The 69,665-nt window shown below is 46.9% G+C and overlaps 1 protein-coding gene and 1 pseudogene across 1 annotated transcript; one reads left to right on the top strand and one right to left on the bottom strand.

Moving 5' to 3' along the window:
- The first annotated feature begins 11,934 nt into the window (after nt 1–11,934).
- Nucleotides 11,935–34,129, top strand: LOC135533417 (guanine nucleotide-binding protein G(s) subunit alpha-like; annotated as a pseudogene).
- An 8,595-nt stretch (nt 34,130–42,724) lies between these two features.
- Nucleotides 42,725–63,746, bottom strand: LOC135533418 (metallophosphoesterase 1-like). Its single transcript, XM_064960749.1, has 6 exons — nt 63,667–63,746; nt 59,345–59,456; nt 57,562–57,639; nt 47,646–47,768; nt 44,820–44,960; nt 42,725–43,644 (listed from the first exon to the last, which is right to left on the bottom strand). Exons 1-6 carry the CDS (start codon nt 63,744–63,746, stop codon nt 43,456–43,458), a joined length of 723 nt encoding a protein of 240 aa, XP_064816821.1. The 3' UTR covers nt 42,725–43,455.
- Nucleotides 63,747–69,665: the final 5,919 nt, after the last annotated feature.

Raw genomic sequence — 69,665 nt, 5'->3', positions numbered from 1 at the left:
TCCATCCACCATACGGGTCAGTCAGCGTTAACCAACCACTCCATCCACCATACGGGTCAGTCGGCGTTAACCAACCACTCCATCCACCATACGGGTCAGTCGGCGTTAACCAACCACTCCATCCACCATACGGGTCAGTCGGCGTTAACCAACCACTCCATCCACCATACGGGTCAGTCGGCGTTAACCAACCACTCCATCCACCATACGGGTCAGTCGGCGTTAACCAACCACTCCATCCACCATACGGGTCAGTCGGCGTTAACCAACCACTCCATCCACCATACGGGTCAGTCGGCGTTAACCAACCACTCCATCCACCATACGGGTCAGTCGGCGTTAACCAACCACTCCATCCACCATACGGGTCAGTCGGCGTTAACCAACCACTCCATCCACCATACGGGTCAGTCGGCGTTAACCAACCACTCCATCCACCATACGGGTCAGTCGGCGTTAACCAACCACTCCATCCACCATACGGGTCAGTCGGCGTTAACCAACCACTCCATCCACCATAATACCAAGTCGGCGCAACTTTCAACCACTCCATCCACCATACCGGCCGTCGGCGTTAACCAACCACTCCATCCACCATATACGGGTCAGTCGGCGTTAACCAACCACTCCATCCACCATACGGGTCAGTCGGCGTTAACCAACCACTCCATCCACCATACGGGTCAGTCGGCGTTAACCAACCACTCCATCCACCATACGGGTCAGTCGGCGTTAACCAACCACTCCATCCACCATACGGGTCAGTCGGCGTTAACCAACCACTCCATCCACCATACGGGTCAGTCGGCGTTAACCAACCACTCCATCCACCATAATGGTCAGTCGGCGTTAACCAACCACTCCATCCACCATACGGTCAGTCGGCGTTAACCAACCACTCCATCCACCATACCGGTCAGTCGGCGCTAACCAACCACTCCATCCACCATACGGTCAGTCGGCGTTAACCAACCACTCCATCCACCATACGGGTCAGTCAGGCGTTAACCAACCACTCCATCCACCATACGGGTCAGTCGGCGTTAACCAACCACTCCATCCACCATACGGGTCAGTCGGCGGCAACTCAACCACTCCATCCACCATACGGGTCAGTCGGCGTTAACCAACCACTCCATCCACCATAACGGGTCAGTCGGGCGTTAACCAACCACTCCATCCACCATACGGGTCAGTCGGCGAAGTAACCAACCACTCCATCCACCATACGGGTCAGTCGGCGTTAACCAACCACTCCATCCACCATACGGGTCAGTCGGCGTTAACCAACCACTCCATCCACCATACGGGTCAGTCGGCGTTAACCAACCACTCCATCCACCATACGGGTCAGTCGGCGTTAACCAACCACTCCATCCACCATACGGGTCAGTCGGCGTTAACCAACCACTCCATCCACCATACGGGTCAGTCGGCGTTAACCAACCACTCCATCCACCATACGGGTCAGTCGGCGTTAACCAGCCACTCCATCCACCATACGGGTCAGTCGGCGTTAACCAACCACTCCATCCACCATACGGGTCAGTCGGCGTTAACCAACCACTCCATCCACCATACGGGTCAGTCGGCGTTAACCAACCACTCCATCCACCATACGGGTCAGTCGGCGCTAACCAACCACTCCATCCACCATACGGTCAGTCGGCGCTAACCAACCACTCCATCCACCATACGGGTCAGTCGGCGTTTAACCAACCACTCCATCCACCATACTGGTCAGTCGGCGTTAACCAACCACTCCATCCACCATACGGGTCAGTCGGGCGTTAACCAACCACTCCATCCACCATACGGGTCAGTCGGCGTTAACCAACCACTCCATCCACCATACGGGTCAGTCGGCGTTAACCAACCACTCCATCCACCATACGGGTCAGTCGGCGTAACTAACCAACCACTCCATCCACCATACGGGTCAGTCGGCGTTAACCAACCACTCCATCCACCATACGGGTCAGTCGGCGTTAACCAACCACTCCATCCACCATACGGGTCAGTCGGCGTTAACCAACCACTCCATCCACCATACGGGTCAGTCGGCGTTAACCAACCACTCCATCCACCATACGGGTCAGTCGGCGCTAACCAACCACTCCATCCACCATACGGGTCAGTCGGCGCTAACCAACCACTCCATCCACCATACGGGTCAGTCGGCGTTAACCAACCACTCCATCCACCATACGGGTCAGTCGGCGTTAACCAACCACTCCATCCACCATACCGGGTCAGTCGGCGTTAACCAACCACTCCATCCACCATACGGGTCAGTCGGCGTTAACCAACCACTCCATCCACCATACGGGTCAGTCGGGCGTTAACCAACCACTCCATCCACCATAAGTAACCACCACTCCATCCACCATACGGTCAGTCGGGCGCTAACCAACCACTCCATCCACCATACGGTCAGTCGGGCGTTAACCAACCATTCCATCCACCATACCGGCCGTCGGCTAACCAACCACTCCATCCACCATACGGGTCAGTCGGCTAACCAACCACTCCATCCACCACGGTCAGTCGGCGTTAACCAACCACTCCATCCACCATACGGGTCAGTCGGCTAACCAACCACTCCATCCACCATACGGGTCAGTCGGCGTTAACCAACCACTCCATCCACCATACGGTCAGTCAGTCAACCACTCCATCCACCATACGGCGTCAGCGTAACCAACCACTCCATCCACCATACGGTCAGTCGGCGTTAACCAACCACTCCATCCACCAAACGGGTCAGTCAGCGTTAAACAACCACTCCATCCACCATACGGGTCAGTCAGCGTTAACCAACCACTCCATCCACCATACGGGTCAGTCGGCGTTAACCAACCACTCCATCCACCATACGGGTCAGTCGGCGTTAACCAACCACTCCATCCACCATACGGGTCAGTCGGCGTTAACCAACCACTCCATCCACCATACGGGTCAGTCGGCGTTAACCAACCACTCCATCCACCATACGGGTCAGTCGGCGTTAACCAACCACTCCATCCACCATACGGGTCAGTCGGCGTTAACCAACCACTCCATCCACCATACGGGTCAGTCGGCGTTAACCAACCACTCCATCCACCATACGGGTCAGTCGGCGTTAACCAACCACTCCATCCACCATACGGGTCAGTCGGCGTTAACCAACCACTCCATCCACCATACGGGTCAGTCGGCGTTAACCAACCACTCCATCCACCATACGGGTCAGTCGGCGTTAACCAACCACTCCATCCACCATACGGGTCAGTCGGCGTTAACCAACCACTCCATCCACCATACGGGTCAGTGGCGGCGTTAACCAACCACTCCATCCACCATACGGGTCAGTCGGCGTTAACCAACCACTCCATCCACCATACGGGTCAGTCGGCGTTAACCAACCACTCCATCCACCATACGGGTCAGTCGGCGTTAACCAACCACTCCATCCACCATACGGGTCAGTCGGCGTTAACCAACCACTCCATCCACCATACGGGTCAGTCGGCGTTAACCAACCACTCCATCCACCATACGGGTCAGTCGGCGTTAACCAACCACTCCATCCACCATACGGGTCAGTCGGCGTTAACCAACCACTCCAACCACCATACGGGTCAGTCGGCGTTAACCAACCACTCCACCCACCACGTTAACCAACCACTCCATCCACCATACGGGTCAGTCGGCGGGTCAGTCCACCATACGGTCAGTCGGCTAACCAACCACTCCATCCACCATACGGGTCAGTCGCAACCAACCACTCCACCCACCATACGGGTCAGTCGGCGTTAACCAACCACTCCACCCACCATACGGGTCAGTCGGCGTTAACCAACCACTCCACCCACCATACGGGTCAGTCGGCGTTAACCAACCACTCCACCCACCATACGGGTCAGTCGGCGTTAACCAACCACTCCACCCACCATACGGGTCAGTCGGCGTTAACCAACCACTCCACCCACCATACGGGTCAGTCGGCGTTAACCAACCACTCCATCCACCATACGGGTCAGTCGGCGTTAACCAACCACTCCACCCACCATACGGGTCAGTCGGCGTTAACCAACCACTCCACCCACCATACGGGTCAGTCGGCGTTAACCAACCACTCCATCCACCATACGGGTCAGTCGGCGTTAACCAACCACTCCATCCACCATACGGGTCAGTCGGCGTTAACCAACCACTCCATCCACCATACGGGTCAGTCGGCGTTAACCAACCACTCCATCCACCATACGGGTCAGTCGGCGTTAACCAACTCCTACATCTACTTCTTCAGTTACAGACTTCTGGCTCCATTCCAGGGATAACCCCGTGACAGGCACCCTGCTTCACAGATCCTCACACGACACATTCAAATCCCCAAATCTTTTTTCTCAGGTGCAAAACAGGCTCCTTCTGCTCCTCGGACATATAAAACCCAACAAACCCATGTCTTGTTATTTTTAACACTGCTTCCTCCTCATCTAACTCATCTGGGGTTTTCATCAAGGCTTCAAACGGATCTCCCAGGTATCTGGGATTAGTACTGGGTGGTAGCCGGCTGGTAACCAATTAGGTTCAGGGCAGGGTACTGGGTGGTACCGGCTGATGACAGTATTAGGTTCAGGGCAGGGTACTGGGTGGTAGCCGGCTGGTGACAGTGATTAGGTTCAGGGCAGGGTACTGGGTGGTAGCCGGCTGGTGACAGTGATTAGGTTCAGGGCAGGGTACTGGGTGGTAGCCGGCTGGTGACAGTGATTAGGTTCAGGGCAGGGTACTGGGTGGTAGCCGGCTGGTGACAGTGATTAGGTTCAGGGCAGGGTACTGGGTGGTAGCCGGCTGGTGACAGTGATTAGGTTCAGGGCAGGGTACTGGGTGGTAGCCGGCTGGTGACAGTGATTAGGTTCAGGGCAGGGCTGGTGACTGGGTGGGCAGGGGTAGCCGGCTGGTGACAGTGATTAGGTTCAGGGCAGGGTACTGGGTGGTAGCCGGCTGGTGACAGTGATTAGGTTCAGGGCAGGGTACTGGGTGGTAGCCGGCTGGTGACAGTGATTAGGTTCAGGGGGTACTGGGTACCTGGATTGGGTTCAGTGGTAGCCAGCTGGTGACAGTGATTAGGTTCAGGGCAGGGTACTGGGTGGTAGCCGGCTGGTGACAGTGATTAGGTTCAGGGCAGGGTACTGGGTGGTAGCCGGCTGGTGACAGTGATTAGGTTCAGGGCAGGGTACTGGGTGGTAGCCGGCTGCTGATTAGTGACAGTGATTACAGGTTCAGGGCAGGGTACTGGGTGGTAGCCGGCTGGTGACAGTGATTAGGTTCAGGGCAGGGTACTGGGTGGTAGCCGGCTGGTGACAGTGATTAGGTTCAGGGCAGGGTACTGGGTGGTAGCCGGCTGGTGACAGTGATTAGGTTCAGGGCAGGGTACTGGGTGGTAGCCGGCTGGTGACAGTGATTAGGTTCAGGGCAGGGTACTGGGTGGTACTGCTGGTGACAGTGATTAGGTTCAGGGCAGGGTACTGGGTGGTAGCGGCTGGTGACAGTGATTAGGTTCAGGGCAGGGTACTGGGTGGTAGCCGGCTGGTGACAGTGATTAGGTTCAGGGCAGGGTACTGGGTGGTAGCCTGCTGGTGACAGTGATTAGGTTCAGGGCAGGGTACTGGGTGGTAGCCGGCTGGTGACAGTGATTAGGTTCAGGGCAGGGTACTGGGTGGTAGCCGGCTGGTGACAGTGATTAGGTTCAGGGCAGGGTACTGGGTGGTAGCCGGCTGGTGACAGTGATTAGGTTCAGGGCAGGGTACTGGGTGGTAGCCGGCTGGTGACAGTGATTAGGTTCAGGGCAGGGTACTGGGTGGTAGCCGGCTGGTGACAGTGATTAGGTTCAGGGCAGGGTACTGGGTGGTAGCCTGCTGGTGACAGTGATTAGGTTCAGGGCAGGGTACTGGGTGGTAGCCGGCTGGTGACAGTGATTAGGTTCAGGGCAGGGTACTGGGTGGTAGCCGGCTGGTGACAGTGATTAGGTTCAGGGCAGGGTACTGGGTGGTAGCCGGCTGGTGACAGTGATTAGGTTCAGGGCAGGGTACTGGGTGGTAGCCGGCTGGTGACAGTGATTAGGTTCAGGGCAGGGTACTGGGTGGTAGCCGGCTGGTGACAGTGATTAGGTTCAGGGCAGGGTACTGGGTGGTAGCCGGCTGGTGACAGTGATTAGGTTCAGGGCAGGGTACTGGGTGGTAGCCGGCTGGTGACAGTGATTAGGTTCAGGGCAGGGTACTGGGTGGTAGCCGGCTGGTGACAGTGATTAGGTTCAGGGCAGGGTACTGGGTGGTAGCCGGCTGGTGACAGTGATTAGGTTCAGGGCAGGGTACTGGGTGGTAGCCGGCTGGTGACAGTGATTAGGTTCAGGGCAGGGTACTGGGTGGTAGCCGGCTGGTGACAGTGATTAGGTTCAGGGCAGGGTACTGGGTGGTAGCCGGCTGGTGACAGTGATTAGGTTCAGGGCAGGGTACTGGGTGGTAGCCGGCTGGTGACAGTGATTAGGTTCAGGGCAGGGTACTGGGTGGTAGCCGGCTGGTGACAGTGATTAGGTTCAGGGCAGGGTACTGGGTGCCGGCTGGTGAGCCGGCTGGTGACAGTGATTAGGTTCAGGGCAGGGTACTGGGTGGTAGCCGGCTGGTGACAGTGATTAGGTTCAGGGCAGGGTACTGGGTGGTAGCCGGCTGGTGACAGTGATTAGGTTCAGGGCAGGGTACTGGGTGGTAGCCGGCTGGTGACAGTGATTAGGTTCAGGGCAGGGTACTGGGTGGTAGCCGGCTGGTGACAGTGATTAGGTTCAGGGCAGGGTACTGGGTGGCAGCCGGCTGGTGACAGTGATTAGGTTCAGGGCAGGGTGGGTGGCCGGCTGGTGACAGTGATTAGGTTCAGGGCAGGGTACTGGGTGGTAGCCGGCTGGTGACAGTGATTAGGTTCAGGGCAGGGTACTGGGTGGTAGCCGGCTGGTGACAGTGATTAGGTTCAGGGCAGGGTACTGGGTGGTAGCCGGCTGGTGACAGTGATTAGGTTCAGGGCAGGGTACTGGGTGGTGGGTGGTGACAGTGATTAGGTTCCGGGTACTGGTGACAGTGATTAGGTTCAGGGCAGGGTACTGGGTGGTAGCCGGCTGGTGACAGTGATTAGGTTCAGGGCAGGGTACTGGGTGGTAGCCGGCTGGTGACAGTGATTAGGTTCAGGGCAGGGTACTGGGTGGTAGCCGGCTGGTGACAGTGATTAGGTTCAGGGCAGGGTACTGGGTGGTAGCCGGCTGGTGACAGTGATTAGGTTCAGGGCAGGGTACTGGGTGGTAGCCGGCTGGTGACAGTGATTAGGTTCAGGGCAGGGTACTGGGTGGTAGCCGGCTGGTGACAGTGATTAGGTTCAGGGCAGGGTACTGGGTGGTAGCCGGCTGGTGACAGTGATTAGGTTCAGGGCAGGGTACTGGGTGGTAGCCGGCTGGTGACAGTGATTAGGTTCAGGGCAGGGTACTGGGTGGTAGCCGGCTGGTGATTAGGTTCAGGGCAGGGTACTGGGTGATTGACAGTGATTAGGTTCAGGGCAGGGTACTGGGTGGTAGCCGGCTGGTGACAGTGATTAGGTTCAGGGCAGGGTACTGGGTGGTAGCCGGCTGGTGACAGTGATTAGGTTCAGGGCAGGGTACTGGGTGGTAGCCGGCTGGTGACAGTGATTAGGTTCAGGGCAGGGTACTGGGTGGTAGCCGGCTGGTGACAGTGATTAGGTTCAGGGCAGGGTACTGGTGGTAGCCGGCTGGTGACAGTGATTAGGTTCAGGGCAGGGTACTGGGTGGTAGCCGGCTGGTGACAGTGATTAGGTTCAGGGCAGGGTACTGGGTGGTAGCCGGCTGGTGACAGTGATTAGGTTCAGGGCAGGGTACTGGGTGGTAGCCGGCTGGTGACAGTGATTAGGTTCAGGGCAGGGTACTGGGTGGTAGCCTGCTGGTGACAGTGATTAGGTTCAGGGGGTAGGGTGGTACTGGTGTGGTAGCCGGCTGGTATGACAGTGATTAGGTTCAGGGCAGGGTACTGGGTGGTAGCCGGCTGGTGACAGTGATTAGGTTCAGGGCAGGGTACTGGGTGGTAGCCGGCTGGTGACAGTGATTAGGTTCAGGGCAGGGTACTGGGTGGTAGCCGGCTGGTGACAGTGATTAGGTTCAGGGCAGGGTACTGGGTGGTAGCCGGCTGGTGACAGTGATTAGGTTCAGGGCAGGGTACTGGGTGGTAGCCGGCTGGTGACAGTGATTAGGTTCAGGGCAGGGTACTGGGTGGTAGCCTGCTGGTGACAGTGATTAGGTTCAGGGCAGGGTACTGGGTGGTAGCCGGCTGGTGACAGTGATTAGGTTCAGGGCAGGGTACTGGTGGTAGCCGGCTGGTGACAGTGATTAGGTTCAGGGCAGGGTACTGGGTGGTAGCCGGCTGGTGACAGTGATTAGGTTCAGGGCAGGGTACTGGGTGGTAGCCGGCTGGTGACAGTACTGGGTGGTATTAGGTTCAGGGCAGGGTACTGGGTGGTAGCCGGCTGGTGACAGTGATTAGGTTCAGGGCAGGGTACTGGGTGGTAGCCTGCTGGTGACAGTGATTAGGTTCAGGGCAGGGTACTGGGTGGTAGCCGGCTGGTGACAGTGATTAGGTTCAGGGCAGGGTTCCGGCTGAGGGCAGGGTACTGGGTGGTAGCCTGCTGGTGACAGTGATTAGGTTCAGGGCAGGGTACTGGGTGGTAGCCTGCTGGTGACAGTGATTAGGTTCAGTACTGGGTGTAGCCTGGGTACTAGTGACAGTGATTAGGTTCAGGGCAGGGTACTGGGTGGTAGCCGGCTGGTGACAGTGATTAGGTTCAGGGCAGGGTACTGGTACTGACAGTGATTAGGTTCAGGGCAGGGTACTGGGTGGTAGCCGGCTGGTGACAGTGATTAGGTTCAGGGCAGGGTACTGGGTGGTAGCCGGCTGATGACAGTGATTAGGTTCAGGGCAGGGTACTGGTGGTAGCCGGCTGGTGACAGTGATTAGGTTCAGGGCAGGGTACTGGGTGGTAGCCGGCTAGTGACAGTGATTAGGTTCAGGGCAGGGTACTGGGTGGTAGCCGGCTGGTGACAGTGATTAGGTTCAGGGCAGGGTACTGGGTGGTAGCCGGCTGGTGACAGTGATTAGGTTCAGGGCAGGGTACTGGGTGGTAGCCGGCTGGTGACAGTGATTAGGTTCAGGGCAGGGTACTGGGTGGTAGCCGGCTGGTGACAGTGATTAGGTTCAGGGCAGGGTACTGGGTGGTAGCCGGCTGGTGACAGTGATTAGGTTCAGGGCAGGGTACTGGGTGGTAGCCGGCTGGTGACAGTGATTAGGTTCAGGGCAGGGTACTGGGTGGTAGCCGGCTGGTGACAGTGATTAGGTTCAGGGCAGGGTACTGGGTGGTAGCCGGCTGGTGACAGTGATTAGGTTCAGGGCAGGGTACTGGGTGGTAGCCGGCTGGTGACAGTGATTAGGTTCAGGGCAGGGTTCTGGGTGGTAGCCGGCTGGTGACAGTGATTAGGTTCAGGGCAGGGTACTGGGTGGTAGCCGGCTGGTGACAGTGACAGTGATTAGGTGATTAGGTTCAGGGCAGGGTTCTGGGTGGTAGCCTGGCTGATTAGGTTCAGGGCAGGTACTGTGACAGTGATTAGGTTCAGGGCAGGGTACTGGGTGGTAGCCGGCTGGTGACAGTGATTAGGTTCAGGGCAGTGATTAGCCGGCTGTTCATTAGGGCAGGGTACTGGGTGGTAGCCGGCTGGTGACAGTGATTAGGTTCAGGGCAGGGTTCTGGGTGGTAGCCGGCTGGTGACAGTGATTAGGTTCAGGGCAGGGTACTGGGTGGTAGCCGGCTGGTGACAGTGATTAGGTTCAGGGCAGGGTACTGGGTGGTAGCCGGCTGGTGACAGTGATTAGGTTCAGGGCAGGGTACTGGGTGGTAGCCGGCTGGTGACAGTGATTAGGTTCAGGGCAGGGTACTGGGACAGTGGTAGCCTGGCTGGTGACAGTGATTAGGTTCAGGGCAGGGTACTGGGTGGTAGCCGGCTGGTGACAGTGATTAGGTTCAGGGCAGGGTACTGGGTGGTAGCCGGCTGGTGACAGTGATTAGGTTCAGGGCAGGGTACTGGGTGGTAGCCGGCTGGTGACAGTGATTAGGTTCAGGGCAGGGTACTGGGTGGTAGCCGGCTGATGACAGTGATTAGGTTCAGGGCAGGGTACTGGGTGGTAGCCGGCTGGTGACAGTGATTAGGTTCAGGGCAGGGTACTGGGTGGTAGCCGGCTGGTGACAGTGATTAGGTTCAGGGCAGGGTACTGGGTGGTAGCCGGCTGGTGACAGTGATTAGGTTCAGGGCAGGGTACTGGGTGGTAGCCGGCTGGTGACTGATTAGGTTCAGGGCACTGGGTGGTAGTGATGACAGTGATTAGGTTCAGGGCAGGGTACTGGGTGGTAGCCGGCTGGTGACAGTGATTAGGTTCAGGGCAGGGTACTGGGTGGTAGCCGGCTGGTGACAGTGATTAGGTTCAGGGCAGGGTACTGGGTGGTAGCCGGCTGGTGACAGTGATTAGGTTCAGTGATTAGGTTCAGGGCAGGGTACTGGGTGGTAGCCGGCTGGTGACAGTGATTAGGTTCAGGGCAGGGTACTGGGTGGTAGCCGGCTGGTGACAGTGATTAGGTTCAGGGCAGGGTACTGGGTGGTAGCCGGCTGATGACAGTGATTAGGTTCAGGGCAGGGTACTGGGTGGTAGCCGGCTGGTGACAGTGATTAGGTTCAGGGCAGGGTACTGGGTGGTAGCCGGCTAGTGACAGTGATTAGGTTCAGGGCAGGGTACTGGGTGGTAGCCGGCTGGTGACAGTGATTAGGTTCAGGGCAGGGTACTGGGTGGTAGCCGGCTGGTGACAGTGATTAGGTTCAGGGCAGGGTACTGGGTGGTAGCCGGCTAGTAACAGTGATTAGGTTCCATTAGGTTCAGGGCAGGGTACTGGGTGGTAGCAGGGCAGGGTACTGGGTGGTAGCCTGCTGATGACAGTGATTAGGTTCAGGGCAGGGTACTGGGTGGTAGCCTGCTGGTGACAGTGATTAGGTTCAGGGCAGGGTACTGGGTGGTAGCCGGCTAGTAACAGTGATTAGTTTCAGGGCAGGGTACTGGGTGGTTAGCCGGCTGGTGACAGTGATTAGGTTCAGGGCAGGGTACTGGGTGGTAGCCGGTTGGTGACAGTGATTAGGTTCAGGGCAGGGTACTGGGTGGTAGCCGGTTAGTGATGGGTTTTTGACAGTCTGATGGCCTTGAGATAGAATCTGTTTTCAGTCTCTCGGTCCCAGCTCGGGGTGAACAGGCAGTGGCTCGGGTGATTGATGTCCTTGATTATCTTTTCAGCCTTCCTGTGACATCGGGTGCTGTAGGTGTCCTGGATTGTAGGCAGTTTGTCCCCGGTGATGCGTTGGGCAGACCGCAGTTGCACAGGGCGCGGTTCAGACCCATGACCTCAAGCTTAATGATGAGCACTATGGTGTTGAATGCTGAGCTGTAGTCGATGAACAGCATTCTCACATAGGTATTCCTCTTGTCCAGATGGGTTAGGGCAGTGTGCAGTGTGATGGCGATTGCATTGTCCGTGGATCTATTGGGGCGGTAAACAAATTAAAGTGGGTCTAGGGTGTCAGGTAGGGGGGAGGTGATATGGTCCTTGACTAGTCTCTCAAAGCACTTCATGATGACAGAAGTGAGTGCTACAGGGCGGTGGTCATTTAGTTCAATTATCTTTGCCTTCTTGGGTACAGGAAAAATGCTGGACATCTTGAAGCATGTGGGGACAGCAGACTGGAACAGGGAGAGATTGAATATGTCCGTTAATTAACACACCAGCCAGCTCCGGCATGCTCTGAGGATGGGGATGCCGTCTGGGTCGGCAGCCTTGCGAGGGTTAGAACGCTTAAATGTCTTGACCACGCCGGCCACGGAGAACGAGAGCCCACAGTCAACCCTAGTGACGCAGAATGACATGAGTGATAACGGTGTGTGTGTGTGTGTGTGTTTGTCTCTGCAGTTTCCTGGACAGAATTGACTCAGTTAGACAAGGTGACTACAGTCCCACAGACCAGGACCTGCTACGATGCAGAGTGTTAACTTCAGGGATATTCCAGACGCAATTCCAAGTTGACAAAATCAACTTTCAGTAAGTATATTTCTCTCTCTATCTGTCTGTCTCTCTCTCTATCTGTCTGTCTCTCTCTCTGTCTGTTTGTCTGTCTCTCTACCTGTCTGTCAGTCCATCTCTCTATCTATCTGTCTGTCTCTCTCTCTCTCTGTCTCTCTCTCTCTCTGTCTGTCTGTCTCTCTCTACCTGTCTGTCTCTGTCTCTCTCTACCTGTCCGTCTCTATCTATCTGTCTCTCTCTCTCTGTCTGTTTGTCTGTCTCTCTCTGTCTCTTTATCTGTCTCTCTACCTGTCTGTCTCTCTCTCTACCTGTCTGTCTCTTTCTATCTGTCTGTCTCTCTCTCTCCCTGTCTGTCTCTCTCTCTATCTATCTCTCTTTCTGTCTGTCTGTCCGTCTCTCTCTCTCTCTGCTCTGGTGAAAAGATGAACTGAAGCAGATTTTGGACTCATAAATCATCTCAGACAGGGTAAGAGGGCTGAACCTGGATCAGTTCCCCTGTCAGATCATAATCAATATGATTAGATGGACAGGGGGCACCAGATCCTAGATCAGCATCACTACTCTGTCAGCCAGTCAGAAAGCCAGTCAGCCAGTCCAGTCATTCTCGCCAGTCATTCCAGTCAGTCCAGTCAGTCCAGTCCAGTCAGTCCAGCCGGTCCAGTCCAGTCAGTCAGTCAGTCCAGTCAGTCAGTCCAGTCAGTCAGTCCAGTCAGTCCAGTCAGTCCAGTCCAACCAGCCAGTCCAGTCAGTCAGCCAGTCCAGTCATTCTCGCCAGTCATTCCAGTCAGTCCAGTCCAGTCCAGTCAGTCCAGTCAGCCAGTCCAGTCAGTCCAGTCAGTCAGCCAGTCCAGTCATTCAGTCAGTCAGTCAGTCAGCCAGTCCAGTCAGTCAGTGCAGTCCAGTCAGTCAGTGCAGTCCAGTCAGTCAGTCAGTCATTGAGTCAGTCAGTCAGTCCAACCAGCCAGTCCAGTCAGCCAGTCCAGTCAGCCAGTCAGTCAGTCAGTCAGTCATTGAGTCAGTCAGTCAGTCCAACCAGCCAGTCCAGTCAGCCAGTCAGCCAGTCAGCCAGTCAGTCAGCCAGTCCAGTCAGTCAGTCAGCCAGTCAGTCAGTCCAGTCAGCCAGTCCAGTCCAGTCCAGTCAGCCAGTCAGCCAGTCAGTCAGTCAGCCTGTCCAGTCAGTCAGTCCAGTCCAGTCCAGTCAGCCAGTCAGCCAGTCCAGTCCAGTCAGTCAGTCCAGTCAGCCAGTCCAGTCCAGTCCAGTCAGCCAGTCAGCCAGTCCAGTCCAGTCAGTCAGCCAGTCCAGTCAGTCAGTCAGTCAGACAGACAGTCAGTCAGTCAGCCAGTCCAGTCCAGTCAGCCAGTCAGTCAGCCAGTCATTGAGTCAGTCAGCCAGTCCAGTCAGTCAGTCAGTCAGTCAGTCAGCCAGTCCAGTGTTACATGTGGTTATGTGACCTAATATTATATCTTCTCTCCTTCTGTTTCTCTCCTCCTGTTTCTCCCCTCTCCTCTCTGCTCCTCCCCTCTCCTCTCTGCTCCTCCCTCCTCCCTCTCTCCTCTCACCTCCCTCTTCTCTCTCAGTATGTTTGATGTTGGCGGCCAGAGAGACGAAAGGAGAAAATGGATCCAGTGCTTTAATGGTGCGTTGTATGTAGTGTGTGTGTTATTGACATCCTTGATGAAGATGAGCAAAAATGAGTGTATAAAATAAATAATTTAAATACTGAGCTATATTGTATGCTCAAAACAAAAGTCTATTATTTTATACTAATTGCAATTGCTCGGAGAGAGATTTTGTTTAAAATCCATCAGTTTAAGTATATCTGATATCTGTTGTTTTCCATTGAATGCGTCTCAATCCACCTTATCTGCTGATATCGTTCTTCCACTTCTGAGGTCAAAGGTGACAGGGCCAGAGAGGTGTTTGTCAGACCAGGAGACATCCCATCTGAGGTCAAAGGTGACAGAACTAGAGAGGAAGGAAACACCATAGGAGACACCATAGGATACACCCTAGGAGACATCATAGGAAACATCATAGGAGACACCCTAGGAGACACCATAGGAGACATCCTAGGAGACACCCTAGTAGAGCTTTTAAACCCAGTCTTCTACTTTCAGCTGTGCTTTTATCTTTATTGAAACCAGATAACAAGGTGATTACACAAGGTGATTAAGGTGCTTAAAGTACTTGAATTTATCACTCTGAAATTCAAATCCTGGAATACCTTGAAAATCAAACATTTTCTCCAGTTGGTACTTGAAAAGTGCTAGACTTGAAATGAGAGGAGAACACAAAATGATCAAATATGTTAATATAAAAAAACATTAGAAAAACACTTTACATGTTGCGTTTATATTTTTGTTAAGTATAAGTTTACCTACCTTTTTTAAACCACTGCCGCGCTGGACCACACCAACCCACACCGTGTAAGGCGCAACAAAATGTGTCAACATGGGTGAATTGGCGCCAGTTAGACATTTTTTTCTCTCCAAAACCTTCTTTTTCAAGCAGCAGTCGTTCATCTGACGTTTTCCTCACACAGCCCAACCTTCCTTCTCCTGACTGGCGACATTAAAACTGCCAGTCGGAAACCAGATGTGTTTTTTTGTAGCTATAGCAATCAGTACTTATCACTCACGTCAATAAGAAACGTGTTATTGAGTAGAACTTGTCAGGTAGTGATGAATAGTAAGTTGGTTGGGGTGATATACTGCCACCTGGTGGCGACTAGAAACAATTGCATAACAGTAACTATTACAAATTGATGGTCCTTGAAAATGAATATTAGTGCTTGAAAAAGTACTTTGAAAGTCCTTGAATTAGTCTTGCCAATATCTGTACGAACAATGAGTAAAGGCCAAGTTCAATATTTTATAAAATCATTTTTTTTGTGTTATTTGCTGCTTATGCATTCTCACATCAACACCAAACCCACCACTGGTGACCAAAGAGCTCCTACTTCACGTCATCCAATAGCCAGGATTTGCTATTGTCTTATGTTAAAAATAACAAATAGTTCAAGAGCAGTTAGTCGAGGTAATTGAGGTGTTATGTACATGTAGGTAGAGTTATTAAAGTGACTGCATAGATGACAGAGAGTAGCAGCAGCGTAAAAGAGGGGGGGCAGTGTAAGTAGTCTGGGTAGCCATTTGATTAGCTGTTCAGGAGTCTTATGGCTTGGGGGTAGAAGCTGTTAAGCCTTTTGGACCTGGACTTGGTGCTCATGTATCGCTTGCCGTGCGGTAGCAGAGAGAACCGTCTACGACTAGGGTGGCTGGAGTCTTTGACAATTTTTAGGGCCTTCCTCTGACACAGCCTGGTATAGAGGTCCTGGATGGCAGGAAGCTTGGCCCAGGTGATGTACTGTGCCGTTCGCGCTACACTCTGTAGTGCCTTGTGGTCGGAGGCTGAGTAGTTGCCATACTAGACGGTGATGCTCTCAATGGTGCAGCTGTAGAAGGATCTGAGGACCCAATCTTTTCAGTCTCCTTAGGGGGTATAGGCTTTGTCGTGTCCTCTTCACGACTGTCTTGGTGTGTTTGGACCATGTTAGTTTGTTGGTGATGTGGACACCAAGGTACTTGAAGCTCTCAACCTGCTCCACTGCAGTACCGTCGATGAGAATGGGGGTGTGCTCGGGTCCTCTTTTCCTGTTGTCCACAATCATCTCCTTTGTCTTGATCACGTTGAGGGAGAGGTTGTTGTCCTGGCACCACACGGCCAGGTCTCTGACCTCCTCCCTATAGGCTGTCTCTTCGTTGTCGGTGATCAGGCCTACCGCTGTTGTGTCGTCTGCAAACTTAATGACGGTGTTGGAGTCGTGCCTGGCCACACAGTCATGAGTGTACAGGAGGGGACTGAGCACGCACCTCTGAGGGGCCCCTGTGTTGAGGATCAGCGTGGCAGATGTGTTGTTACCTACCCTTACCACCTGGGGGCGGCCCGTCAGGAAGTCCAGGATCCAGTTGCAGAGGGAGGTGTTGAATCCCAGGGTCCTTCGCTTAGTGATGAGCTTTGAGGGGAATATGGTGTTGAACGCTGAGCTGTAGTCAATGAATAGCATTCTCACATATGTGTTTCTTTTGTCCAGGTGGGAAAGGGCAGTGTGGAGTGCAATAGAGATTGCATCATCTGTGGATCTTTCGGGATGTATGCAAATTGGAGTGGGTCTAGGGTTTCTGGGATGATGGTGTTGATGTGAGCCATGACCAACCTTTCAAAGCACTTCATGGCTACAGATGTGAGTGCTACGGGTCGGTAGTGTTAGCAATTTATTTTATTCTTCAATAACACAAACTCTTAAGCAAATCAGGGGGAGAAAAATAGGTTTATTCAGAGAGGACAAATCAAGATGTTATGCTTGGAGGTAGATGTTCAGATGTTCAGTCTCCCCTGTCCTCAGCTTTTCTCCACTGACCAAAGGAACAGGATGCCAGGTATAACCCCCCACCCTAGCCTGGGGTTGACCAATCATAAGTCCTTGCAGTACAACTTAGCCAATGACCAAATAACAAGTATCCTGCCCACTACTCAATATAGACCAATGAAAACGTGGCCCACGTAGCACGTGTCGTTCTGAGTTCAGGACATTCAACAGATTCTGAACAGATGTTGAACTGAAACCCAACTCCCATTTACAATTCGCTATTGACCATTAGTACGCTAGTTTTTAGTCCTCTCATCCTCTGCGTTGTGTATTTATCTTCAAAATATTCTCATAGTTTAGGCCTTTTTACCGTAGTCCCTGTGCCCAAGAACACTATGGTGGTCTGCTTGAAACACGTATTACAGACTCAGTCAGCCCTTAAAAGTTGAAAACATTGGATTGGATTGGCGCCATTGGATTGGAAACAGTTGGATTGGATTGGAACCAGTTGGATTGGATTGGAACCAGTTGGATTGGATTGGAACCAGTTGGATTGGAACCAGTTGGATTGGATTGGAACCAGTTGGATTGGAACCAGTTGGATTGGAACCAGTGTTTTGGTCAGATGACATGAAAATAGAGCTCGTTGGCCATGCACACCATTGGTGAGTTTGGCGCCGAAATAAGCAGAAAAGAACCCCATACCTGCTGTAAAATATGGCGGTGAATCTTTGTGTGTTATTTACTATTTTTTACCACTTGTTCTGGGGCCATTTTTTAAGGCTCAGTGACATTATCCAAGGATCAGTATAAAATAGATAATAATAATAATTTCCACATTTTTTGGTAGAATTATAATGTAATACAATATAGCTGAGTATTTAAATGATTTGAGTCTTTTTTGCTTTTCTTTGTCAAGGGTGTCAATTTCCTCTCCTCTAGATGTGACTGATCATCTTATCATCTTATCTCCTCTCTCCGCTAGATGTGACTGCTATCATCTTATCTCCTCCTCTCCTGTAGATGTGACTGCCATCATCTTATCTCCTCCTCTCCTGTAGATGTGACTGCTATCATCTTTGTGGTTGCCAGCAGCAGCTACAACATGGTCATAAGAGAGGACAACAACACCAACAGGCTACGGGAAGCCCTGGATCTCTTCCGCAGTATCTGGAAAAACAGGTCTGTGTAGAACCATATATACGAAAGTATGTAGACACCCACTCTAATTAGGAGATCTGGCTATTTCAGCCACACCCATTGGTGACAAGGTGTATAAAAATCGAGCACACCGCCATGCAATCTCCATAGACAAACATTGGCAGTAGAATGGCCTTAATGAAGAGCTCAGTGACTTTCAACATGGCACTTGTTCTAGGATGCCATGCTTTCCAACAACTCAGTTTCGTCAAATTTCTGCCCTGCTAGAGCTTCCCTCGGTCAACTGTAAGTGCTGTTATTGTGAAGTGTAAACGTTTAGGAGCAACAACGGCTGAGCCTGCAAAGTGGTAGACCACACAAGCTCACAGAACGGGACCGCCGAGTGCTGAAGCGCGTAGCTTGTAGAAATCGTCTATCCTCGGTTGCATCACTACCGAGTTCCAAACTGCCTCTTGAAGCAATGTCAGCGCTGTTTGTCGGCAGCTTCATGAAATGGGTTTCCATGGCCGAGCAACTGCACACAAGCCTAAGATCACAATGCCCAATAGTGATGAATCACGGTTCACCATCTGGCAGTCTGACAGACGAATCTGGGGATGCCAGGAGAACGCTACCTGCACCAATGCATAGTGCAAACTGTAAAGTTTGGTGGAGGAGTATTAATGGTCTGGGGCTGTTTTTCATGGTTGGGATAGGCCCCTTAGTTCCAGTGAAGGGAAAAATGTAATTTAATAACACATATGGAATCATGTAGTAACCAAAAAAGTGTTAAACAAATCATAATTCTTCAAATAGCCACCGTTTGCCTTGATGACAGCTTTGCACACTCTTGGCTATTTCACAACCAGCTTCATGAGGTAGTCACCTGTAATACATTTCGATTAGCAGGTGTGCCTTCTTAAAAGTTAATTTGTGGAATTGATTTCCTTCTTAATGGGTTTGAGCCAATCACTTGTGTGACAAGGTAAGGGGGGTATACAGAAGATAGCTCAATTTGGTAAAAGACCAAGTCCATCCCCCACCTCTTCGCACCCTCACCATCGACCCGTTGGCTGAGGCCGTTAGAACGTTCCCCGACATACATGGCTTTGAGGTGGGCCCCCCCCATATACCCATAAGTCTTCTCGTCTTATTTCTAACGAACCCAGAACACTCCCTCTCTCACTTACAAAACCTATTACAGCATAATAGTTATTTCTCTGGATATTAGGTCAATTTTGATAAAAGTGAAATCTTACCGTTGTCTGTATTTGACCATCATAACATCAAGCATAAGTTTCCTTTTAGATGGTCACCTATGGGCTTCACCATCATAACCCTATGGGCTTCACCATCATAACCCTATGGGCTTCACCATCATAACCCTATGGGCTTCACCATCATAACCCTATGGGCTTCACCAACATAACCCTATGGGCTTCACCATCATAACCCTATGGGCTTCACCATCATAACCCTATGGGCTTCACCAACATAACCCTATGGGCTTCACCATCATAACCCTATGGGCTTCACCATCATAACCCTATGGGCTTCACCAACATAACCCTATGGGCTTCACCAACATAACCCTATGGGCTTCACCAACATAACCCTATGGGCTTCACCATCATAACCCTATGGGCTTCACCATCATAACCCTATGGGCTTCACCATCATAACCCTATGGGCTTCACCATCATAACCCTATGGGCTTCACCATCATAACCCTGGTGTTACATCCACATTGAACTCCAGATAGAGACTGATCCAGTTTAATTTCCTCCATCAGCTCTATATCACCCCATCTAGACTGCACAGGTTCAACCCAGACATCTCCTCCCTATGTTTTAGATGTGGCTCAGATGAAGGAACATTCCTCCATTCCACTTGGCAGTGTTCAAAACGGCACGGTTTCTGGCAGGGGGTATGCGATACCATATCCTCAATTCACGGGGTTGCAATCCCTTTAGACCCAGAGGTCTGTCTACTGGGCAACTTTACGAACAACAATCTAAGGCAAAACAGTACTATAAAGCTAACAGAAATATTGCTAGCGATGGCCAATAAATGTATTGCCTTGAAATGGAAAACAGATTCCTCCCCTGCCAGTTGCAATGTGGCTGTCAGAAGTTAATAGTTGTATCCCACTGGAGAAAATCACTTGTTGGCTTGAGGAAAAGGAACATTAGCCTGCTGGCCTTACTGGGTGGATAGGAACATTAGCCTGCTGGCCTTACTGGGTGGCTTAGAACATTAGCCTGCTGGCCTTACTGGGTGGGTAGGAACATTAGCCTGCTGGCCTTACTGGGTGGCTAGGAACATTAGCCTGCAGGCCTTACTGGGTGGATAGGAACATTAGCCTGCTGGCCTTACTGAGTTGATAGGAACATCAGCCTGCTGGCCTTACTGAGTCTATAGGAACATTAGCCTGCTGGCCTTACTGAGTCTATAGGAACATTAGCCTGCTGGCCTTACTGAGTCTATAGGAACATTAGCCTGCTGGCTTACTGGGTGGATAGGAACATTAGCCTGCTGGCCTTACTGGGTGGATAGGAACATTAGCCTGCTGGCCTTACTGAGTCTATAGGAACATTAGCCTGCTGGTCTTACTGAGTCTATAGGAACATTAGCCTGCTGGCCTTACTGAGTCTATAGGAACATTAGCCTGCTGGTCTTACTGAGTCTATAGGAACATTAGCCTGCTGGTCTTACTGAGTGGATAGGAACATTAGCCTGCTGGTCTTACTGAGTGGATAGGAACATTAGCCTGCTGGTCTTACTGAGTCTATAGGAACATTAGCCTGCTGGCCTTACTGAGTCTATAGGAACATTAGCCTGCTGGTCTTACTGAGTGGATAGGAACATTAGCATGCTGGCCTTACTGAGTCTATAGGAACATTAGACTGCTGGCCTTACTGAGCCTATAGGAACATTAGTCTGCTGGCCTTACTGAGTCTATAGGAACATTAGCCTGCTGGTCTTACTGAGTCTATAGGAACATTAGCCTGCTGGCCTTACTGAGTGGATAGGAACATTAGCCTGTTGGCCTTATTGAGTCTATAGGAACATTAGCCTGCTGGTCTTACTGAGTCTATAGGAACATTAGCCTGCTGGTCTTACTGAGTGGATAGGAACATTAGCCTGCTGGTCTTACTGAGTCTATAGGAACATTAGCCTGTTGGCCTTACTGAGTGGATAGGAACATTAGCCTGCTGGTCTTACTGAGTCTATAGGAACATTAGCCTGATGGCCTTACTGAGTCTATAGGAACATTAGCCTGCTGGCCTTACTGGATGGATAGGAACATTAGCCTGCTGGTCTTACTGAGTCTATAGGAACATTAGCCTGCTGGCCTTATTGAGTCTATAGGAACATTAGCCTGCTGGTCTTACTGAGTCTATAGGAACATTAGCCTGCTGGCGTTACTGGGTGGATAGGAACATTAGCCTGCTGGTCTTACTGGGTGGATAGGAACTGCTGGCCTTACTGGGTGGATAGGAACTGCTGGCCTTACTGGGTGGATAGGAACATTAGCCTGCTGGCCTTACTGGGTGGATAGGAACTGCTGGCCTTACTGGGTGGATAGGAACTGCTGGCCTTACTGGGTGGATAGGAACATTAGCCTGCTGGCCTTACTGGGTGGATAGGAACATTAGCCTGCTGGCCTTACTGAGTCTATAGGAACATTAGCCTGCTGGCCTTACTGAGTCTATAGGAACATTAGCCTGCTGGCCTTACTGAGTGGATAGGAACATTAGCCTGCTGGCCTTACTGGGTGGATAGGAACATTAGCCTGCTGGCCTTACTGAGTCTATAGGAACATTAGCCTGCTGGCCTTACTGAGTCTATAGGAACATTAGCCTGCTGGCCTTACTGGGTGGATAGGAACATTAGCCTGCTGGTCTTACTGGGTGGATAGGAACTGCTGGCCTTACTGGGTGGATAGGAACTGCTGGCCTTACTGGGTGGATAGGAACTGCTGGCCTTACTGGGTGGATAGGAACATTAGCCTGCTGGCCTTACTGAGTCTATAGGAACATTAGCCTGCTGGCCTTACTGGGTGGATAGGAACATTAGCCTGCTGGCCTTACTGAGTCTATAGGAACATTAGCCTGCTGGCCTTACTGAGTCTATAGGAACATTAGCCTGCTGGCCTTACTGAGTGGATAGGAACATTAGCCTGCTGGCCTTACTGGGTGGATAGGAACATTAGCCTGCTGGCCTTACTGAGTCTATAGGAACATTAGCCTGCTGGCCTTACTGAGTCTATAGGAACATTAGCCTGCTGGCCTTACTGGGTGGATAGGAACATTAGCCTGCTGGTCTTACTGGGTGGATAGGAACTGCTGGCCTTACTGGGTGGATAGGAACTGCTGGCCTTACTGGGTGGATAGGAACTGCTGGCCTTACTGGGTGGATAGGAACATTAGCCTGCTGGCCTTACTGGGTGGATAGGAACATTATCCTGCTGGCCTTACTGGGTGGATAGGAACATTAGCCTGCTGGCCTTACTGGGTGGATAGGAACATTAGCCTGCTGGCCTTACTGAGTCTATAGGAACATTAGCCTGCTGGCCTTACTGAGTCTATAGGAACATTAGCCTGCTGGCCTTACTGGGTGGATAGGAACATTAGCCTGCTGGCCTTACTGAGTCTATAGGAACATTAGCCTGCTGGCCTTACTGAGTCTATAGGAACATTAGCCTGCTGGCCTTACTGGGTGGATAGGAACATTAGCCTGCTGGTCTTACTGGGTGGATAGGAACTGCTGGCCTTACTGGGTGGATAGGAACTGCTGGCCTTACTGGGTGGATAGGAACTGCTGGTATCACTGGGTGGATAGGAACATTAGCCTGCTGGCCTTACTGGGTGGATAGGAACTGCTGGCCTTACTGGGTGGATAGGAACTGCTGGCCTTACTGGGTGGATAGGAACAGTAGCCTGCTGGCCTTACTGGGTGGATAGGAACATTAGCCTGCTGGCCTTACTGAGTCTATAGGAACATTAGCCTGCTGGCCTTACTGAGTCTATAGGAACATTAGCCTGCTGGCCTTACTGAGTCTATAGGAACATTAGCCTGCTGGCCTTACTGAGTGGATAGAAACATTAGCCTGCTGGCCTTACTGAGTCTATAGGAACATTAGCCTGCTGGCCTTACTGGGTGGATAGGAACATTAGCCTGCTGGCCTTACTGGGTGGATAGGAACATTAGCCTGCTGGCCTTACTGGGTGGATAGGAACATTAGCCTGCTGGCCTTACTGGGTGGAAAGGAACTGCTGGCCTTACTGGGTGGATAGGAACATTAGCCTGCTGGCCTTACTGGGTGGAAAGGAACTGCTGGCCTTACTGGGTTGATAGGAACATTAGCCTGCTGGCCTTACTGAGTCTATAGGAACATTAGCCTGCTGGCCTTACTGAGTGGATAGAAACATTAGCCTGCTGGCCTTACTGAGTCTATAGGAACATTAGCCTGCTGGCCTTACTGGGTGGATAGGAACATTAGCCTGCTGGCCTTACTGGGTGGATAGGAACATTAGCCTGCTGGCCTTACTGGGTGGATAGGAACATTAGCCTGCTGGCCTTACTGGGTGGAAAGGAACTGCTGGCCTTACTGGGTGGATAGGAACATTAGCCTGCTGGCCTTACTGGGTGGAAAGGAACTGCTGGCCTTACTGGGTTGATAGGAACATTAGCCTGCTGGCCTTACTGGGTGGATAGGAACATTAGCCTGCTGGCCTTACTGGGTGGACAGGAACATTAGCCTGCTGGCCTTACTGGGTGGATAGGAACATTAGCCTGCTGGCCTTACTGGGTGGATAGGAACATTAGCCTGCTGGCCTTACTGAGTCTATAGGAACATTAGCCTGCTGGCCTTACTGAGTGGATAGGAACATTAGCCTGCTGGCCTTACTGAGTGGATAGGAACATTAGCCTGCTGGCCTTACTGAGTCTATAGGAACATTAGCCTGCTGGCCTTACTGAGTCTATAGGAACATTAGCCTGCTGGCCTTACTGAGTCTATAGGAACATTAGCCTGCTGGCCTTACTGAGTCTATAGGAACATTAGCCTGCTGGCCTTACTGAGCCTATAGGAACATTAGCCTGCTGGCCTTACTGAGTCTATAGGAACATTAGCCTGCTGGCCTTACTGAGTCTATAGGAACATTAGCCTGCTGGCCTTACTGAGTCTATAGGAACATTAGCCTGCTGGCCTTACTGAGCCTATAGGAACATTAGCCTGCTGGCCTTACTGAGTCTATAGGAACATTAGCCTGCTGGTCTTACTGGGTGGATAGGAACATTAGCCTGCTGGCCTTACTGGGTGGATAGGAACATTAGCCTGCTGGCCTTACTGAGTCTATAGGAACATTAGCCTGCTGGCCTTACTGAGTCTATAGGAACATTAGCCTGCTGGTCTTACTGGGTGGATAGGAACATTAGCCTGCTGGCCTTACTGGGTGGATAGGAACATTAGCCTGCTGGTCTTACTGAGTTTATAGGAACATTAGCCTGCTGGCCTTACTGAGTCTACAGGAACATTAGCCTGCTGGCCTTACTGAGTCTATAGGAACATTAGCCTGCTGGTCTTACTGGGTGGATAGGAACATTAGCCTGCTGGCCTTACTGGGTGGATAGGAACATTAGCCTGCTGGTCTTACTGAGTCTATAGGAACATTAGCCTGCTGGCCTTACTGAGTCTATAGGAACATTAGCCTGCTGGTCTTACTGGGTGGATAGGAACATTAGCCTGCTGGCCTTACTGGGTGGATAGGAACATTAGCCTGCTGGCCTTACTGAGTCTATAGGAACATTAGCCTGCTGGCCTTACTGAGTCTATAGGAACATTAGCCTGCTGGCCTTACTGAGTCTATAGGAACATTAGCCTGCTGGCCTTACTGAGTCTATAGGAACATTAGCCTGCTGGTCTTACTGGGTGGATAGGAACATTAGCCTGCTGGTCTTACTGAGTGGATAGGAACATTAGCCTGCTGGCCTTACTGAGTCTATAGGAACATTAGCCTGCTGGCCTTACTGAGTCTAAAGGAACATTAGCCTGCTGGCCTTACTGAGTGGATAGGAACATTAGCCTGCTGGCCTTACTGAGTCTATAGGAACATTAGCCTGCTGGCCTTACTGAGTCTATAGGAACATTAGCCTGCTGGCCTTACTGAGCCTATAGGAACATTAGCCTGCTGGCCTTACTGAGTCTATAGGAACATTAGCCTGCTGGCCTTACTGAGCCTGTAGGAACATTAGCCTGCTGGCCTTACTGAGTCTATAGGAACATTCGCCTGCAGGCCTTACTGAGTCTATAGGAACATTAGCCTGCTGGCCTTACTGAGTCTATAGGAACATTAGCCTGCTGGCCTTACTGAGTCTATAGGAACATTAGCCTGCTGGCCTTACTGAGTCTATAGGAACATTAGCCTGCTGGCCTTACTGAGTCTATAGGAACATTAGCCTGCTGGTCTTACTGGGTGGATAGGAACATTAGCCTGCTGGTCTTACTGAGTGGATAGGAACATTAGCCTGCTGGCTTACTGGGTGGAAAGGAACTGCTGGCCTTACTGGGTGGATAGGAACATTAGCCTGAGCTATTTAGGAGGGATTTCACACCTGGCACAAATGACTGTCTTGTTCTATTTTTCCTGCTCAGGGGTGCCCTATACCTGCGCCCAGAGAGGAGTAGTTCAAAACCCGGGTACAGGGGGTGGCTTGGGTCTAAAATGATTTTGTGATTTTATTACACTACCTTCGGCAGGTGTCTCATTCGTTTTTTATTATGACTTGTATATATTTTATTTGATTTTATTTTACACTTGTCTGTTGTCTTGTAAGGTTACTGTCACTTTGTTATATTGTTGTCTAATATCTTCTCATTTTTGTTTTGAATGTTCTTATATGGAAAATGTAAAAAAATTAAACATTCAACAACAAAAAAAGACCAAGTTCATATTATGACAAGAACAGCTCAAATTAGCAAAGAGAAACGACAGTCCATCATTACTTTAAGAGATTAAGGTAAATCTATATGGAACATTTCAAGAACTTTTCAAGAAATTTGAAAGTTTCTTCAAGTGCAGTCGCAAAAACCATCAAGCACTATGATGAAACTGGCTCTCATGAGGACAACCACAGGAAAGGAAGCCCCAGACTTACCTCTGCTGTTCATTAGAGTTACCAGCCTCAGAAATTGCAGCCTAAATAAACACTTCACAGAGTTCAAGTAACAGACACATCTCAACATCAACTGTTCAGAGGAGACTGCATGAATCAGGCCTTCATGGTCGAATTGCTGCAAAGAAACCACTACTAAAGGACACCAATAATAAGAAGAGACTTGCATGGGCCAAGAAACCCGAGCAATGGAAATTAGACCGGTGGAAATTTGTGCTTTGGTCCAAATGAGAGATTTTTGCTTCCAACCTCCTTCGGACAAGGAGGTGACTGAAAAATGTTGTTGTTGTGTTTGATGCAAGAAACCACTTCATTAACTAAATAAAATGCATTATTATTCCCATACCATTATTACAGAGAATCAGACAAATTATGCTAACCTCTGACCTAAAGGATATGGACAAAATGTGCACACGTGGCTAGCTACATGCAGCTCTCACGTTGATCTCAAAACTAGTTAATCTACTTACGACCGCTCATAATGTAAACACAGTCCAGTTCAAAGTTAATGGTACTGATCCATTTAAGGCAATGGTCTATTTGCATATAGGCCTACTGCAGCTCTGATTGGTTATGGCACACCGGTCTGTTAATCCTACTCTGATACGTTCTGCCTACAACAAAATCTCTTGAGTAGTTTTGTTTTGTTTCGGTATGTTGCATTGAAAGTGGCTAATGTTTTGCTGATTCGATCACAATTCCCACAGTAAAGAGAAATGTTAATACTGTTATTAACTAAGGAGGAAAACTCAAAACATTTAAATGAATTTCAATCTCGTGCTTCTCTACTTGGGCTCATTTTTTATGACCGGCAGTCCCAGAAGAGCATTGCTGGTGACACTCTTATTTCGAAACACTTAAGTTAGTGCATACTCCATTCGGCTTGTATCCATCCCCATTTCCAAAGAGCGCTTCTTGTCCGTTTACCAAAGACACGCTCCTCCAAACATTATTCAGTCCTATCAGGCCACATCAACGGCAGTCCTAGGCTTTATCTTGCTTATTGAAAACATGCCTCACACATACAATACCCTTTACAGAAGCCCAGGCTTTATCTTGCTTATTGAAAACATGCCTCACACATACAATACCCTTTACAGAAGCCCAGGCTTTATCTTGCTTATTGAAAACATGCCTCACACATACAATACCCTTTACAGAAGCCCAGGCTTTATCTTGCTTATTGAAAACATGCCTCACACATACAATACCCTTTACAGAAGCCCAGGCTTTATCTTGCTTATTGAAAACATGCCTCACACATACAATACCCTTTACAGAAGCCCAGGCTTTATCTTGCTTATTGAAAACATGCCTAACACATACAATACCCTTTACAGAAGCCCAGGCTTTATCTTGCTTATTGAAAACATGCCTCACACATACAACACCCTTTACAGAAGCCCAGGCTTTATCTTGCTTATTGAAAACATGCCTCACACATACAACACCCTTTACAGAAGCCCAGGCTTTATCTTGCTTATTGAAAACATGCCTCACACATACAACACCCTTTACAGAAGCCCAGGCTTTATCTTGCTTATTGAAAACATGCCTCACACATACAACACTTTATCTTGCTTATTGAAAACATGCCTCAAGAAGCCCAGGCTTTATCTTGCTTATTGAAAACATGCCTAACACATACAATACCCTTTACAGAAGCCCAGGCTTTATCTTGCTTATTGAAAACATGCCTCACACATACAATACCCTTTACAGAAGCCCAGGCTTTATCTTGCTTATTGAAAACATGCCTCACACATACAACACCCTTTACAGAAGCCCAGGCTTTATCTTGCTTATTGAAAACATGCCTCACACATACAATACCCTTTACAGAAGCCCAGGCTTTATCTTGCTTATTGAAAACATGCCTCACACATACAACACCCTTTACAGAAGCCCAGGCTTTATCTTGCTTATTGAAAACATGCCTCACACATACAACACCCTTTACAGAAGCCCAGGCTTTATCTTGCTTATTGAAAACATGCCTCACACATACAATACCCTTTACAGAAGCCTAGTATTTTATACTGAGGAGAAGTGTGATGCATAAACATCTATACTTGTTGAAGCCAATGTCAACATATTGAGCAAACACGGGATCATTTTTTTTTATTGTATCAATCCACAATGGACTAGGACGAGAATATTCCCGTGCCCCCAGCCAGATTGGAGATGACAATGCTAATGACAATGCTAATGACAATGCTAATGACAATGCTAATGACAATGCTAATGACAATGCTAATGACAATGCTAATGCCGTCAAAAACTGGAGATAAACCGTCTTCAGCCATGGAACACGTTGATCGGCCAGTGAGTGGCCAAGCCTTCGTCACATCTTACAACTCTATTAATCATTAAAAGCCAACCTTTTCACGCCAACGCCAGCTATTACACTCATAATAATGGCTGTGAAAAATAGCAAAAATATTTCTGAAGCACCCCTGACCTACAGTGGTTTCCCTCCTTTTAAAAGTTGTGTCGTACTGCAGCACACCTTGCAGCATTCTGTGGCACCGCAAGCGCTTTGGTTTACCGTCACATTAGGTTTGTTAAAATAAAGACCCCGGAGTGAGACGAAAGACTTATATGATGCAGAACAGTACAGCTTTAGAATCTACAGAATCATTTAAAGTTACTAGACTACCCGAATATGCCCATGAATCTTACACAGTTACATTTTTATGCTAGAAATGACAGTACAGGACTAGTCTAAAGCACCCCCACACAATCACACCTCCTCCTCCATGCTTCACGGTGGAAACCACACATGCGGAGATCATCCGTTCACCTAACCAAATATCTCTAATTTGGACTCATCAGACCAAAGGACACATTTACACTGGTTGAATGTCCATTGCTTGTGTGGTTTCTTAGCAGCAATTCGACCATGAAGGCCTGATTCACTCAGTTTCCTGTGAAGCATTTATTTGGGCTGCAATTTCTGAGGCTGGTAACTCTAATGAACTTATCCTCTGCAGCAGAGGTAACTCTGGGTCTTCCTTTCCCATGGCGGTCCTCATGAGGTGCAGGTAACTCTAATGAACTTATCCTCTGCAGCAGAGGTAACTCTGGGTCTTCCTTTCCTGTGGCGGTCCTCATGAGAGCCAGTTAACTCTAATGAACTTATCCTCTGCAGCAGAGGTAACTCTGGGTCCCCCATTCCTGTGGTGGTCCTCATGAGAGACAGGTAACTCTAATGAACTTATCCTCTGCAGCAGAGGTAACTCTGGGTCAAATGTTCCGTGTTGACTGACCTTCATGTCTTAAAGTGATGATGAACTGTCATTTCTCTTTGCTTATTTGAGCTGTTCTTGCCATAATATGGACTTGGTCTTTTACCAAATAGGGCTATCTTCTGTATACCACCCCTACCTTGTCACAACACAACTGATTGGCTCAAACACATTAAGAAGGAAATAAATTCAACAAATTGACTTTTAACAAGGCACACCTGTTAATTGAAATGCATTCCAGGTGACTACCTCATGAAGCTGGTTGAGAGAATGCTAAGAGTGTGCAAAGCTGTCATGAAGGCAAAGGGTGGCTACTTTGAACAATCTCAAATATAAAATATATTTTGATTTGTTGAACACTTTTTTTGGTTACTACATGATTCCATATGTGTTATTTCATAGTTTTGATGTCTTCACTATTATTCTACAATGTAGAAATAGTAAAAATAAAGAAAAACCCTGGAATGAGTCAGTGGGTCCAAACTTTTGACTGCTACTCTATATTTTAATCACACAGTAAAGTCTTTATCCTGGACCTGACATTTTTTAATGTTTGTTTGTTTGTTGTTAACCTCCAGATGGTTACGCACTATATCGGTCATATTATTTCTGAACAAGCAGGACATGTTGGCTGAGAAGGTATTAGCTGGAAAATCCAAAATCGAAAACTACTTCCCTGAATATGCCCGCTACACCTTACCCAATGAAGGTAGGCAGCTCACCACACCACATTAACCCACACCACATTAACCCACACCATCCCACACCACATCACATTAACCCACACCATCCCACACCACATTAACCCACACCACATTAAACCACACCATCCCACAACACATTAACCCACACCATCCCACACCACATTAACCCACAACACACCACATTAACCCACACCATCTCACACCACATTAACCCACACCATCCCACACCACATTAACCCACACCATCCCACACCACATCACATTAACCCACACCATCCCACACCACATCACATTAACCCACACCATCCCACACCACATCACATTAACCCACACCATCCCACACCACATCACATTAACCCACACCATCCCACACCACATTAACCCACACCATCCCACACCACATCACATTAACCCACACCACACCAGCCCACACCACATCAACCCACACCATCCCACACCACATTAACCCACACCTTCCCACACCACATTAACCCACACCTTCCCACACCACATCACATTAACCCACACCATCCCACACCACATCACATTAACCCACACTATCCCACACCACATCACATTAACCCACACTATCCCACACCACATCACATTAACCCACACCACATCACATTAACCCACACCACATTAACCCACACCATCCCACACCACACCATCCCACACCACATTAACCCACACCATTCCATCCCACACCACACCACATTAACCCACACCATCCCACACCACATTAACCCACACCATCCAACACCACACCACATTAACCCACACCATCCCACATCACATTAACTCACACCTCATCACATTAACCCACACCATCCCACACCACATTAACCCACACCATCCGACACCACATTAACCCACACCATCCCACACCACACCACATTAACCCACACCATTTCACATTAACCCACACCATCCCAAACCACATCACATTAACCCACACCATCCCACATCACATTAACCCACACCATCCCACACCACATTAACCCACACCATCCCACATCACATTAACCCACACCATCCCACACCACATTAACCCACACCATCCCACACCACATTAACCACACCACATCACATTAACCCACACCATACAACACCACATTAACCCACACCATCCCACACCACATTAACCCACACCACATCACATTAACCCACACCATCCCACACAACACCACATTAACCCACACCATTCCACACCACATTAACCCACACCATCCCACATCACATTAACCCACACCATCCCACACCACATTAACCCACACCATCCCACACCACATTAACCACACCACATCACATTAACCCACACCATACAACACCACATTAACCCACACCATCCCACACCACATTAACCCACACCACATCACATTAACCCACACCATCCCACACAACACCACATTAACCCACACCATTCCACACCACATTAACCCACACCATCCCACACCAAATTAACCCACACCATCCCACACCACATTAACCCACACCACATTAACCCACACCATCCCACATCACATTAACCCACACCATCCCACACCACATTAACCCACACCACATCACATTAACCCACATTAACCCACACCATCCCACACCACATTAACCCACACCACATCACATTAACCCACACCATCCCACACCACATTAACCCACACCATCCCTCATCACATTAACCCACACCATCCCTCATCACATTAACCCACACCATCCCACACCACATTAACCCACACCATCCCACACCACATTAACCCACACCATCCCTCATCACATTAACCCACACCATCCCTCATCACATTAACCCACACCATCCCACACCAAATTAACCCACACCATCCCACACCACATTAACCCACACCATATTAACCCACACCATCCCACACCACATTAACCCACACCATATTAACCCACACCATCCCACATCACATTAACCCACACCATCCCACACCACATTAACCCACACCACACCACATTAACCCACACCATATTAACCCACACCATCCCACATCACATTAACCCACACCATCCCACACCACATTAACCCACACCACACCACATTAACCCACACCATATTAACCCACACCATCCCTCATCACATTAACCCACACCATCCCTCATCACATTAACCCACACCATATCACACCACATTAACCCACACCATCCCTCATCACATTAACCAACACCATCCCTCATCACATTAACCCACACCATCCCTCATCACATTAACCCACACCATATCACACCACATTAACCCACACCATCCCTCATCACATTAACCCACACCATCCCTCATCACATTAACCCACACCATCCCTCATCACATTAACCCATGCTCACTACACCACATCATGCTCACTACACCACACGACACCATCCCACACCATGCTCACTATGCCATAATACACCATACTACACCATACTACACCATACCACACAATGCTCACTACACCATACTACACCATACCACACCATGCTCACTACACCATACCACACCATGCTCACTACACCATACTACACCATACCACACCATGCTCACTACACCATACCACACCATGCTCACTACACCATACCACACCATGCTCACTACACCATACCACACCATACCACACCATGCTCACTACACCATACCACACCATGCTCACTACACCATACCACACCATGCTCACTACACCATACCACACCATGCTCACTACACCATACCACACCATACCACACCATGCTCACTACACCATACCACACCATGCTCACTACACCATACCACACCATGCTCACTACACCATACCACACCATGCTCACTACACCATACCACACCATACCACACCATGCTCACTACACCATACCACACCATGCTCACTACACCATACCACACCATACCACACCATGCTCACTACACCATACTACACCATACCACACCATACTACACCATACTACACCATACCACACCATGCTCACTACACCATACTACACCATACCACACCATACCACACCATACCACACCATGCTCACTACACCATACTACACCATACCACACCATGCTCACTACACCATACCACACCATACCACACCATGCTCACTACACCATACCACACCATGCTCACTACACCATACCACACCATACCACACCATGCTCACTACACCATACTACACCATACCACACCATACTACACCATACTACACCATACCACACCATGCTCACTACACCATACTACACCATACCACACCATACCACACCATACCACACCATGCTCACTACACCATACTACACCATACCACACCATGCTCACTACACCATACCACACCATGCTCACTACACCATACCACACCATGCTCACTACACCATACCACACCATACCACACCATGCTCACTACACCATACTACACCATACCACACCATACTACACCATACTACACCATACCACACCATGCTCACTACACTATACCACACCATACCACACCATACCACACCATGCTCACTACACCATACTACACCATACCACACCATACCACACCATGCTCACTACACCATACCACACCATACCACACCATGCTCACTACACCATACCACACCATGCCACACCATACCACACCATACCACACCACGCTCACTACACCATACCACACCATACCACACCATGCTCACTACACCATACCACACCATGCCACACCATACCACACCATACCACACCACGCTCACTACACCATACCACACCATGCCACACCATACCACACCATGCTCACTACACCATACCACACCATACCACACCATACCATTGGATGTCCTCTCTTTTTTTATCAGGCAGTTGAACCTGCAGTGTGTTTCAGTCTGTCTCTGTTCTACAGCAACTCCTGGTGAACCTGGTGAAGACCCCAAAGTGACTAGAGCTTTTTCATCCGAGACGAGTTCCTGGTAAGTATTCAGTATTACTTAATTCATGTTTAAACCTACAATCTGGGATTTTAAGAAACAAACAAATTCGCTGCCGTTTTGTTCAAAATGTCCAAACGTTAATGTAATATACCAATCACAGACTGTAGCTTTAAAAGTCCCTGTTTAACACCTGTTGTCATACTCTTGTTGATAACCCTGGCCTGATGGAGTCTAATCAAACACCTCTCCCGTCCCCAGAGGATCAGCACAGCCAGTGGAGATGGCAGACACTACTGCTACCCCCACTTCACCTGCGCTGTGGACACGGAGAACATCAGGAGAGTCTTCAACGACTGTCGAGATATCATCCAGAGGATGCATCTGAGGCAGTACGAACTCTTGTGATGGGATGGACAGACACACACACACCCATCAAGCCTTCTGGGGTTTTATTCAACCATTTTGTATCCTCGACCCCAAAAAAACTGACCTGCCCCTTCCTAACCCCACCCTCTGTCCCGTCCCTCTGTCCTGATGGGGACTACTAAGTACTACTGAGGTGTCATCCTCTTCCTCTTGTTGGGAGACTGACGGTGGTCACATCCTCTTCCTCTTGTTGGGAGACTGACTGAGGTGACATCGTCTTCCTCTTGTTGGGAGACTGACGGAGGTGACATCGTCTTCCTCTTGTTGGGAGACTGACGGAGGTCACATCCTCTTCCTCTTGTTGGGAGACTGACGGAGGTCACATCCTCTTCCTCTTGTTGGGAGACTGACTGAGGTGACATCCTCTTCCTCTTGTTGGGAGACTGACTGAGGTGACATCCTCTTCCTCTTGTTGGGAGACTGACGGAGGTCACATCCTCTTCCTCTTGTTGGGAGACTGACGGAGGTCACATCCTCTTCCTCTTGTTGGGAGACTGACGGAGGTCACATCCTCTTCCTCTTGTTGGGAGACTGACGGAGGTCACATCCTCTTCCTCTTGTTGGGAGACTGACTGAGGTGTCATCCTCTTCCTCTTGTTGGGAGACTGACGGAGGTCACATCCTCTTCCTCTTGTTGGGAGACTGACTGAGGTGTCATCCTCTTCCTCTTGTTGGGAGACTGACGGAGGTCACATCCTCTTCCTCTTGTTGGGAGACTGACTGAGGTGTCATCCTCTTCCTCTTGTTGGGAGACTGACGGAGGTCACATCCTCTTCCTCTTGTTGGGAGACTGACGGAGGTCACATCCTCTTCCTCTTGTTGGGAGACTGACTGAGGAGTCATTCCTCCTTTTCACAGACATGAAGGAATGGAAGGGGAGTTTCCTGAGGTTTCCTCCTCCTCCTCCTCCTGTACTGTCGGGACATGTTGTTGGATTGGGCCAGTGGACTGACTCTTTCTGGCTGGCTGGTTAGGTGGGAGGTGGTGGTGTGTGCTGGCTGGCTGGCTAGGTGGGAGGTGGTGGTGTGTGCTGGCTGGCTGGCTAGGTGGGAGGTGGTGGTGTGTGCTGGCTGGCTGGCTAGGTGGGAGGTGGTGGTGTGTACTGGACTGACTGGCTGGCTGGCTGGCTGGCTGGCTTGCTAGGTGGGCTGTGTGTACTGGACTGACTGACTGGCTAGCTGGCTGGCTGGCTTGCTAGGTGGGTTGTGTGTACTGGACTGACTGACTGGCTAGCTGGCTGGCTGGCTAGGTGGGTTGTGTGTACTGGACTGACTGACTGGCTAGCTGGCTGGCTGGCTTGCTAGGTGGGTTGTGTGTACTGGACTGACTGACTGACTGGCTAGCTGGCTAGCTGGCTGGCTGGCTGACTGGCTGGCTGGCTAGGTGGGAGGTGGTGGTGTGTACTGGACTGACTTGCTGGCTGGCTGGCTTGCCGGCTGGCTGGCTTGCCGGCTGGCTTGCTAGGTGGCTGGCTGGCTGGCTAGGCGGGAGGTGGTGGTGTGTGGATCAATGTGTGTGTGTCACCCCCCCCCCCGAATCACTTCCCGAAGAGGGAGTGATAACGGACAGAAAGATGGAGACAGGGATAACGGACAGAGAGATGGAGAGAGGGAGGAGGAAGACAAACAAGGAAGAAGAACAGAAGATGCACTTTGCTTTAATGCACAGGTTGTTAAATACCTTTTGTTGTTGAGGAAGGATCAACACAATGTAGCATCACAATATTTAATACTCTGTCTTACACAGTACCAGTGTTCCACGTCGACTGAGGGATGGAGGGACTCAGGCCTCCTGTTGTTTGAGGCCCTAAAGGACTGATACAGGGCAGAGGGAGAGAGGGAGAGGAGAGAGGTGAGAGAGGGGAGAGAGAGAGGGAGGGAGAGAGAGAGAGGGAGGGAGAGGAGAGAGAGAGAGAGGGGAGAGGTGAGAGAGGGGAGAGAGAGAGGGAGGGAGAGAGAGAGAGGGAGGGAGAGGAGAGAGAGAGAGAGGGGAGAGAGGGAGAGGGGAGAGGGAGGGAGAGAGGGAGGGAGGGAGAGGAGAGAGAGAGAGAGGGGAGAGAGGGAGAGGGGAGAGGGTGGGAGAGAGGGAGGGATGGAGGGACAGGCCTCCTGTTGTTTGAGGCCCTAAAGGACTGATGCAGAGGGAGAGAGGGAGAGGAGAGAGGTGAGAGGGAGGGAGGGATGGAGGGACAGGCCTCCTGTTGTTTGAGGCCCTAAAGGACTGATGCAGAGGGAGAGAGGGAGAGAGGGAGAGGAGAGAGGTGAGAGGGAGGGAGGGAGGGAGGGAGGGAGGGAGGGAGGGAGGGAGAGAGAGAGAGAGGAGAGAGAGGGAGAGAGGAGAGAGGAGAGAGGGAGAGAGGAGAGAGGAGAGAGGGAGGGAGAGAGGGAGAGAGGAGAGAGGGAGAGAGGAGAGAGGAGAGAGGGAGAGAGGAGAGAGGGAGGGAGGGAGGGAGAGAGGGAGAGAGGAGAGAGGGAGAGAGGAGAGAGGGAGAGAGGGAGGGAGGGATGGAGGGACTCAGGCCTCCTGTTGTTTGAGGCCCTAAAGGACTGATGCAGAGGGAGAGAGGGAGAGAGGGAGAGAGGGAGAGGGGAGAGAGGGAGAGAGGGAGGGAGAGAGGGAGGGAGGGAGGGAGGGACTCAGGCCTCCTGTTGTTTGAGGCCCTAAAGGACTGCTGCAGAGGGAGAGAGGGAGAGAGGGAGAGAGGGAGGGAGGGAGAGAGGGACAGACAACTGGGAGCCAGGAAGAAAACAATGGAATGAACAGATGAACGAACTAATGACTGAAGAAAAGGATGGGACTAAGCCTTCTGCAACTTATCTTCCGTCACTGCTTTCTGCCTGGCGTGACGCCGTCCTAGAGGGAACAACTAACCGACACATTGACTGACTAGTCTGTCAGCAACAACAACAATCGTTTTAGCTTAGAACATCTATGACAGAGGGGGGACGGGAGGGGCAGGCGGGGGACAGACGGAGGGGCGGGGGGAGACAGACAGAGGGGCGGGGGGAGACAGACAGAGGGGCGGGGGAGACAGACAGAGGGGCGGGGGAGACAGACAGAGGGGCGGGGCGGGGGACAGAGGGGCGGGGGAGACAGACGGAGGGGCGAGGGGGAGACAGACGGAGGGGGCGGGGGGGGGAGACAGAGGGGGACGGGAGGGGCGTGCGGGGGATGGACAGAGTGGGGGCGGGCGGCGACAGAATTTATTCCTTTTATTATTATTATATATTTTTTTGTTAGTTTAAAAACTTGTACTGAACTGAACAAGGCTTCTTGATTTATCCTGTACAGACTGTAAAATGTAATAGTATTTTGTGCAACTACTTTATTGAAAGAAACAAATCTACTTGTAATCGTTGTGCCTTCATTATGTCTGTACCTGTACATTGAGCTGGGATGGATGTTTCCTAACCCCTTGACCTGTACAGCTTGATGTCAACAACCCTGTCTATAGAAGCACATGCAGCGGTGACAGATCAGACTGGTGAGGTGACAGATCAGACTGGTGAGGTGACAGATCAGACTGGTGAGGTGACAGATCAGACTGGTGAGGTGACAGATCAGACTGGTGAGGTGACAGATCAGACTGGTGAGACGACAGATCAGACTGGTGAGACGACAGATCAGACTGGTGAGACGACAGATCAGACTGGTGAGGTGACAGATCAGACTGGTGAGACGACAGATCAGACTGGTGAGGTGACAGATCAGACTGGTGAGGTGACAGATCAGACTGGTGAGGTGACAGATCAGACTGGTGAGGTGACAGATCAGACTGGTGAGGTGACAGATCAGACTGGTGAGGTGACAGATCAGACTGGTGAGACGACAGATGAGACTGGTGAGGCGACAGATCAGACTGGTGAGACGACAGATCAGACTGGTGAGGCGACAGATCAGACTGGTGAGACGACAGATCAGACTGGTGAGGTGACAGATCAGACTGGTGAGGTGACAGATCAGACTGGTGAGGTGACAGATCAGACTGGTGAGACGACAGATGAGACTGGTGAGGTGACAGATCAGACTGGTGAGGTGACAGATCAGACTGGTGAGACGACAGATCAGACTGGTGAGGTGACAGATCAGACTGGTGAGGTGACAGATCAGACTGGTGAGGTGACAGATCAGACTGGTGAGGTGACAGATCAGACTGGTGAGACGACAGATCAGACTGGTGAGGGGACTCTGACTGTGGTGTTGTAGAGACACCCCTTTCTCTTTACAGAGTCTCTGCTTTATAATAAAAAGGAAATGCTGTTTAGCAAAACAAATAAAAAATAGAACCCTGAATATGTTATGCAAATGAGCCACCAACCTTCGAGGAGAAGATGGGGCGTAGCGAATGAACGCCATGACTTGCGTACCTGTTGGCAGCCTGTTGGCACTGTAATTGAACCCTGTTTTTTATTGAACCTTTATTTAACTAGGTAAGTTATTTTAAAGAACAAATTCTTATTTTCAATGACGGCCTAGGAACAGTGGGTTAACTGCCTTGTTCAGGGGGCAGAACGACAGATTTTTACCCTGTCAGCTCAGGGATTCGATCTAGCAACCTTTCGGTTATTAGTCCATCGCTTTTAACAACGTGTCTACCTGCCGCCAGCCTATCGGGCACTGTAATTGAACCCTATCGAGCACTGTAATTGAACCCTATCGGGCACTGTAATTGAACCCTATCGGGCACTGTAATTGAACCCAATCGGTAGCCTATTCCCTACATACTTTTGACCAGGGCCCATAGGGGCCCTATAGCACTACACAGGAAGTCGGCTACCATTTGGGAGCCACAAGCCACATGCCTTTTCCCACCCATCTTATCCAACAATTTTTTTTTTTTTTTTTTGGGGGGGGGTGGGGGGATTCTTCCCACAGCTTTTTAAAGGAAAAACACATTGGAAAGTGTTCAAACTTTAATCTGGACATTGTTTTTTAAAAATAGAAACCCAACTCTTTAAATGTATGTCTGAGAATCTGTACGTGTGTGAATGATGATGATGATGATGATGATGATGATGATGGAGAGCGAGTCTGTACTTGTAAAGTTGGTGTGTGTTACCTTTTATACATGGGATGTACAGGTATGTATACATATATATGTACAAAGTATATATGTTTAATTATGTGTGTACCTAGGAGGTGTACGGTCGGTATACATACCTGTATATGGTAAAATATTTATACATTACAAACATGCACTGAGGGGACAAAACATTATGAACACCGGCTCTTTCCATGACACAGACTGACCAGGTAATACTGTAGTCTCCATTGACTGTTCAAAACATTAGGAACACCATGACATAGACTGACCAGGTAATACTGTAGTCTCCATTGACTGTTCAAAACATTAGGAACACCATGACATAGACTGACCAGGTAATACTGTAGTCTCCATTGACTGTTCAAAACATTAGGAACACCATGACATAGACTGACCAGGTAATACTGTAGTCTCCATTGACTGTTCAAAACATTAGGAACACCATGACACAGACTGACCAGGTAATACTGTAGTCTCCATTGACTGTTCAAAACATTAGGAACACCATGACACAGACTGACCAGGTAATACTGTAGTCTCCATTGACTGTTCAAAACATTAGGAACACCATGACACAGACTGACCAGGTAATACTGTAGTCTCCATTGACTTTTTCAAAACATTAGGAACACCATGACATAGACTGACCAGGTAATACTGTAGTCTCCATTGACTGATCAAAACATTAGGAACACCATGACATAGACTGACCAGGTAACACTGTAGTCTCCATTGACTGTTCAAACATTAGGAACACCATGACACAGACTGACCAGGTAATACTGTAGTCTCCATTGACTGTTCAAAACATTAGGAACACCATGACATAGACTGACCAGGTAACACTGTAGTCTCCATTGACTGTTCAAAACATTAGGAACACCATGACATAGACTGACCAGGTAACACTGTAGTCTCCATTGACTGTTCAAAACATTAGGAACACCATGACACAGACTGACCAGGTAATACTGTAGTCTCCATTGACTGTTCAAAACATTAGGAACACCATGACATAGACTGACCAGGTAACACTGTAGTCTCCATTGACTGTTCAAAACATTAGGAACACCATGACATAGACTGACCAGGTAATACTGTAGTCTCCATTGACTGTTCAAAACATTAGGAACACCATGACATAGACTGACCAGGTAATACTGTAGTCTCCATTGACTGTTCAAAACATTAGGAACACCATGACACAGACTGACCAGGTAACACTGTAGTCTCCATTGACTGTTCAAAACATTAGGAACACCATGACACAGACTGACCAGGTAATACTGTAGTCTCCATTGACTGTTCAAAACATTAGGAACACTGTGAAAGTTATGATCCCTTATTGATGTCACCTGTTAAATCCACTTCAATCAGTGTAGATGAAGGGGAGGAGATGGGTTCAAGAAGGATTTAAGCCTTGAGACAATTGAGACATGGATTATGTATGTATGTCATTCAGAGGGTGAATGGGCAAGACGAAATATTTAAGTGTCTTTGAACAGGGTATGGTAGTAGGAGCCATGTCAACCGGTTTGTGTCAAGAACTGCAACGCTGCTGGGTTTTTTCACACTCAACAGTTTCCTGTGTGTATCAAGAATGATCCACCACCCAAAGGACATCCAGCCAACTGGACACAACTGTGTGAAGCATTGGAGTCAACATGGGCCAACATCCCTGTGGGAACGCTTTCGACACCTTGTAGAGTCCCTGTCCCGACGAAGTGAGGCTGTCCCGACGAAGTGAGACCAGAGTCCTATAGAACCCTATTCCCTATATATAGTGCACTACTTTAGACCAGAGCCCTATGGAACCCTATTCCCTACATAGTGCACTACTTTAGACCAGAGTCCTATAGAACCCTGTGCACTACTTTAGACCAGAGTCCTATAGAACCCTGTGCACTACTTTAGACCAGAGCCCTATGGAACCCTATTCCCTACGTCGTGCACTACTTTAGACCAGAGCCCTGTGGAACCCTATTCCCTATATAGTGCACTACTTTAGACCAGAGCCCTATGGAACCCTATTCCCTACATAGTGCACTACTTTAGACTAGGGTCCTATGGGTTCCCTCTCAGAACCCAGCCAGTGTTCATTGTGTGACTATTTTCTCTAGTCAGTTATGTTGTAATTCTGCTATGCTGAGTTATAGCGTGGTGGAAGCAGCTGGCCCCTTTAAACACATCCGTTTTCTGTAAGTCACGTCATCTGTTTAGATGGTGATACTTTTCATAAATAGGTCGCTATGGTTCCCAGGCTACTTTCCACCTTTTTTAAACAACAACAACAACAACCTACTATCTTGCACTTTTCTTAACTAAATGACTGTGTCAATAAAGTAGCCGATCGCTATTTAAACCTCAGAAAACAGTTCAGGCCTAGTTAGTTCCTGGTCAACTGGTTATCCACCCACCATAACAGAAAGGGTTACTACCTCTAGATAAAATGGGTTCTTCCGCAGAGTCCTACACTCACGACAAAATTCACCTGAACTCTAAAAACGGTTGACATAATTTACTTTATTGGTATTTACATCAGGAATTTAAATATATTTACATACATTTGCATACAGGAGGAGAAAAAAACACGTTTATTTTTAAAAAGAATGAAAACAACGGTTATAAAAGTCCATTACCGCTGTCAGAGCTGCGTGTGTCTTTAATACATTAAATGCTGCTTGAAGACATGCACTTCTGGTATCAGTATCTATAATTGAGATCAGGACCCGTTACCCACAAAGCCTCTCTGGGTAGGACTGCTGATCTAGAATCAGGTTAGCCTTTGAACAAGATTTTTTTTTTTTTTTATAATAATATTTAACCAGGCAAGTCAATTAAGAACAAATTCTTATTTACAATGACAGCCTACACCGGCCAAACCCGGGACGAAGCTGGGGCCCCTGTTCGCCATCCTGACCCCTGTCTCCAAATCACGGCCGGTTGTGATACAGCCTGGAATCTATCCGGGGTGTCTGTTGTGACGCCTCTAGCACTGAGATGCAGTGCCTTAGACCGCTGCGCCACTCGGGAGCCCCTGAAGATGACCTGGACAGCCTGATCCTAGATCAGCTCCTCTGAGTTGCTTCATGGTTACGGGCCACACAGAGGAAGATGGGAGACAGTGAGACAGTATACTTCCTGGTGCGAAGAGGGGAACATCTAGATGACTGACAGTGAAGTTGTCCTTCATCGTAGTTGAATGGTCCGTTTCCAAACGCCAGAGCAAGGACAACGACCTCTGTACAAGGTGAGGGTATGAAAACACTGGCTCCGGGCCTCTGGCGTTGTCAGGATAGTGCATCAGGTTGTCTGTTCTCTATCCTGATGCACTGTCCTGACCTCTATCCTGACCCCTGACCTCTATCCTGACCCCTGTTCTCTATCCTGACCCCTGTTCTCTATCCTGACCTCTATCCTGACCCCTGTTCTCTATCCTGACCCCTGACCTCTATCCTGACCCCTGTTCTCTATCCTGACCCCTGACCTCTATCCTGACCCCTGTTCTCTATCCTGACCCCTGTTCTCTATCCTGACCCCTGTTCTCTATCCTGACCCCTGACCTCTATCCTGACCCCTGACCTCTATCCTGACCCCTGTTCTCTATCCTGACCCCTGTTCTCTATCCTGACCCCTGTTCTCTATCCTGACCCCTGTTCTCTATCCTGACCCCTGTTCTCCATCTTGACCCCCGTTCTCTATCCTGAACTCTGTTCTTTGTTCTTTTTGGAATGTGGAATTTCACAGCTTTAAAGAAAGAAAAATACAGAATTTCAAAAACGTCCAAGTCTCTGTGGGGGGGAGGGGGTCACACAGGTTCTCTCCAGGTAGAGGCTGTCCTTAACTACAGATCTAGAGTCAGATTACTTTACCTCCCAATAGGATGACCAATTTTCCTTTTGGAAGGCTACTGGGTGTGCAGGCTTTTGTTTCAGCCCTACTCTAACAAACCTGTCAGCAAACCAGCAAGACTTGGTCCTGTGTTCACATGAACATGTCAGTCAGTGCTGTGGTGGAGCACAACCCTGCAAACCCACAGCAGCCTCCCAGGGCAGGAGCACCAGCCACCCCTGCTTTAGGGGGAGGACAGCGTGTCTGCGTCCCAAGTTGCGCCCTATTCCCTACGTAGTACACTACTTCTTACCAGAGCACCTGTGGGCTAACCTGGTTAAAAGTAGTGCACTTAATAGGGAATAGGGTGCCATTTGAGATGGGATGTAGCCCATATCTCACCCTGTATCATTCAGCAGTCAGGGACAACCTCTACCTGAGACCGTCAGAGAAACTTGTGTTTGCTGATTGGACAGAGGATGAGGCATCGGAGAAGGCCTCGCATCCACAGGCAGTGGACCAGAGGGAGGAGGAAGAGGAGGCTGGCTCCTGTAGAGCAGTAGAGGGCTATCACTGTACTCTCCTCTGGAAGGAAACACTTAGACAGGCCATAACCACTGGAGGAGAACGAACCCTTGGAGAGGAGAGAGAGGGGGGGTGACGGAGGGAGAGAGAGGGGGTGACGGAGGGAGAAGAGAGAGAGGGGGTGACGGAGGGAGAAGAGAGAGGGGGTTGACGGAGGGAGAAGAGAGAGGGGGTTGACGGAGGGAGAAGAGAGAGGGGGTTGACGGAGGGAGAAGAAAGAGAGGGGGTGACGGAGGGAGACGAGAGAGAGGGGGGTGACGGAGGGAGAAGAGAGAGAGGGGGGTGACGGAGGGAGAAGAGAGAGAGAGGGGGGTGACGGAGGGAGAAGAGAGAGGGGGTGACGGAGGGAGAAGAGAGAGAGGGGGTGACGGAGGGAGAAGAGAGAAAGGGGGTGACGGAGGGAGAAGAGAGAGGGGGTTGACGGAGGGAGAAGAGAGAGGGGGGTTGACGGAGGGAGAAGAGAGAGAGCGGGGTGACGGAGGGAGAGAGAGAGAGAGAGAGAGAGAGAGAGAGAGAGAGAGAGGGGGGTGACGGAGGGAGAAGAGAGAGAGGGGGTGACGGAGGGAGACGAGAGAGAGGGGGTGACGGAGGGAGAAGAGAGAGAGGGGGGTGACGGAGGGAGAAGAGAGAGAGGGGGTGACGGAGGGAGAAGAGAGAGGGGGGGGGTGACGGAGGGAGAAGAGAGAGAGGGGGTGACGGAGGGAGAAGAGAGAGGGGGGTTGACGGAGGGAGAAGAGAGAGGGGGGTTGACGGAGGGAGAAGAGAGGGGGTTGACGGAGGGAGAAGAGAGAGAGGGGTTGACGGAGGGAGAAGAGAGAGAGCGGGGTGACGGAGGGAGAGGAGAGAGAGAGAGAGAGAGAGGGGGGTGACGGAGGGACAGGAAAGAGAGAGAGAGGGGGGTGTAGGATGGAGAGTGACGGATGGAGAGAGAGAGGGGGGGGGTGACGGAGAGAGATGTGACGGAGGGAGAGGAGAGGGAGAGAGGGGGGGGTGACAGAGAGGGACGAGAGAGAGGGGGTGACAGAGGAGGAGGACAGAGAGAGGGAGGTGACGGAGGGAGAGGAGAGAGAGAGGTAGAGATGTGTGTGTACATCCTGGGATTAAAGGAGATGGCTGAAGCACAAACTGATGTGGGATCAGGCTAAGAGGTACCAAGGCATTATTAGAGTTGCGGTACAGTAGGTATAATTAGTTAATTTCTAAGTTAGTTAGTTAGTGACTTACCAGTATGAAACTGGGGTTGTTGCGGTTCCTCCAGTTGAAGGACGGAACACTGATCTCTGGGTACTTGTTGTCATGGAGAACCTGACAACCACTGTGGGTGTGGCCACTGAGAACCAGGCGGGGCTTAAACCACTGCAGCAGCTGGGAAGGAGGGTGAGAACCAATCAAACACTCAGTTCCTGTATCTGTGTTTTGATCACGAGATGAAAATCTGACTTTACATTCAGAAAGTATTCAGACCCCTTTTTCCACATTTTGTTACGTTCTAAAATAGATCAAATTATCCCCCCCCTCATCAATCTACACACAATACCCCATAATGACAAAGAGAAAACAAAAAGAGAGAAAACTTGTGTCGAGGCAGAGATCTGGGGAAGGGTTCCAAAAATTGAACGGTCACCTTCCAATAGGACAATGACCCTAAGCACACAGCCAAGACAATGCAGGAGTGGCTTCAGGACAAGGCTCTGTCCTTGAATGGCCTAGCCAGAGCCCAGACTTGAACCCGATTGAACATGTCTGGAGACAGCTGAAAACTCCCTATCCAACCTGACAGGGCTTGAGAGGATCTGCAGAGAAGAATGAGAGGTTCCTAGCTTGTAGCGTCATACCCAAGAAGACCCAAGGCTGTAAACACTGCCAAAGGTGCTTCCACAAAGTACTGAGTAAAGGGTCTGAGTACTTATGGAAATGTGATAGTTCTATATTTTTTTTAAATACATTTTCAAAAATGTCATTATGGGGTATTGTGATGTCATTGTGGGGTATTGTGGTGTCATTGTGGGGTATTGTGATGTCATTGTGGGGTATTGTGGTGTCATTGTGGGGTATTGTGGTGTCATTGTGGGATATTGTGGTGTCATTGTGGGGTATTGTGATGTCATTGTGGGATATTGTGGTGTCATTGTGGGGTATTGTGGTGTCATTGTGGGATATTGTGGTGTCATTGTGGGGTATTGTGGTGTCATTGTGGGGTATTGTGGTGTCATTGTGGGATATTGTGGTGTCATTGTGGGGTATTGTGGTGTCATTGTGGGATATTGTGGTGTCATTGTGGGGTATTGTGGTGTCATTGTGGGGTATTGTGATGTCATTGTGGGATATTGTGGCGTCATTGTGGGATATTGTGATGTCATTGTGGGGTATTGTGATGTCATTGTGGGGTATTGTGATGTCATTGTGGGGTATTGTGATGTCATTATGGGGTATTGTGATGTCATTGTGGGGTATTGTGATGTCATTATGGGGTATTGTGATGTCATTGTGGGGTATTGTGTGTAGATTGATGAGGGAAAAAAACGATTTAATCCATTTTTGAACAAGGCTGAAACATAACAAAATGTGGGAAAATGTGGGAAAAGGCCCTCAACAAATTAATAATTTACTGGATAACCAAGACGCCCATAAGTAAGAGAGGTCAGAGAGGTCAGAGAGGTCAGAGAGAGCTGCATGATGACCACTGGCCACACTATAGATGGTGAAAGCTAACATGATGACACTATAGATGGTGAAAGCTAACATGATGACACTATAGATGGTGAAAGTTAACATGATGACACTATAGATGGTGAAAGCTAACATGATGACACTATAGATGGTGAAAGTTAACATGATGACCACACTATAGATGGGGAAAGCTAACATGATGACCACACTATAGATGGTGAAAGCTAACATGATGACACTATATATGGTGAAAGTTAACATGATGACACTATAGATGGTGAAAGCTAACATGATGACACTATAGATGGTGAAAGTTAACATGATGACCACACTATAGATGGGGAAAGCTAACATGATGACCACACTATAGATGGTGAAAGCTAACATGATGACCACACTATAGATGGTGAAAGCTAACATGATGACCACACTATAGATGGGGAAAGCTAACATGATGACCACACTATAGATGGTGAAAGCTAACATGATGACCACACTATAGATGGTGAAAGCTAACATGATGACACTATAGATGGTGAAAGTTAACATGATGACCACACTAGATGGTGAAAGCTAACATGATGACCACACTATAGATGGTGAAAGCTAACATGATGACCACACTATAGATGGTGAAAGCTAACATGATGACACTATAGATGGTGAAAGTTAACATGATGACCACACTATAGATGGTGAAAGCTAACATGATGACCACACTATAGATGGTGAAAGCTAACATGATGACCACACTATAGATGGTGAAAGCTAACATGATGACCACACTATAGATGGGGAAAGCTAACATGATGACCACACTATAGGGGAGGCAGGTAGACTAGTGGGGCGGCAGGTAGACTAGTCGTTAGAGGCAGGTAGACTAGCGGGGCGGCAGGTAGACTAGTGGGGCGGCAGGTAGACTAGCGGGGAGGCAGGTAGACTAGCGGGGAGGCAGGTAGACTAGCGGGGAGGCAGGAAGACTAGCGGGAAGGCAGGTAGACTAGCGGGGCGGCAGGAAGACTAGCGGGGCGGCAGGAAGACTAGCGGGGCGGCAGGAAGACTAGCGGGGCGGCAGGAAGACTAGTGGTTAGAGCGTTGGGCCAGCAACCGAAAGGTTGCTGGATTGAATCCCCAAGTTGACAAGGTAAAAATCCACTGTTCCTAGGTCCGTCTTTGTAAATAAGAATTTGTTCTTAACTGACTTGCCTCGTTAAAAAAAACTAAAAACATGATGACCATAGTGGCTGCCAGTCTGTCCGTGTTGTCATGTCATCTCCCTGTCAGTTATTATTCAAAACACGTTGGGCTTCATTATGACAGCAATGGAGGTTGGCAAGAGCACAAACTGATCTGGGACCAGTCTATCAGTGGTCCACGTACCCTGTGAGAGGCCTCCTGAGACAGCACGTCGTACTTCTCTCTGAACAGCAGGTGGCGCTCTTCAGGAGGAGCAGCATCCCGACCCGTACAGCCCGCATCACTCACCCGGTACAGAGGGTAATGCTGAGGGAGAAACGGACAGGAAAAGCTGTTGAAAACCTGGCTTTCCAACAGGTACATGAAATAGTGCAGAAAAATACAAAAGTCGATGTCACAAGTTCCAGATACATTTGAAAATTAGAAACAACTGCAGCGTCTTGAAAACAGGACACAAACTCTCCTCACTTTATCTCTTGAAGCATGAAGGGGCATTAACATGTAACATGTAACAGTGTAGTGGTTATTACTATGTAACAGTGTAGTGGTTATTACTATGTAACGGTGTAGTGGTTATTACTATGTAACAGTGTAGTGGTTGTTACTATGTAACAGGGGTTTTTACTATGTAACAGGGGTTATTACTATGTAACAGTGTAGTGGTTGTTACTATGTAACAGGGGTTGTTACTATGTAACAGTGTAGTGGTTGTTACTATGTAAAAGGGGTTATTACTATGTAACAGTGTAGTGGTTGTTACTATGTAATAGTGTAGTGGTTGTTACTATGTAACAGGGGTTGTTACTATGTAACAGTGTAGTGGTTATTACTATGTAACAGGGTAGTGGTCTATTACTATGTAACATGGGTTATTACTATGTAACAGTGTAGTGGTTGTTACTATGTAATAGTGTAGTGGTTATTACTATGTAACAGGGGTTGTTACTATGTACCAGTGTAGTGGTTGTTACTATGTAACAGGGGTTGTTACTATGTAACAGTGTAGTGGTTGTTACTATGTAACAGGGGTTGTTACTATGTAACAGTGTAGTGGTTGTTACTATGTAACAGGGGTTGTTACTATGTAACAGTGTAGTGGTTATTACTATGTAACAGTGTAGTGGTTGTTACTATGTAATAGTGTAGTGGTTGTTACTATGTAACAGTGGTTATTACTATGTAACAGGGGTTGTTACTATGTAACAGTGTAGTGGTTATTACTATGTAACAGTGTAGTGGTTGTTACTATGTAATAGTGTAGTGGTTGTTAATATGTAACGGGTTATTACTATGTAACAGGGGTTGTTACTATGTACCAGTGTAGTGGTTATTACTGTGTAACAGGGGTTATTACTATGTAATGGGGTTATTACTATGTAACAGTGTAGTGGTTATTACTATGTAACAGTGAAGTGGTTGTTACTATGTAACAGGGGTTATTACTATGTAACAGGGGTTGTTACTATGTACCAGTGTAGTGGTTGTTACTATGTAACAGTGTAGTGGTTGTTACTATGTAAAAGTGTAGTGGTTGTTACTATGTAACAGGGGTTGTTACTATGTAACAGTGTAGTGGTTATTACTATGTAACAGTGTAGTGGTTGTTACTATGTAACGGGGTTATTACTGTGTAACAGTGTAGTGGGTATTACTATGTAACAGGGGTTGTTACTATGTAACAGTGTAGTGGTTGTTACTATGTAACAGGGGTTATTATGTAACAGTGTAGTGGTTATTACTATGTAACAGTGTAGTTGTTATTACTATGTAACAGGGGCTATTACTATGTAAAAGTGTAGTGGTTGTTACTATGTAACAGGGGTTATTACTATGTAACAGTGTAGTGGTTATTACTATGTACCAGTGTAGTGGTTATTACTATGTAACAGTGTAGTGGTTGTTACTATGTAACAGTGTAGTGGTTGTTACTATGTAACAGTGTAGTGGTTGTTACTATGTAACAGGGGTTGTTACTATGTAACAGGGGTTATTACTATAACAGTGTTGTGGTTGTTACTATGTAACAGTGTAATGGTTATTACTGTGTAACAGTGTAGTGGTTATTACTATGTAACAGGGGTTGTTACTATATAACAGTGAAGTGGTTGTTACTATGTAACAGGGGTTATTACTATGTAACAGTGTAGTGGTTATTACTATGTAACAGTGTAGTGGTTATTACTATTTAACAGTGTAGTGGTTATTACTATGTAACAGGGGTTATTACTATGTAACAGGGGTTATTACTATGTAACAGTGTAGTGGTTATTACTATTTAACAGTGTAGTTGTTATTACTATGTAACGGGTTGTTACTATGTAACAGGGGTTATTACTATGTAACAGTGTAGTGGTTATTACTATTTAACAGTGTAGTGGTTGTCACTATGTAACAGTGTAGTGGTTGTCACTATGTAACAGTGTAGTGGTTGTCACTATGTAACAGTGTAGTGGTTGTTACTATGTAACAGGGGTTGTTACTATGTAATAGGGGTTATTACTATGTAACAGTGTAGTGGTTATTACTATGTAACAGTGTAGTTGTTATTACTATGTAACAGGGGTTATTACTAGGTAACAGGGGTTGTTACTATTTATCAGGGGTTATTACTATAACAGTGTAGTGGTTATTACAATGTAACCGTGTAGTGGTTATTACTATGTAACAGTGTAGTGGTTGTTACTATGTAACAGGGGTTGTTACTATATATCAGGGGTTATTACTATAACAGTGCAGTGGTTGTTACTATGTAACAGTGTAGTGGTTGTTACTATGTAACAGGGGTTATTACTATGTAACAGTGTAGTGGTTGTTACTATGTAACAGTGTAGTGGTTATTACTATGTAACAGTGTAGTGGTTGTTACTATGTAACAGTGTAGTGGTTATTACTATGTAACAGGGGTTATAACTATAACAGTGTAGTGGTTATTACTATGTAACAGTGTAGTGGTTGTTACTATGTAACAGTGTAGTGGTTGTTACTATGTAATAGTGTAGTGGTTGTTAATATGTAACGGGTTATTACTATGTAACAGGGGTTGTTACGATGTACCAGTGTAGTGGTTATTACTGTGTAACAGGGGTTATTACTATGTAATGGGGTTATTACTATGTAACAGGGGTTATTACTATGTAACAGTGTAGTGGTTATTACTATGTAACAGTGAAGTGGTTGTTACTATGTAACAGGGGTTATTACTATGTAACAGGGGTTGTTACTATGTACCAGTGTAGTGGTTGTTACTATGTAACAGTGTAGTGGTTATTACTATGTAACAGTGTAGTGGTTGTTACTATGTAACGGGGTTATTACTGTGTAACAGTGTAGTGGGTATTACTATGTAACAGGGGTTGTTACTATGTAACAGTGTAGTGGTTGTTACTATGTAACAGGGGTTATTATGTAACAGTGTAGTGGTTATTACTATGTAACAGTGTAGTTGTTATTACTATGGAACAGGGGCTATTACTATGTAAAAGTGTAGTGGTTGTTACTATGTAACAGGGGTTATTACTATGTAACAGTGTAGTGGTTATTACTATTTAACAGTGTAGTGGTTGTCACTATGTAACAGTGTAGTGGTTGTCACTATGTAACAGTGTAGTGGTTGTTACTATGTAACAGGGGTTGTTACTATGTAATAGGGGTTATTACTATGTAACAGTGTAGTGGTTATTACTATGTAACAGTGTAGTTGTTATTACTATGTAACAGGGGTTATTACTAGGTAACAGGGGTTGTTACTATTTATCAGGGGTTATTACTATAACAGTGTAGTGGTTATTACAATGTAACCGTGTAGTGGTTATTACTATGTAACAGTGTAGTGGTTGTTACTATGTAACAGGGGTTGTTACTATATATCAGGGGTTATTACTATAACAGTGCAGTGGTTGTTACTATGTAACAGTGTAGTGGTTGTTACTATGTAACAGGGGTTATTAATATGTAACAGTGTAGTGGTTGTTACTATGTAACAGTGTAGTCGTTATTACTATGTAACAGTGTAGTGGTTGTTACTATGTAACAGGGGTTATTACTATGTAACAGTGTAGTGGTTGTTACTATGTAAGAGTGTAGTGGTTGTTACTATGTAACGGGTTGTTACTATGTAACAGGGGTTATTACTATGTAACAGTGTAGTGGTTGTTACTATGTAACAGTGTAGTGGTTATTACTATGTAACAGTGTAGTGGTTGTTACTATGTAACAGTGTAGTGGTTATTACTATGTAACAGGGGTTATAACTATAACAGTGTAGTGGTTATTACTATGTAACAGTGTAGTGGTTGTTACTATGTAACAGTGTAGTGGTTGTTACTATGTAATAGTGTAGTGGTTGTTAATATGTAACGGGTTATTACTATGTAACAGGGGTTGTTACTATGTACCAGTGTAGTGGTTATTACTGTGTAACAGGGGTTATTACTATGTAATGGGGTTATTACTATGTAACAGGGGTTATTACTATGTAACAGTGTAGTGGTTATTACTATTTAACAGGGGTTATTACTATGTAACAGGGGTTGTTACTATGTACCAGTGTAGTGGTTGTTACTATGTAACAGTGTAGTGGTTATTACTATGTAACAGTGTAGTGGTTGTTACTATGTAACGGGGTTATTACTGTGTAACAGTGTAGTGGGTATTACTATGTAACAGGGGTTGTTACTATGTAACAGTGTAGTGGTTGTTACTATGTAACAGGGGTTATTATATAACAGTGTAGTGGTTATTACTATGTAACAGTGTAGTTGTTATTACTATGTAACAGGGGCTATTACTATGTAAAAGTGTAGTGGTTGTTACTATGTAACAGGGGTTATTACTATGTAACAGTGTAGTGGTTATTACTATGTAACAGTGTAGTTGTTATTACTATGTAACAGGGGTTATTACTATGTAAAAGTGTAGTGGTTGTTACTATGTAACGGGGTTATTACTGTGTAACAGTGTAGTGGGTATTACTATGTAACAGGGGTTATTACTATAACAGTGTAGTGGTTATAACTATGTAACAGGGGTTATTACTATTTAACAGTGTAGCGGTTGTTACTATGTAACAGGGGTTGTTACTATGTAATAGGGGTTATTACTATGTAACAGTGTAGTGGTTATTACTATGTAACAGTGTAGTTGTTATTACTATGTAACAGGGGTTATTACTATGTAACAGTGTAGTGGTTGTTACTATGTAACAGTGTAGTGGTTATAACTATGTAACAGTGTAGTCGTTGTTACTATGTAACAGGGGTTATTACTATGTAACAGTGTAGTGGTTATTACTATGTAACAGTGTAGTGGTTGTTACTATGTAACAGGGGTTATTACTATGTAACAGTGTAGTGGTTATTACTATGTAACAGTGCAGTGGTTGTTACTATGTAACAGTGTAGTGGTTATAACTATGTAACAGTGTAGTGGTTGTTACTATGTAACAGTGTAGTGGTTGTTACTATGTAACGGGGTTATTACTATGTAACAGTGTAGTGGCTGTTACTATGTAACAGTGTAGTGGTTGTTACTATGTAACAGTGTAGTGGTTATTACTATGTAACAGGGGTTATTACTATGTAACAGTGTAGTGGTTATTACTATGTACCAGTGTAGTGGTTATTACTATGTAACAGTGTAGTGGTTGTTACTATGTAACAGTGTAGTGGTTGTTACTATGTAACAGTGTAGTGGTTGTTACTATGTAACAGGGGTTGTTACTATGTAACAGGGGTTATTACTATAACAGTGTTGTGGTTGTTACTATGTAACAGTGTAATGGTTATTACTGTGTAACAGTGTAGTGGTTATTACTATGTAACAGGGGTTGTTACTATATAACAGTGAAGTGGTTGTTACTATGTAACAGTGTAGTGGTTATTACTATGTAACAGTGTAGTGGTTATTACTATTTAACAGTGTGGTGGTTATTACTATGTAACAGGGGTTATTACTATGTAACAGGGGTTATTACTATGTAACAGTGTAGTGGTTATTACTATTTAACAGTGTAGTTGTTATTACTATGTAACGGGTTGTTACTATGTAACAGGGGTTATTACTATGTAACAGTGTAGTGGTTATTACTATTTAACAGTGTAGTGGTTGTCACTATGTAACAGTGTAGTGGTTGTCACTATGTAACAGTGTAGTGGTTGTTACTATGTAACAGGGGTTGTTACTATGTAATAGGGGTTATTACTATGTAACAGTGTAGTGGTTATTACTATGTAACAGTGTAGTTGTTATTACTATGTAACAGGGGTTATTACTATGTAACAGGGGTTGTTACTATTTATCAGGGGTTATTACTATAACAGTGTAGTGGTTATTACAATGTAACCGTGTAGTGGTTATTACTATGTAACAGTGTAGTGGTTGTTACTATGTAACAGGGGTTGTTACTATATATCAGGGTTATTACTATAACAGTGCAGTGGTTGTTACTATGTAACAGTGTAGTGGTTGTTACTATGTAACAGGGGTTATTAATATGTAACAGTGTAGTGGTTGTTACTATGTAACAGTGTAGTCGTTATTACTATGTAACAGTGTAGTGGTTGTTACTATGTAACAGGGGTTATTACTATGTAACAGTGTAGTGGTTGTTACTATGTAAGAGTGTAGTGGTTGTTACTATGTAACAGGGGTTATTACTATGTAACAGTGTAGTGGTTGTTACTATGTAACAGTGTAGTGGTTATTACTATGTAACAGTGTAGTGGTTGTTACTATGTAACAGTGTAGTGGTTATTACTATGTAACAGGGGTTATAACTATAACAGTGTAGTGGTTATTACTATGTAACAGTGTAGTGGTTGTTACTATGTAACAGTGTAGTGGGTATTACTATGTAACAGTGTAGTGGTTGTTACTATGTAACAGTGTAATGGTTATTACTATGTAACAGGGGTTATTACTATGTAACAGTGTAGTGGTTGTTACTATGTAACAGTGTAGTGGTTGTTACTATGTAACAGTGTAGTGGTTGTTACTATGCAACAGGGGTTGTTACTATGTAACAGGGGTTATTACTATAACAGTGTTGTGGTTGTTACTATGTAACAGTGTAGTGGTTATTACTGTGTAACAGTGTAGTGGTTATTACTATGTAACAGGGGTTATTACTATCTAACAGGGGTTATTACTATTTAACAGTGTAGTGGTTGTTACTATGTAACAGGGGATATTACTATGTAACAGTGTAATAGTTGTTACTATGTAACAGTGTAGTGGTTGTTACTATGTAACAGGGGTTATTACTATGTAACAGTGTAGTGGTTAGTACTATGTAACAGTGTAGTTATTACTATGTAACAGGGGTTATTACTATGTAACAGTGTAGTTGTTATTACTATGTAACAGGGGTTATTACTATGTAACAGTGGTTATTACTATGTAACAGTGTAGTTGTTATTACTATGTAACAGGGGTTGTTACTATGTAACAGGGGTTATTACTATGTAACAGTGTAGTTGTTATTACTATGTAACAGGGGTTATTACTATGTAACAGTGTAGTTGTTATTACTATGTAACAGGGGTTATTACTATGTAACAAGGGTTGCTACTATTTATCAGGGGTTATTACTATAACAGTGTAGTGGTTATTACTATGTAACAGGGGTTATTACTATAACAGTGTTGTGGTTGTTACTATGTAACAGTGTAGTGGTTATTACTGTGTAACAGGGGTTATTACTATGTAACAGGGGTTATTACTATTTAACAGTGTAGTGGTTGTTACTATGTAACAGGGGATATTACTATGTAACAGTGTAGTAGTTGTTACTATGTAACAGTGTAGTGGTTGTTACTATGTAACAGGGGTTATTACCAAGTAACAGTGTAGTGGTTATTACTATGTAACAGTGTAGTTGTTATTACTATGTAACAGGGGTTATTACTATGTAACAGTGTAGTTGTTATTACTATGTAACAGGGGTTATTACTATGTAACAGGGGTTATTACTATGTAACAGTGTAGTTGTTAATACTATGTAACAGGGGTTATTACTATGTAACAGTGTAGTTGTTATTACTATGTAACAGGGGTTATTACTATGTAACAGGGGTTATTACTATAACCGTGTAGTGGTTATTACTATGTAACGGGTTATTACTATGTAACAGTGTAGTGGTTATTACTATGTAACAGTGTAGTGGTTGTTACTATGTAACAGTGTAGTGGTTATTACTATGTAACAGTGTTGTGGTTATTACTATGTAACAGTGTAGTGGTTATTACTATGTAACAGTGTAGTGGTTGTTACTATGTAACAGGGGTTATTACTATGTAACAGAGTAGGGGTTATTACTATGTAACAGAGTAGTGGTTGTTACTATGTAACAGGGGTCATTACTATGTAACAGGGGTTATTACTATTTAACAGTGTAGTGGTTGTTACTATGTAACAGGGGATATTACTATGTAACAGTGTAGTAGTTGTTACTATGTAACAGTGTAGTGGTTGTTACTATGTAACAGGGGTTATTACCAAGTAACAGTGTAGTGGTTATTACTATGTAACAGTGTAGTTGTTATTACTATGTAACAGGGGTTATTACTATGTAACAGTGTAGTTGTTATTACTATGTAACAGGGGTTATTACTATGTAACAGGGGTTATTACTATAACCGTGTAGTGGTTATTACTATGTAACGGGTTATTACTATGTAACAGTGTAGTGGTTATTACTATGTAACAGTGTAGTGGTTGTTACTATGTAACAGTGTAGTGGTTATTACTATGTAACAGTGTTGTGGTTATTACTATGTAACAGTGTAGTGGTTATTACTATGTAACAGTGTAGTGGTTGTTACTATGTAACAGGGGTTATTACTATGTAACAGAGTAGGGGTTATTACTATGTAACAGAGTAGTGGTTGTTACTATGTAACAGGGGTTGTTACTATGTAACAGGGGTTATTACTATGTAACAGGGGTTGTTACTATGTAACAGAGTAGTGGTTGTTACTATGTAACAGGGGTTGTTACTATGTAACAGTGTAGTGGTTGTTACTATGTAACAGGGGTTATTACTATGTAACAGAGTAGGGGTTATTACTATGTAACAGAGTAGTGGTTGTTACTATGTAACAGGGGTTGTTACTATGTAACAGTGTAGTAGTTGTTACTATGTAACAGGGGTTATTACTATGTAACAGAGTAGTGGTTGTTACTATGTAACAGGGGTTGTTACTATGTAACAGTGTAGTTGTTATTACTATGTAACAGGGGTTATTACTATGTAACAGGGGTTATTACTATAACCGTGTAGTGGTTATTACTATGTAACGGGTTATTACTATGTAACAGTGTAGTGGTTATTACTATGTAACAGTGTAGTGGTTGTTACTATGTAACAGTGTAGTGGTTATTACTATGTAACAGTGTTGTGGTTATTACTATGTAACAGTGTAGTGGTTATTACTATGTAACAGTGTAGTGGTTGTTACTATGTAACAGGGGTTATTACTATGTAACAGAGTAGGGGTTATTACTATGTAACAGAGTAGTGGTTGTTACTATGTAACAGGGGTTGTTACTATGTAACAGGGGTTGTTACTATGTAACAGAGTAGTGGTTGTTACTATGTAACAGGGGTTGTTACTATGTAACAGTGTAGTGGTTGTTACTATGTAACAGGGGTTATTACTATGTAACAGAGTAGGGGTTATTACTATGTAACAGAGTAGTGGTTGTTACTATGTAACAGGGGTTGTTACTATGTAACAGTGTAGTAGTTGTTACTATGTAACAGGGGTTATTACTATGTAACAGAGTAGTGGTTGTTACTATGTAACAGGGGTTATTACTATGTAACAGTGTAGTGGTTATTACTATGTAACGGTGTAGTGGTTATTACTATGTAACAGTGTAGTGGTTATTACTATGTAACAGTGTAGTGGTTGTTACTATGTAACAGAGGTTATTACTATGTAACAGTGTAGTGGTTGTTACTATGTAACAGGGGTTATTACTATGTAACAGGGGTTATTACTATGTAACAGTGTAGTGGTTGTTACTATGTAACAGTGTAGTGGTTGTTACTATGTAACAGTGTAGTGGTTGTTACTATGTAATAAAGATTGCATCTACCTGCAGGATGATAGGTGTAGTGGAAGGATAGGTCCACGCGTCTTGGCAGTATTCTCTTATAATGCTGGACTCAGAATTCTGGCAGATAACAAAACATTAAAGTGAAACAGAGGAGAGGAGCATTGTTGTACATACAGTCGCAATATACACACTGTTTTATCGCGCGTGCAATATTTTCCAAGGCCCTTCTCCCCCGATTGCTTAGTTTTTCCAGGCAGCCAGCTCCCGGAAGAGTCTTGGTGGTTCCAAACTTCCTCCATTTAAGAATGATGGAGGTCACTGTGTTCTTGGGGACCTTCAATGCTGCAGACATTTTTTGGGACCCTTCCTCAGATCTGTGCCTCAACACAATCCTGTCTCGGAGCTCTACGGACAATTTCTTCAACCTCATGGCTTGTTTTTTTGCTCTGAAATGCACTGTCAACTGTGAGACCTTATATAGACAGGTGTGTGCCTTTCCAAATCATATTCATTCAATTGAATTTACCACCAGGTGGACTCTTATCAGGTTGTAGAAACATCAAGGATGATCAATAGAAACAGGATGTACCTGAGCTCAATTTCGAGTCTCCTAGCAACGGGTCTGAATACTTATGTACATAAAGTATTTCAGTTTTTAAATTTGAATAAATTAGGAAAACCTGTTTTCTCTTTGTCATGATGGGGTATTGTGTGTAGATTGAAGAAAAACATTTTAAAAATCCATTTTAGAATAAGGCTGAAATGTAGTTATGAGTTAAACAGTATGTAAACATGATTAAAGTGTTCCATTATTAAAGTGACCAGTGTTTCCATGTCTATGTATATAGAGCAGCATCCTCTAAGGTGCAGAGTTGAGTAACCGGGTGGTGCAGTCTCTAAGGTGTAGGGGTGAGCAACCGGGTGGTGCAGTCTCTAAGGTGCAGGGGTGAGTAACCGGGTGGTGCAGTCTCTAAGGTGTAGGGGTGAGTAACCGGGTGGTGCAGTCTCTAAGGTGCAGGGTTGAGCAACCGGGTGGTGCAGTCTCTAAGGTGTAGGGGTGAGTAACCGGGTGGTGCAGTCTCTAAGGTGTAGGGGTGAGTAACCGGGTGGTGCAGTCTCTAAGGTGCAGGGTTGAGCAACCGGGTGGTGCAGTCTCTAAGGTGCAGGGGTGAGTAACCGGGTGGTGCAGTCTCTAAGGTGTAGGGGTGAGTAACCGGGTGGTGCAGTCTCTAAGGTGCAGGGGTGAGTAACCGGGTGGTGCAGTCTCTAAGGTGTAGGGGTGAGTAACCGGGTGGTGCAGTCTCTAAGGTGCAGGGGTGAGTAACCGGGTGGTGCAGTCTCTAAGGTGCAGGTTTGAGTAACCGGGTGGTAAAATCTCTAAGGTGCAGGGTTGAGTAACCGGGTTGTAGCCGGCTAGTGATGGCTATTTAACAGTCTGATGGCCTTGAGATAGAGGCTGTTTTCAGTCTCTCTGTTCCAGCTCGGGGTGAACAGGACGTGGCTCGGGTGGTTGATGTCCTTGATTATCTTTTCAGCCTTCCTGTGACATCGGGTGGTTTAGGTGTCCTGGAGGGCAGGTAGTTTGTCCCCGGTGATGGGTTGGAGAGACCACACTACCCTCTGGAGAGCCCTGAGGTTGCGGGTGGTGCAGTTGCAGTACCAGGCGGTGAAGAACCTCACCTTCTCCCTGTAAGCTGTCTCGTCATTGTTGGTAATCAAGCCTACTACTGTTGTATCGTCTGCAAACTTAATGATTGAGTTGGAGGCGTGATTGGCCACGCAGTCGTGGGTGAACAGGGTGTGTGGGTGGTAGAAGACCCACCTGTAGTAGTGAACAGTTGAGGTCCCTGGACAGTGTGTGAAGCTGTTTCTCCACTGATTGGCAGATAGGACAACCGTCACCATGCAACGCCACGCTGTTGACCAACAGAAAGCTAGAGAAAAAAACAACGAGAGACGCAAACCTGTTCACCAGTAGAGTGAAAACACCTTAGGGTTCATACCGTAGAGAGACAACACCTTAGGGTTCATACAGTAGAGAGACAACACCTTAGGGTTCATACAGTAGAGAGACAACACCTTTGGGTTTATACAGTAGAGAGACAACACCTTAGTGTTTATACAGTAGAGAGACAACACCTTTGGGTTTATACAGTAGAGAGACAACACCTTAGTGTTTATACAGTAGAGAGACAACACCTTAGGGTTCATACCGTAGAGAGACAACACCTTAGGGTTTATACAGTAGAGAGACAACACCTTAGGGTTTATACAGTAGAGAGACAACACCTTGGGGTTTATACAGTAGAGAGACAACACCTTAGGGTTCATACCGTAGAGAGACAACACCTTAGGGTTCATACCGTAGAGAGAGAGAGACAACACCTTAGGGTTTATACAGTAGAGAGACAACACCTTAGGGTTCATACAGTAGAGAGACAACACCTTAGGGTTCATACAGTAGAGAGACAACACCTTTGGGTTTATACAGTAGAGAGACAACACCTTAGTGTTTATACAGTAGAGAGACAACACCTTTGGGTTTATACAGTAGAGAGACAACACCTTAGTGTTTATACAGTAGAGAGACAACACCTTAGGGTTCATACCGTAGAGAGACAACACCTTGGGGTTTATACAGTAGAGAGGCAACACCTTAGGGTTTATACAGTAGAGAGACAACACCTTAGGGTTCATACCGTAGAGAGAGAGAGACAACACCTTAGGGTTCATACAGTAGAGAGACAACACCTTAGGGTTCATACCGTAGAGAGAGAGAGACAACACCTTAGGGTTCATACCGTAGAGAGAGAGAGACAACACCTTAGGGGTTATACAGTAGAGAGACAACACCTTAGGGTTCATACCGTAGAGAGAGAGAGACAACACCTTAGGGTTTATACAGTAGAGAGACAACACCTTAGGGTTCATACAGTAGAGAGACAACACCTTAGGGTTCATACCGTAGAGAGAGAGAGACAACACCTTAGGGTTCATACAGTAGAGAGACAACACCTTAGGGTTCATACAGTAGAGAGACAGAGACAACACCTTGGGGTTTATACAGTAGAGAGAGAGACAACACCTTAGGGTTCATACCGTAGAGAGACAACACCTTAGGGTTCATACCGTAGAGAGAGAGAGACAACACCTTAGGGTTCATACAGTAGAGAGACAACACCTTAGGGTTCATACAGTAGAGAGACAGAGACAACACCTTGGGGTTTATACAGTAGAGAGACAACACCTTAGGGTTCATACTGTAGAGAGAGAGAGACAACACCTTAGGGTTTATACAGTAGAGAGACAACACCTTAGGGTTCATACCGTAGAGAGACAACACCTTAGGGTTCATACCGTAGAGAGAGAGAGACAACACCTTAGGGTTTATACAGTAGAGAGACAACACCTTAGGGTTCATACAGTAGAGAGACAACACCTTAGGGTTTATACAGTAGAGAGACAACACCTTACAACACCTTAGGGTTCTTACCGTAGAGAGAGAGACAACACCTTAGGGTTTATACAGTAGAGAGACAACACCTTAGGGTTTATACAGTAGAGAGACAACACCTTAGGGTTCATACAGTAGAGAGACAACACCTTAGGGTTTATACAGTAGAGAGACATACTAGAGAGACAACACCTTAGGGTTTATACAGTAGAGAGACAACACCTTAGGGTTTATACAGTAGAGAGACAACACCTTAGGGTTTATACAGTAGAGAGACAACACCTTAGGGTTTATACAGTAGAGAGACAACACCTTGGGGTTTATACAGTAGAGAGACAACACCTTAGGGTTCATACAGTAGAGAGACAACACCTTAGGGTTTATACAGTAGAGAGACAACACCTTAGGGTTTATACAGTAGAGAGACAACACCTTAGGGTTCATACAGTAGAGAGACAACACCTTAGGGTTTATACAGTAGAGAGACAACACCTTAGGGTTCATACAGTAGAGAGAGAGACAACACCTTAGGGTTTATATAGTAGAGAGAGAGACAACACCTTAGGGTTTATACCGTAGAGAGACAACACCTTAGGGTTTATACAGTAGAGAGACAACACCTTGGGGTTCATACAGTAGAGAGACAACACCTTAGGGTTTATACCGTAGAGAGACAACACCTTAGGGTTTATACAGTAGAGAGACAACACCTTAGGGTTCATACAGTAGAGAGACAACACCTTAGGGTTTATACAGTAGAGAGAGAGACAACACCTTAGGGTTCATACAGTAGAGAGACAACACCTTAGGGTTTATACAGTAGAGAGACAACACCTTAGGGTTTATACAGTAGAGAGACAACACCTTTGGGTTTATACAGTAGAGAGACAACACCTTAGGGTTTATACAGTAGAGAGACAACACCTTGGGGTTTATACAGTAGAGAGACAACACCTTAGGGTTCATACAGTAGAGAGACAACACCTTAGGGTTTATACAGTAGAGAGACAACACCTTGGGGTTTATACAGTAGAGAGACAACACCTTAGGGTTTATACAGTAGAGAGACAACACCTTAGGGTTTATACAGTAGAGAGACAACAGCTTAGGGTTTATACAGTAGAGAGACAACACCTTAGGGTTTATACAGTAGAGAGACAACACCTTAGGGTTCATACAGTAGAGAGACAACACCTTAGGGTTCATACCGTAGAGAGAGAGAGACCACACCTTAGGGTTTATACATTAGAGAGACAACACCTTAGGGTTTATACAGTAGAGAGACAACACCTTAGGGTTTATACAGTAGAGAGACAACACCTTAGGGTTTATACAGTAGAGAGACAGAGACAACACCTTGGGGTTTATACAGTAGAGAGAGAGACAACACCTTAGGGTTTATACAGTAGAGAGACAACACCTTAGGGTTTATACAGTAGAGAGACAACACCTTAGGGTTCATACAGTAGAGAGACAGAGACACAACAAACATAAAACAGGATGGATCATCATGAAGGGATTTAAATTCTGACCTCACAGAATACATACAGGCTGGGGGTTGAATAGAGAGAGACAGAGGGAAAGAGAGGAAGAGATAGAGGGGAACTAGCAAGAAAGACACACCGAGAGAGGGAGAGCGAGAGAGAAGGGAGCAAGCAAGACAGAGATAATAGAGATGATAGAGTGGGGATGGAGAGAGAAAGAGAGAGGGGAACAAGCGAGACAGATAAGAGAAACATGATAGTGAGAGGAAGAGAGAGTGGAACAAGCGAGACAGAGATAAGAGAGACAGGATAGAAATGATAGAGTGAGAGGAAGAGAGAGGGGAACAAGCGAGACAGAGATAAGAGAGACAGGATAGAGATGATAGAGTGAGAGGAAGAGAGAGGGGAACAAGCGAGACAGAGATAAGAGAGACAGGGTAGAGATGATAGAGTGAGAGGAAGAGAGAGGGGAACAAGCGAGACAGAGATAAGAGAGACAGGGTAGAGATGATAGAGTGAGAGGAAGAGAGAGGGGAACAAGCGAGACAGGATAGAGATGATAGAGTGAGAGGAAGAGAGAGGGGAACAAGCGAGACAGAGATAAGAGAGACAGGGTAGAGATGATAGAGTGAGAGGAAGAGAGAGGGGAACAAGCGAGACAGAGATAAGAGAGACAGGGTAGAGATGATAGAGTGAGAGGAAGAGAGAGGGGAACAAGCGAGACAGATAAGAGAAACAGGGTAGAGATGATAGAGTGAGAGGAAGAGAGAGGGGAACAAGCGAGACAGAGATAAGAGAGACAGGGTAGAGATGATAGAGTGAGAGGAAGAGAGAGGGGAACAAGCGAGACAGTGATAAGAGAGACAGGGTAGAGATGATAGAGTGAGAGGAAGAGAGGGGAACAAGCGAGACAGATAAGAGAAACAGGGTAGAGATGATAGAGTGAGAGGAAGAGAGAGGGGAACAAGCGAGACAGAGATAAGAGAGACAGGGTAGAGATGATAGAGTGAGAGGAAGAGAAAGGGGAACAAGCGAGACAGAGATAAGAGAGACAGGGTAGAGATGATAGAGTGAGAAGAAGAGAGAGGGGAAGAGAGGAAGAGAGAGGGGAACAAGCGAGACAGAGATAAGAGAGACAGGGTAGAGATGATAGAGTGGGGATGGAGAGAGATTGACATAAGGAGGTCAAACAGCGCAGTGACTTACTTCACTCCTTTCTTGGTGACCATTCTGGTGGAGGTGGTATTGAAGGCCTTCTCAAAGCGCTGTAACTTGAACCAGTCCATTCTTCAGGAGGACAAAGAACCAAGACAGTTAGACTTCAGTCCAAGTCCAAACTGCTGTGTGGATTATTTGTGAGACTTTATGGGCTTATTTTCATCTCGTTAACAGTTTGACTCAAGTCATCATTTATCACGAATGTTCACGTAACAGAGAGGTTACCGTACCGGAATGTTGACGCAACAGATAGGTTACCATACCGGAATGTTCACGTAACAGAGAGGATGCCGTACGGTACCAGAATGTTCACGTAATAGAGAGGCTGCCGTACGGTACTAGAATGTTCACGTAACAGAGGTTACCGTACGGTACTAGAATGTTCACGTAACATAGAGGCTGCCGTACGGTACTAGAATGTTCACGTAACAGAGAGGCTGCCGTACGGTACTAGAATGTTCACGTAACATAGAGGTTACCGTACGTAACATAGAAGACCGGTACTAGAATGTTCACGTAACAGAGAGGTTACCGTACGGTACTAGAATGTTCACGTAACATAGAGGCTGCCGTACGGTACTAGAATGTTCACGTAACAGAGAGGCTGCCGTACGGTACTAGAATGTTCACGTAACAGAGGCTGCCGTACGGTACTAGAATGTTCACGTAACATAGAAGCTGCCGTACGGTACTAGAATGTTCACGTAACATAGAGGCTGCCGTACGGTACTAGAATGTTCACGTAACATAGAGGCTGCCGTACGGTACTAGAATGTTCACGTAACATAGAGGCTGCCGTACGGTACTAGAATGTTCACGTAACAGAGAGGCTGTTGTACGGTACTAGAATGTTCACGTAACATAGAGGCTGCTGTACAGTACTAGAATGTTCACGTAACATAGAGGCTGCCGTACGGTACAAGAATGTTCACGTAACAGAGAGGCTGCCGTACGGTACTAGAATGTTCACGTAACAGAGAGGCTGCCGTACGGTACTAGAATGTTAAAGTAACAGAGAGGCTGCCGTACGGTTCTAGAATGTTCACGTAACAGAGAGGCTGCCGTACGGTACTAGAATGTTCAAGTAACAGAGAGGCTGCCGTACGGTACTAGAATGGTCACGTAACATAGAGGTTACCGTACGGTACTAGAATGTCCACGTAACAGAGAGGTTACCGTACGGTACTAGAATGTCCACGTAACATAGAGGTTACCGTACGGTACCAGAATGTTCAAGTAACAGAGGTTACCGTACAGTACTAGAATGTTCACGTAACAGAGAGGTTACCGTACCGGAATGTTGACGCAACAGAGAGGTTACCGTACCGAATGTTCACGTAACAGAGAGGCTGCCGTACGGTACCAGAATGTTCACGTAATAGAAAGGCTGCCGTACGGTACTAGAATGTTCACGTAACAGAGGTTACCGGCGGTACTAGAATGTTCACGTAACATAGAGGCTGCCGTACGGTACTAGAATGTTCACGTAACAGAGAGGCTGCCGTACGGTACTAGAATGTTCACGTAACATAGAGGTTACCGTACGGTACTAGAATGTTCACGTAACAGAGGTTACCGTGCGGTACTAGAATGTTCACGTAACATAGAGGCTGCCGTACGGTACTAGAATGTTCACGTAACAGAGAGGCTGCCGTCGGTACTAGAATGTTCACGTAATTATAGAGGTTACCGTACGGTACTAGAATGTTCATGTAACAGAGAGGCTGCCGTACGGTACTAGAATGTTCACGTAACATAGAGGCTGCCGTACGTACTAGAATGTTCACGTAACATAGAGGCTGCCGTACGGTACTAGAATGTTCACGTAACATAGAAGCTGCCGTACGGTACTAGAATGTTCACGTAACATAGAGGCTGCCGTACGGTACTAGAATGTTCACGTAACAGAGAGGCTGCTGTACGGTACTAGAATGTTCACGTAACATAGAGGCTGCTGTACGGTACTAGAATGTTCACGTAACATAGAGGCTGCCGTACGGTACTAGAATGTTCACGTAACAGAGAGGCTGCCGTGCGGTACTAGAATGTTCACGTAACAGAGAGGCTGCCGTACGGTACTAGAATGTTCAAGTAACAGAGAGGCTGCCGTACGGTTCTAGAATGTTCACGTAACAGAGAGGCTGCCGTACGGTACTAGAATGTTCACGTAACAGAGAGGCTGCCGTACGGTACTAGAATGGTCATGTAACATAGAGGTTACCGTACGGTACTAGAATGTTAAAGTAACAGAGAGGCTGCCGTACGGTTCTAGAATGTTCACGTAACAGAGAGGCTGCCGTACGGTACTAGAATGTTCAAGTAACAGAGAGGCTGCCGTACGGTACTAGAATGGTCACGTAACATAGAGGTTACCGTACGGTACTAGAATGTCCACGTAACAGAGAGGTTACCGTACGGTACTAGAATGTCCACGTAACATAGAGGTTACCGTACGGTACCAGAATGTTCAAGTAACAGAGGTTACCGTACAGTACTAGAATGTTCACGTAACAGAGGTTACCGTACGGTACTAGAATGTTCACGTAACATAGAGGCTGCCGTACGGTACTAGAATGTTCACGTAACAGAGAGGCTGCCGTACGGTACTAGAATGTTCACGTAACAGAGGCTGCCGTACGGTACTAGAATGTTCACGTAACATAGAAGCTGCCGTACGGTACTAGAATGTTCACGTAACATAGAGGCTGCCGTACGGTACTAGAATGTTCACGTAACATAGAGGCTGCCGTACGGTACTAGAATGTTCACGTAACATAGAGGCTGCCGTACGGTACTAGAATGTTCACGTAACAGAGAGGCTGTTGTACGGTACTAGAATGTTCACGTAACATAGAGGCTGCTGTACAGTACTAGAATGTTCACGTAACATAGAGGCTGCCGTACGGTACAAGAATGTTCACGTAACAGAGAGGCTGCCGTACGGTACTAGAATGTTCACGTAACAGAGAGGCTGCCGTACGGTACTAGAATGTTAAAGTAACAGAGAGGCTGCCGTACGGTTCTAGAATGTTCACGTAACAGAGAGGCTGCCGTACGGTACTAGAATGTTCAAGTAACAGAGAGGCTGCCGTACGGTACTAGAATGGTCACGTAACATAGAGGTTACCGTACGGTACTAGAATGTCCACGTAACAGAGAGGTTACCGTACGGTACTAGAATGTCCACGTAACATAGAGGTTACCGTACGGTACCAGAATGTTCAAGTAACAGAGGTTACCGTACAGTACTAGAATGTTCACGTAACAGAGAGGTTACCGTACCGGAATGTTGACGCAACAGAGAGGTTACCGTACCGGAATGTTCACGTAACAGAGAGGCTGCCGTACGGTACCAGAATGTTCACGTAATAGAAAGGCTGCCGTACGGTACTAGAATGTTCACGTAACAGAGGTTACCGTACGGTACTAGAATGTTCACGTAACATAGAGGCTGCCGTACGGTACTAGAATGTTCACGTAACAGAGAGGCTGCCGTACGGTACTAGAATGTTCACGTAACATAGAGGTTACCGTACGGTACTAGAATGTTCACGTAACAGAGGTTACCGTACGGTACTAGAATGTTCACGTAACATAGAGGCTGCCGTACGGTACTAGAATGTTCACGTAACAGAGAGGCTGCCGTACGGTACTAGAATGTTCACGTAATTATAGAGGTTACCGTACGGTACTAGAATGTTCATGTAACAGAGAGGCTGCCGTACGGTACTAGAATGTTCACGTAACATAGAGGCTGCCGTACGGTACTAGAATGTTCACGTAACATAGAGGCTGCCGTACGGTACTAGAATGTTCACGTAACATAGAAGCTGCCGTACGGTACTAGAATGTTCACGTAACATAGAGGCTGCCGTACGGTACTAGAATGTTCACGTAACAGAGAGGCTGCTGTACGGTACTAGAATGTTCACGTAACATAGAGGCTGCTGTACGGTACTAGAATGTTCACGTAACATAGAGGCTGCCGTACGGTACTAGAATGTTCACGTAACAGAGAGGCTGCCGTACGGTACTAGAATGTTCACGTAACAGAGAGGCTGCCGTACGGTACTAGAATGTTCAAGTAACAGAGAGGCTGCCGTACGGTTCTAGAATGTTCACGTAACAGAGAGGCTGCCGTACGGTACTAGAATGTTCACGTAACAGAGAGGCTGCCGTACGGTACTAGAATGGTCATGTAACATAGAGGTTACCGTACGGTACTAGAATGTTAAAGTAACAGAGAGGCTGCCGTACGGTTCTAGAATGTTCACGTAACAGAGAGGCTGCCGTACGGTACTAGAATGTTCAAGTAACAGAGAGGCTGCCGTACGGTACTAGAATGGTCACGTAACATAGAGGTTACCGTACGGTACTAGAATGTCCACGTAACAGAGAGGTTACCGTACGGTACTAGAATGTCCACGTAACATAGAGGTTACCGTACGGTACCAGAATGTTCAAGTAACAGAGGTTACCGTACAGTACTAGAATGTTCACGTAACAGAGAGGTTACCGTACCGGAATGTTGACGCAACAGAGAGGTTACCGTACCGGAATGTTCACGTAACAGAGAGGCTGCCGTACGGTACCAGAATGTTCACGTAATAGAAAGGCTGCCGTACGGTACTAGAATGTTCACGTAACAGAGGTTACCGTACGGTACTAGAATGTTCACGTAACATAGAGGCTGCCGTACGGTACTAGAATGTTCACGTAACAGAGAGGCTGCCGTACGGTACTAGAATGTTCACGTAACATAGAGGTTACCGTACGGTACAAGAATGTTCACGTAACAGAGGTTACCGTACGGTACTAGAATGTTCACGTAACATAGAGGCTGCCGTACGGTACTAGAATGTTCACGTAACAGAGAGGCTGCCGTACGGTACTAGAATGTTCACGTAACATAGAGGTTACCGTACGGTACTAGAATGTTCACGTAATTATAGAGGTTACCGTACGGTACTAGAATGTTCACGTAACAGAGGTTACCGTACGGTACTAGAATGTTCACGTAACATAGAGGCTGCCGTACGGTACTAGAATGTTCACGTAACATAGAAGCTGCCGTACGGTACTAGAATGTTCACGTAACATAGAGGCTGCCGTACGGTACTAGAATGTTCACGTAACATAGAAGCTGCCGTACGGTACTAGAATGTTCACGTAACATAGAGGCTGCCGTACGGTACTAGAATGTTCACGTAACATAGAGGCTGCCGTACGGTACTAGAATGTTCACGTAACATAGAGGCTGCCGTACGGTACTAGAATGTTCACGTAACAGAGAGGCTGCTGTACGGTACTAGAATGTTCACGTAACATAGAGGCTGCTGTACGGTACTAGAATGTTCACGTAACATAGAGGCTGCCGTACGGTACTAGAATGTTCACGTAACAGAGAGGCTGCCGTACGGTACTAGAATGTTCACGTAACAGAGAGGCTGCCGTACGGTACTAGAATGTTCAAGTAACAGAGAGGCTGCCGTACGGTTCTAGAATGTTCACGTAACAGAGAGGCTGCCGTACGGTACTAGAATGTTCACGTAACAGAGAGGCTGCCGTACGGTACTAGAATGGTCATGTAACATAGAGGTTACCGTACGGTACTAGAATGTCCACGTAACATAGAGGTTACCGCACGGTACTAGAATGTTCAAGTAACAGAGGTTGCCGTACGGTACTAGAATGTTCACCTAACAGAGAGGCTGCCGTACGGTACTAGAATGTTCACGTAACAGAGAGGTTACCGTATGGTACCAGAATGTTCACGTAACAGAGAGGTTACCGTATGGTACCAGAATGTTCACGTAACAGAGAGGTTACCGTACGGTACTAGGTCTATACATTGAATTATTTCACTATTCCACATTATGCTTTGGCCTTTTCGTAATCAGCAAACGAGAAGGCAAAAACATAGATTTTGAAAAGGCCTTATTGACTTGACATAACATTCATAATTCAGGTTTACAGTATGGACATGG

This window comes from Oncorhynchus masou, unplaced genomic scaffold (assembly GCF_036934945.1).
Source record: "Oncorhynchus masou masou isolate Uvic2021 unplaced genomic scaffold, UVic_Omas_1.1 unplaced_scaffold_2374, whole genome shotgun sequence".
NCBI lineage: Eukaryota > Metazoa > Chordata > Actinopteri > Salmoniformes > Salmonidae > Oncorhynchus > Oncorhynchus masou.
This window is presented reverse-complemented; position numbering and strand designations above follow the sequence as displayed.

Excerpts from the sequence above, each read along its gene's own strand:
- LOC135533418 (XM_064960749.1), bottom strand. The coding sequence starts at position 63,746 with ATGGACTGGTTCAAGTTACAGCGCTTTGAGAAGGCCTTCAATACCACC. Across the intron at positions 59,457-63,666 it reads GTCACCAAGAAAGGAGTGAA|CTTTCTGTTGGTCAACAGCG; the intron begins GTAAGTCACTGC and ends TTTTTTCTCTAG. Across the intron at positions 43,645-44,819 it reads ACAACCCCAGTTTCATACTG|GGTTCGTTCTCCTCCAGTGG; the intron begins GTAAGTCACTAA and ends CTCCTCTCCAAG.